Source organism: Vigna umbellata, chromosome 5, assembly GCF_029865625.1.
Source record: "Vigna umbellata cultivar VRB3 chromosome 5, Vumbellata_1.0, whole genome shotgun sequence".
Taxonomy (NCBI): domain Eukaryota; kingdom Viridiplantae; phylum Streptophyta; class Magnoliopsida; order Fabales; family Fabaceae; genus Vigna; species Vigna umbellata.
Genome location: NC_142169.1, coordinates 6,005,017 through 6,077,105, shown reverse-complemented (window position 1 = coordinate 6,077,105; position 72,089 = coordinate 6,005,017). Strand labels below are relative to the sequence as shown.

Here is a 72,089-nt window from a genome sequence, read left to right as displayed (position 1 = left end):
GGAGCATTGGTATCTTGAAGCTACTATGAAGTTTTGATGATGATAAAAGCTGAAGAATTGAAGACTCTAAATGCATCTTTGTTAAACGCATTTTGTAGAAACAAATGTATAGGATAAATTGTAATGATGTAAAAACTCTTAGAAGTTTTCGTATTTAGTGAGTCATTGCGCAAATAGTCGATTATCAAGAGGAATAATCAATTATCACGAGAGAGTTGCTTGCGCAAATAATCGATTATTACACAGAATAATTGATTATCATTGTTTCATTTAATACTGTCCAAGTCTTTGGAATAATCGATTATTGCTCAGGATAATCGATTATCACATTTTTGAAAAGCCCATAACGGACACAAATAATCGATTATCACTTACGATAATAGATTATTTTTGGCAGTTGAGAAATGTCTTTTCAGTTTCTGACCCTGGGCTTATAAATAGATTTTTCCACAACTCTTAAAAGAACTTTTCAATTGAGATTATTAGAGCTCTGTGCCTAAGGCAAGCTCTCTGTGAGTGAAAATGATCTATGCCATTTTGAGAATACAGTTTGTCTGAGGAAGTTCTCAAAGTGATAGAGTGCTCTTGCCTGGTCTTGTGAATAGGAGAAGCTCGCGCTTTGTGTGTCAATGGTCGGAGTGGTTCTCTTCAAGTTGGCTGAGCAGGTTCTTCTTGTCTTCACTGATAAAAGTTCACTAAGAAAATCAATTTTTGAAACCGACTATTTTAACTTGAGTTGTGACCGTTACACGCTTTCCGCTTACTTTATTCCACTGCGCAACTCTATAACGGTACCGATTGTTCCGACGATATCATAGCTTGCTTTGATAGTTTTCCAAATTTTTCAAAAATAGGCGGTCATAACCAAAAATTATGTTGAGGGTGCTTCTACTGACAGACCTCCTTTGTTTACGGGGGAAAATAATGTGTTTTGGAAAATAAGAATGCAAATATTTTTAGAGTCAATTGACAGTGGTATTTGGGAAGTTGTTTTGAATGGTGTAGAGCAAGAAAAACCATATTTTTCATGGACTGCTAAAGAAAATAGACGAGCTTATTTTGATATAAAAGCTCGTAATATAATATCCTCTGCTTTGGTATTAAATGAATTTTACAAGACTTCAGTGTGCAAAATGGCTCACGAGATGTGGGAAGTTCTTCAAGTAACCCATGAAGGAACCGATAATGTGAAGCGTGCTAGGAAGAACACCCTGATACAGGAGTATGAGATGTTCAGGATGCAACAAGGTGAAACCATCATTGATGTGCAAAAATGCTTCACACATATAGTCAACCATCTTTTTGGTTTAGGTAAGAAATTTGACACTGACGAATTAAATGTTAAAATTTTGATATCTTTGAATTGGCAACCAAAGATTACTGCAATAATTGAGTCTTAGGACTTGACGTCTATGCTTATGGCTATGCTTTTTCGAAAGTTGAGAGAGCACGAGCTCGAGTTGAATAGACTGAGTGTTGAGGAAGTCCAAGGAAAGAAGAAAACGTTGGCCTTCAAAATTGAAATTTCAAAAGGAAAGAGTTCACAAAAGGATGAGGAATTTGAAGATGAAGACTCATATGACGAAAATATGAGTCACATGATTAGAAAATTCTTCAAGTTTATGAAATCTAAAGGTAAGGAAAAATTTAAAAATGATTGGAAGAAGAAACAACGATCTTCTTCAAATTACAGGTGTTATGGTTGCGGAGAAAAAAGGCATGTTAATGTGGATTGTCCAAACCTCAAAAAGGGTTAAGAAAAGAAGTCTTTTAAGAAGAATAATGCTTACATTGCTTGGGAAGAAAATAACTCAAGCTCAATTAGTTCAAGTGTTTCCAATGAAGAAGCCAACTTATGTTTGCCGATTAATATTGATGACACTGCAAGCCAAGTAAGTTCTTCTAGTTCTGAAACTTCTGAAATTGACATGCAAAAAGATTTTCTTGAATTGCTAAATGAATTTGAAAAGTTGGATGCTGCTCATAAAAATTTGAAAAATGAGCTTAAGGATTTGAAAATTAAATATGAGAAGGCTTTAGACGAGGAAGTTATTTTAAGAAATAAAATCTATAATTTAGAAAAAAAAAGGTCTTCAATTGATGAACATCCTGTTGAGTGTCTTTCATGTAAGAGTCACATGCTTGATATTGATATTCTAGAAAATCTTCTTGAAGTGGCAACCATAAATAATAATGTTGAAACACCTATATTTGTTAAAAAGGTTTATAAAAACAAAAGTGTTCATAAAAAGAACAATCAAATTAGAAGAACACGTAGGGTATGGGTTGAAAAAGGAACAACTTATTATAGGAACCCACATCTTGTCACATGTTTTTACTGTATGAAAAAGTGGCACACTTCTAACAAATGTAGAATTAAACATTTTGATATTCCAAATGAAAAATATACTTGGATTCCTATTATAAAGTAATTTGCCTCTAACCTCAAAGGACCCAAATCAGATTATGGGGACTAAAACTCTATTGTTTTATTTTGCAGATTAAATTTTCAAAAGGAAAAGAAAGATTTATGGTATCCTGGTAACTTTTAAGAGTTTTGAAAATAATTCATGAATGCTAGATGTGTCTTAGGTTGAAAATTTGACCCAAATTTACATTTTTCGAAAATTAACGTAAATAATCGATTACCAAGGATAATAATCGATTATCTCAATCTCAAAATACGAATTTTGACAATTTGGCTCGCAAATAATCAATTATTTAAAGTGATAATCGATTATCCTAAGTTAAAACGTTAAAAAAAAAACTTTTTTTGAATATTTTTAAATCTGTTTTTTTTTATTTCAAGGGGAATATTACTTTTAAGGGAGTAATTTTGAATGAATTAAAAGGATATAAATTGTTTTTTATTTAACTAATTTATGGAGAACATCAAGATTAGATGATTTTTTTAATTATGATAAAAAAGAGGGAAAAAATTTTTATTGACATCTTATGTGATAACGAGTACCTATTTGAGGGGGAGATATATGAGTTTATTTGATATCTTGTTATTTATCTATGCTCTAGATTAATTACTCTTCTCCCCTTATAATATTTCAATTGCATCTTTCTTTTGTTCAGGGGGACGAACATCTAAGGGGAAGTCTTTAGTTTTTACTTTTTGTTTATGATAAAAAAAGGGAGAGAAAACTTCTAATTAGTGCAATTATTACTAACATGTTTGTATGTTTGTAAGTCTGAAATCTGTGCAGGAAATTAGAGATGCTTTTAAATAAGAAATTTTTTGTCATCATCAAAAAGGGAGAGATTGTTACCAATGAGGAGCATTGGTATCTTAAAGATATTATAGTTTTGATGATGTTACGAGATGAAGACTTGAAGACTCTTGGTGTAGTTTCTATAAAAGCATTTTGTAGAATTAATTGTATAGGAATAACTCTATTTATGTAAGAACACTTAGAAGTTTTCCTATTTAGAAGATGTTTGCGCAGATAATCGATTATTTGGTGTAATAATCGATTATCAAGAGCCAAAGTAGAAAGAGATTGCTCGTGCAAATAATCGATTATCTCACAGGATAATCGATTATCACCGTTTGATTTAATTTTGTCAAGGTCGCACAAATAATTGATTATTCCTCAGGGTAATCGATTATCACTTTTTGAAAACCCCATAACGAACACAAATAATTGATTATCACGGGCAGTTGGGAGATGTCTTTTCAGTTTCTAACCCTGCACGAACCTGGGCTTATAAATAGAGGTCTTCACAGCTCTTAGAAGGTAACTTTTCATTTCAGAGCATTAGACTTGTGTGCCTAAGAGAAGCTCTCTGTGAGTGAAAAGGGATCTATGCCATTTAAGAATATAAAGACTTTCTGAGGAAGTTCTCAAGTAATAGTGTGCTCTTGTCAAGTCTTGTGAATAGGAGAAGCTCGCGCTTAGTTTATCTAAGGTTAGAGCGGTTCTCTTCAAGTTGGTTGAGCAGTTTTCTTCCGGTTCGTTTGTCGGAGGAAGGTTCTTCCATTTGTTTATCGAAGGAAGTTGTTTTCTGTTCTTACTCTTTATTCCATATTATTGTAATATGTGAAACAATATTTTAGTGAAAAGGTTAATCACTATTTATAGTAATTAACAACTGGACATAGAATCTTTTGATTCGAACTAGGATAAAAATTTTGTGTTGATTTTCTCCTCCTACACTCTTTAAACTTTTAGCACACCAACTGTTTGATAAAACTACTTCAAAGAAAATCAGGATTTTAAAACGAAGCATTTTATATTGTTTATTAACTACTACACGTTTTCCGCTCTTAAAATCGCTTTTTATTCCACTATGCGACTCCCTGATACCTACAATGCTTTTCTACAACTTTATATTGAATCAGAAACATTGTCAACCTTTCATAATAAACTAAAAATAGAATATAAAGTTCTTGACAAAAACTTGAAAATTCTCATCAATAGAAAGACATGTTGATAAGAAAATTGTCAGTCGTGAAAAGGTGAAACAATAATTGTTGAGTGTGAAAATTTTAAAATTTTTTATTGTAAAATTGTTAATCTTGAAAAATCTCTTGCAAAATCTTCCATAAGTCAAAATAATACATTGACAAATTCAAGGCAAAAGTCTTTCAATAAAAATGGAAAAGTTCTTAGAAATTATAATAAGAAGTTTTATAAAACATACTTTAAAAAAGGAGAATCTTCTTATAGACCAAAAATTATAATATGTTTCTATTGCATGAAAAAAGGATACTCTTCAAATAAATGTAGGTTTAAACATTGTGGTGTTTCAAATGAGAAATATGCTTGGATCCATAAAGATAAGTGATGCATGCTTGGATCCCTACAGGACCTAGATAAGTTTTAGGGGACTTGAGTTCTTTTTCACTTCTTTTGCATGATGCCTCAAAATCAAAGAAGTCTTTTTCATATCTTGTGGATACTAAAGACATATGACAAAAGACAAAAGAAAATTTCAAACAGAAAGAACAAGGCTTTGTAGCATATGGAGACAATAACAAAGGGAAAATTCTTGGAAGTGGAGATATTTGTGGTGTCAAAACTTTGAAAATTCAATATGTTCTTCTTGTAGAAGGATTAACGTACAATTTGATGAGCATTAGTCAAATTTATGATAAAGGCTTAAGAGTAACATTTTAAAATAACTACTACACCATTAATCGCAAAGACTGAAATGAAGTTGATCTTATAGGTGAGAGACATAATAATATTTATCTTATTGGCATTTATCATGCATCATCCAATATTATTAAATGTTTAGTTGTAAGGGAAGAAGATCCACGATTGTGGCATAAAAGGATTGCTCATATTCATTTGGAACATTTAAATAAACTCGTATAAAAAGATTTAGTAGTTAGACTACCATACCTAAAGTTTCAAAAGGACAAAATTTGTGCAGCTTGTTAAAAAGAAAAATAAGTGAAATCTTCTTTTAAATCTAAAAATCTTATTTATACTTTAAAACCTTTGGAACTTCTTCACATGGATTTATTTGGTTCTTCAAGAAAAAAAAGTTTTGGTGGAAATTTTTATGCTCTTATGATTGTTCATGATTACTATACGTACACTTGGACTTTCTTTCTTACATTCAAAACTGAACCTTTTAAAGAATTTAAAATTTTTTCCAAAGTAATTCAAAATGAACATGATTTGAATTTGTGCAGCTTTTATAAAAGGAAACAAGTAAAATTTTCTTTTAAATCTAAAAATGTTATTTCTACCTCAAAACCTTTGGAACTCATGTATAAGCATTTATTTGGTCCTTTAATGACAAAATGTTTTGTTGAAATTTTTATGTTCTTATGATTGATGTAGATTATTATAGGTATACTTGGAATTTCTTTCTCACATTCAAAAATTAAGTTTTTAAAGAGTTTAAAAAATTTGCCAAAGTAATTCAAGATGAAAAAGATTTGAATTTGTGTAGCTTGTCAAAATGTAAAACAAGTGAATATTCTTTCAAAACCCTTGGAGTTTCCGCACATGGATTTATTTAGTCCTTCAAAGATAAAAAGTTTTGGCGAAAATTTCTATCTCTTATGATGGTTGATGATTACTCTAGGTATAATTGTTTTTTTTCTTACTTACATTTAAAAGTGAATCTTAAAGAATTTAAAAAATTTTCCAAAGTAATTCAAAATGAAAAAGATTTAAAAATAAAAGTCTTAAGAAGTGATCATGGAGGTGAATTTTAAATGAAACTTTTTGTCAAGAAAATGGGATTTCTCTTAATTTTGCAACTCCTAAAACTCCTTAACCCAATGGGGTTGTTGAAAGGAGAAATAGATAATTAGAAGAGCTATCAAGAATCATATTAAATGAGAGTTATCTACTTAAATATTTTTGGGCTGACACAATTACTACTACTAGTTATGTTTTAACTAAAATGCTGATAAGATTCATTCTAAAAGTCACTCCTTATGAAGTTTTCAATTCATTCTAAAAGTTACTCCTTGTGAAGTTTTCAACGGAAGAAAACCAAATATTATTCATTTAAGAATCTTTCGAAGGAAATTCTTTGTTTTGAACAATGGAAAAGAAAATCTTGGTAAATTTGATTATAAAGTAGATGAAGCTATTTGATTTTGATGAAAAATGGGTGTTTAGAAACAAGCTTGATGAAGATGGAAACATTTAAAAAGTAAAACAAGGCTTTTTGCTAAAGGACATAGTCAAGAAGAAGGTATAGACTATGAAGAAACTTGTGCTCCAATTGCAAGGTTATAGGCTATATGTTTATTTCTTCCTTGTGCTTCTATTATAGGTGTTAGAAAATAGATGTCTTATATCTCAAACAAAGAAGGGGCGTGAATTGGATTTTTCTTTAAAAATGCTCTTTTTAAAAGCTTTGCAAAATCTTAGGTTTTCTTGAAATCAATAAAACAAGAATGATGAATCAATAATAAAAGAGAAAATGATAGAGAAAGATAACACAAGCAATTTAAACTGGTTCGGCTAAGCCTACATACAATCTTCCTTCAACAACCTGAATTGAAAGGATTACACTATAATGATAGAGTTACAAGAATACAAAGATATCCCCTCTTTATGTACTTCTCACCCCACTCAAAATCATTATAGAGAATAAGAGGTGAACACCCTCACACTCTTACAAAACAAAGAAAAATCACAACTCTCAGTGAGAACACACTCAACTCTTTCCCTTGGCACACCTGCACAGGAACGCAATCCTCAGATTATAGATGATAAAAATTGATCTTTTAAGTACACTCGAGCAGTGTAGATCCAATCAAAACAATTCAGCCTAGTTTCTTGATAAAATCTTGATGTGTTAAACCCAAATTTGATCCTCGATTCTTCAAGACTCTTCTTAGATGATCTTGTAATCAAAACTCAATGAAACAATTAGTTAAGAAATTGATTGTTATTGAAATAGTTTGAAACAACACGCAAGACAATTATTTATAGGATTTTTTGAATCTTGACGCATTTTAATTAATTACTAAAATAATGCAATATGTTAAGCTTTTCCTTCTACTTTAACAAATTTCATTCTGTTTTGATTTAAAATATTATTAGTGAGTCAATATTTTTTTTACTTAGCTTATTGTACTACATTTAATCCTCAAGATTGATGGTCTTGAGGTCAAACCCACAAGAATGATCTTGCAAATGGCAGACAAGTCCATCAAGCATCCTTATGGTGTAGTGGAAGATGTTGTTATCCATATTGATAAACTCAAATTCCCAGTTGATTTTGTAGTGATGGAAATGGGGGAAGATGTAGAGATACCTCTCATTCTTGGAAGACCTTTTACGAAGACGACCAAGGTTGTCATTCATGTGGATGATGGAACTTTGCAATTGAAAGACCAAGATGATGAGGTAACTTTATATGTCTTCGAAGCTGGGTAGCAAAATCAAGAAAAACATACTAACCCTATAGCTAAGGATGAAGTTCTATCAGGGATTAGTCTAATAGGGCAAGCTTCCAAGTCGATCAAGAAGAGGATTAATTGTTTCTCTCCAAAAGGGAAGGAAGAAGGTGGAGATAAGGAAGAGAAACTAGTTCACCAAAACCCTGTGATGAAAAGCTAGGAACCCAAACCTGGCAAACCAGTGAGAATGAGGAACATGTTATGGGTCATCAAGGCTATCAAGTCAAACAGAGTACTTGAAATTGAGGCTCCATATTCTAGAAGAGTTAAATTGATGACTAGAAAATTATTGAGAGGTTGTTGGTGTCATGAAAGGAAAAAGCCCACCAACATCAAAATACAAACTTGAGCTCAATGGTGTCAAGCTAATGACGTTAAACAAGCGCTTACTGGGAGGCAACCGAGTTTTTCTACACCTTTCTCTTTGCGTGATTTTATTGTTTGAGTGTGATTTGATTGTTTGAATTTGCTTTAGAGTGTTTTAGTTTAATTTGGTTATTTTGGAGCATGTTAGTTTGCATTTTAACTTATGTGATGTTAATAGTTGCATTGGTGTAATGTTGAGTGTTTTGGTGAGTTGATGTGTTTTGGGAGTGCTTCAATTTGTTTTCAATTGTTCTGGTGTGATTGAGTATGCTTTGGTATGTTATGATATGTTTAAGGGTGTTTTGTTTGTAAAAATTTGGTCTTGACATTTATAGTAAGTGCATTGCCTATTGCATTCATGTTTAAGATTGTTGCATTTGACTTGTTCCATGGTGAATTCTTGGTGTTTTTAATGATTAGAAACATGAGCATTTAGTTTGAATGAGTTTGAATAAATGACAATTGTCAAAAATCCAAGTTTTAAAAGCTAAATGCTTCAAAAATGAAAACTATCAGACTACCGCTGGGCGGTACCTAGGCAGCATACCAACAGAGACCAATTTCTGCATTTTTTTGATACACCGCTCAGCGGCACAAACTGTGCCGCTCAGCGCCAGCAGCCAGGAGCATTTTGCCTCATTTACCTTTTTATGGTGTGTCCTTGTGCACTTATATGTTTCTAATCCCTGTTTTGAGTCTTTCTAGGTTTTGTACTCATGTAAATGTGGTTGTCTAAAAGCTTTCTCCAGTTTTTAATAAGAATGTGTCTTTGCTTTAGTTTATGAATCTTGCTGCTAAGTTTGATGAGTTTGTCATTTGCCCTAGAGACCAAGCCCAAACCAGTGGGGGAGGTCGCACGTCCGGAGCTAAAGCAATGGCAGAGGATGATGAAGATGAGGAAGAGGATGAAGAAGAAGATAATTTGGAGGAAGAATCAGATGATTCAGAAGAGAGTGATGGCAGCATCTCTTGATGTTTCTAGATCAGGACTTTTCTTTATTTTATGCTTGATTTATTTTTGATTATTGTTTCTAATTCTAATCTTATTTTATGTTTTCAATTTAAAACTTGGCTAAATAGATAATTTGTTTCAATGGTTTGGTACTGAGTAATTAGACTGTGTGATTGTGAGAATGAAAAATCTCTTGTGTTTGGGTTGATTTCTTGTGATTGATGTTGAGATGGGATTGGTTGAGCTTTTAAGCACAGATCTTGGTTGCTCAGTTAAGATAAGTGTTTGGTTTCAATGGTGATCAATATTCTTGGCATGATGTTTATCAAATTTTGGAACCGTGAGTTAACCTGTGAGATGTTGTGTTCCAAGCTAATTGTTAAATGTTATTACTTTGGAATCATAGTTGATTTTGCCTGAGTTTCTCTGTTGAACTATTTGTTTGCTTGTTACAAATGCTAAAGGCCATCTGTTTTTCTCCTTTTGTTTTCTATATTTTAAGCCAAATAAGTCGATGCCAACACTTTGACCCAAAAAGAAAAAGAATCGTTTTATCCTTTAAACCTTGAGCTTAATGTGAAAAACCCTTGAAATCCTTGCCTTAAGTTGAGTATAGCATGCATGTGTGGTATAGGAGAATGGTTTAAGTTTGGGGTAGTTGGGGAAATCATGCTACAAAGGAGCATTGACAAAAACAAGAAAAGAAAGAAAAGAAAAAGAAGAAAGAAGAACAAGATCAAGAAAAAGAATTCAATGAATGAAAGTTGGAAAATGAGTTGAGAATTGATTTCATTTGTTTTGAAGCAAAAGAGAGAATTATGTTATCATGTTTTGATTAGTATGCTCTCTTGACTCAAGGTGCTTTGTATCAGGAAAAACCAATTTTTCTTCTTAGCCTAGCCACAATACAAACCTTAAAAAGTCCTTGTGATGATAACTTGCTTGTGAAGGTGTTTGATGTTGTTGAAATGAAAGGCAAAGTTGATTTGTGTGAGATTGTGATGGTAGAGTGAAAGAGACACCTCATTATACACCTTTGTGCTTGAGTGAAACACTTTCTTTGGTGAGGACTGTTTCCATGCATTATAGGAAAACATTTTGCTCTGTTTGTTGGTCATTCATAAAGCCTTTGCATCTGTCTTGTAATCTCTGTTCTGTGAGCACCATAGTTGAAGCTTGATTTGCTAAAGCTTTATTATCTCTTGACTAATCTTTTCATGATGAGCAAACATGAGTGATTTACTTGTTTTAACAGAAACTGCTTTCTGGTCTTGCTAGATCATTGTAGTAGGGCTGTTTTATTTAAGCCAGGTTACATTTTGCTTGAGGACAAGCAAAGTTTCAAGTTTGGTGTTGTAGATAACGGTAAATCTCACCATTATCTATGGTGCATTTTGGATACCAAATCAACTCTCTTTGAGCTTGAAGCTTGCTTAAATTCTCGCTTTTATCTGAATTTTGTGTATAAGTCAATTGAGGTTATACTTAATGATTTTCATTACTAATTCCCTCAATTTTCTAGGTTATTGGTATGTTTTGGAAGAGGATCAAATTACCAAGGAGTTGGAACCCAGAAAGAACAACAAAAAGCACCAAACTAGAAGGCTGAAGAAGGTGCAGGCACGCCTGGGCGCCCATTCAAGGGGCGTTGAGGGGGCATGTGTCGCGCAAGGACGCTTGGGAGCCCACTCAGGGGACGTTGAGCGCCACTCACCATGCAGCTACGCCTGGGCGCCACCTCCAGGGGGGCTAAGCGTCAATCATCGCGTAGCTACGCCTGGGCGCCCCACCTAGGGCGCTAAGCGTCAATTACTTTTGCTGAAGTTATGTCTGGCGCCCTCTTGTCTGGGCGCTGAGCGTGAAACCTTTTGACATGGCACTTTTGACCTATTTAAAGGCTTTTACGTGATGGGGTGGATATATTTTGACTGCAAAAGCACATAAACCCTAATTTCGACCTCTGGAAGCAAGATTGGTTGCGTTGGAGCTATCCCTTTCTCTTCCTTGGGTTTCCATCCCTTCAACATTCTTCCATTGTAAGCCAAGGTTCTCCATGAAAATGGAGAGCTAAATTCATTTGTTGTTGGGGAAAGATGTAACCTCTGAACTTCATGTATTTGAACATGTTTTGAATATTTTAAGCTTCTTTCATTGGATGCCATTTATTTTCTCCTGTTCTTAATGCTTGTTATGTTTTTGGTCATTCATAACTCGATGTTTGAATTTATTGGTTATTGGAAAATAGCTTATGAACCGTGACTTGGAGTAATCTACCTAAAGGAAATATTATCTAGAAATAGAGATAGGACCTTTAGTTGTCAAACTTCTTTTCTTACTGCGGAATTGATTATTAGGGTTTTTCAAGAAATTATTATCTAATAAGCGAGTCTAGGCTTTCTACACCAAGGAATTGGGTTTTAAGTAATCCAGTAAGTTGGGATTAGCATTTTAATGAAGAAGATGAGTTCTAAGATGCATGATAGTGAAGTAGGTGAAATCTAACCCCAACATCATCATCTCATATCACATTAATTTCATTCATTCACTCTTGTTTTAGCTACAAAAGATCAATTTAAATTTAAAGTATCATGTTTAATTTCATTGAATTTAAATTTCATTCATTGGGATCATTTTTTAGTCTTAATTAGTTAAGTCATTATACAATTGTTTAGTGTCACACAAGTCTCTTGGGATACGATATTCGGTCTTACCGGTTTATTACTTGATAGGATTTGGTATACTTGTCAGGGTCTTAACATTGATGTAACTGCCTTGCTTTGCACCATGTTGAATCAGTTTTTCACTTGCAATTAGAACACCCTTACTGGTCTAATTGGGCTTCATTCTCGCTTAGTTAATTAATCCATAATGTGTAGAACCAATAAATCATGTGCAATTGGTTTGCTTAATTCGAATTTAAGACAACCCAATTAATCTTTGCTTAGTTGGTTGATTAGTGTTGGAATAGGGTAAGAGCAGTGTTTAATTTATTGCTAATCAATGATTAGAAGCATTGTAACTGAGATAAACACCAACTTGTCTTTGCATTGTGTTGAATTTCGTGTTTTGGTTTGTTAATTTTAGTCACAAACTGCCCATAAACCACCCTCACCACGTGTTTGATATAATTCCTGAAGCATATTTGGTTCTTGAGAGATGACCTAGGGGTCATTCTCCTAGCTTATATTGTATTTTATTGCTCATTAATTTGATTCAGGTACGACCTCGATTAAATTTGAAAAGTCAGCAATAAAATGGAGTATAAGCTAGGAGAATGAATGTGTCTCTAGGGTCTGCCCCCTTATTTTGGCACTCAAACCTAGGTAAGTGAATCAGCCCCTACAATTGGGCCTCACCAAAAATTACCAAAATTGGGTTCAATTATCACATTTTCTAAACCCCATAATGACCTACTCGATTATGACTTATGGTAATCGATTATCACTGGCAGCTGCGAGCAGGCTTTTCATTTTTTGACCCCTAGCCTATATATACAACCCTTCTAAACCTTTAAGAGGTTACCTAAACTACTTGAGAGCATAGATCAATTATGAGGAAGTTCTCTAAGTTTAAGTGTGAGTTCATTCAAGTCTTGTGAAAAGGGGAAGCTTGTGTTTAGTGCATCTAAGGTCCGAGCGGTTCTCTTCAAGTTGATTGAGTTGGTTTCTTTCAATCGTGTGGCGAAGGAAGGTGTAATCTATTCCTATTGCTTTATTATTCTCTTTATAATCTGATATTGATTTTTAGTGAGAAAGGTTAATCACTCTTTATAGTGATTAATGACTAGACGTAGAATTTGTTTATTCGAACCAAGATAAAACCTTTTGTGTGATTGTCTTTAACTCTCTAACTCTTTCTTATAAACTGTCCGATAAAAGTTGCGAAATAAAATCATAATTCTTTGAAAAGAACCAATTCACCCTTCCCCTCTTGGTTATTGATTGTTTTCACGCTTTTAAACATTCCATTACGCGATACCAATCTCAACAATTGGTATCAGAGCTTGCTTTGGTAGTTTTTCAAGTATTTCGAAAATGGCGGTCATAAACAAGTATGTTGAGGATGCTTCCATCAACAGACCACCACTTTTTATTGGTGATAATTGTGACTTCTAGAAACTAAAAATGCAAATCTTTATGGGGTCTGTTGACAGAGGCATCTGGAAAGCAGTTGAAAATGATCTATTTATTCCCATGAGAATTGTAGATGGTGTAGAGCAAGAAAAACCTTATTTAAATTGGACTGTTGAGGAAAGAAGAAGAGCTCAGTTTGATATTAAAGCTTGCAATATAATATTTTCTATTATTGTTCTTGATGATTTCTATAGAATTTCAGTTTGTAAGACAACACAAGAAATGTGGGAAGTCCTCAGGCTCACTCATGAAGGTAAAAATGACGTGAAATGAGCTAGAAAAAACACACTAATCTAGGAGTACAAAATGTTCAGAAGTACCAAAATACTTTGGTTGATGCAGTTAGTATTGCTTGTTATGTCTTAAATAGGATGTTCATTAGACCAATACTAAAGATAACTCCCTATGAATTGTTTAGAGGAAGAAAGATAAATGTATCTCATTTAAAAATATTTGGTTGTAAATGTTTTGTATTGAACAATGGTGAAGGTAACTTAAGAAAAATGTGAAGCTAAATCTAATGAAGCAAAATTCTTAGGTTACTCACTAACAAGCGAAGCATATAGAGTATTCAATAGAAGAACTTTGATCATTAAAGAGTCCATGCATGTTGGTTTTATGAAATAGTGGACCTTGGGGAGAACTCTCTTGAGTCAAATAAGCTCATTGCAGGTGAGGAAGATTATACAAAGAATGCACTTGAAGAAATGTATTTCAATGAGAATACTCTCTCTAAAGTTCCAAATGTGCAACAAGAAGTTGAACATAGAAGCTATCAACATTATTGGATATATTTCTATGGACAACATTATTGGATAAATTTCTAAAGGGGTAACCACTAGACATAATTTGAATAATTTCTACTTAACTGTTGCTTTTGTGTCACAAATAGAACCCAAAAACATAGGTGAAGCTCTTCAAGATGGCAAATGGTGTATTGTTATGCAAAAAGAGCTGAACCAATTTGAAAGGAATGAAGTTTGGGAACTCATTCCTAGAGAAGAACCTTACCAAGTGATTGGTACCAAATGGGTCTTCAGAAACACGTTGGATGAAGAAGGAAATATCACAAAGAACAAAGGAAGGTTAGTTGCTAAATGCTACTGTCAAGAAGAAGATATAGACTATGATGAAACCTATTCACCGGTAGCCAGGTTAGAAGCAATTAGATTATTACTTGCTTATGCCTCTTTGATGAAATTCAAATTATATCAAATGGATGTGAAAAGTGCTTTTCTGAATGGTTTTATTAAGGAGGAAGTGTATGTTGATTAACCTCCTGGTTTTGAAGATTTTAAGTTTCCTAATCATGTTTACAAATTAAAGAAAGCTTTGTATGGCCTTAAACAAACACCTAGGTCTTGGTATGAGAAACTTAGTACTTTTCTTATTGAAAATGACTTCTCTAGAGGAAAGGTTGATTCAACCTTGTTCATTAAGAAAGTAAGAAGTCATATTTTTCTTGTACAAGTTTATGTAGATGATATAATATTTAGGTCAACGGATAATTCCCTCTGTGAAGGATTTGCTATCATAAGGCAAGAGGAATTTGAAATGTCTATGATGGGCGAGTTGACATTTTTCTTAGGCTTATAGATAAAAGCAATGAATGGGGGAACCTTTATTTCCCAAACCAAATATTGTAGAGAAGTCCTTAAGAAATTTGGAATGGATACTTCCAAAGAGGCCAACACTCCCACGAGCACTTCGTGTTATTTAGAAAAAGATGAATCAGGGGTAGAAGTAAATCAAACTATGTTTAGAGGAATGATAGGATCATTGCTCTATCTTACAGCCAGTATACCTGATATAATGCAGAGTGTATGTGTATGTGCTAGGTATCAAGCCAATCCCAAAGAATCTCACCTCATAGTTGTTAAGAGAATTCTAAAATACCTTAAAGGCACTACTTCTTTTGGATTATGGTATCCTTCTGATGCAACACCTAGTCTAATAGGTTATTCAGATGCTGATTATGGGGGTTGTAAAATTGATAGAAAAAGCACTAGTGGAACTCTCCACTTCCTAGGTTTTTCCTTAGTTTGTTGGCACTCAAAGAAACAAGCGTGTGTAGCCTTGTCTACCACTGAAGCAGAATACATAACTGCTGAAAATTGTTGTGCCCGAATACTTTGGATGAAACAACAACTTGAAGATTTTGATATATATCTTGATCACATTCCTTTAAAATCTGACAACACAAGTGCAATAAACTTAACTAAGAACCCCATAATTCATTCTAGAACCAAACACATTGAAATTAGACACCACTTCTTAAGAGATCGCATTCAAAAAGGTGATTGTACCATAGAATACATTGACACAATCCATCAATTGGCTGATATTTTCACTAAGGCATTACCCATCCATCAATTTTATGACCTTAGAAAAGGTCATAATAGATTATCTCTATCTAAAGAAACATCTTTTGATTCGCAAATAATCGATTATTTTAATCGATTATTGCAAGGAATAATTGATTATCTCAAGAGTTTCTATGAATCTAGGTTTTCATACGGTCATAATCGATTATCGTTAGTGATAATCAATTATTAGTGCATTTCTGGGAAAATCTTTTGAAGCGATAATCGATTATCGTTAGTGATAATCGATTATCAGTCGACGTTATTTCAAAAAGTAGTTATTGTAACGGTCTAAATTGGCTACAGATGACCATAAATAGCTAGTTTTTCAATTTCCTCTATAAATACTAATTCATAATCGATTAAAACCCACATTTGCGCCTAAACTCTGCCCAAATCAAGATATACCAAGTTTTTGTCTATTTTTTCCTATATCCTCTTTGCACTTTCCTCTTCACATCTCCTCATTCTACATCTTCATGGCTAATGCAAGACAAAAAATGCCTATTGCAGGATAATTGTTGGTTCTTCTTCTTCTCGTCCTCGTGCTTCTCGACCTACAACTCTTGAAGGTTGGATTTCTAACCCCAAGAAGCAAGCCGAATTCTCTCATTTCTGGCAGGAAAGGAAAATCATGGCATGCAAATATGTTAGATTGAGATATTACAGATTCTATGGCTTCCAATTTCCCAATTTGTTTGAAGCTCAAAGTTTGACACATCTTGTAAAGCAGAAAGCATACATCTATCTAGACCTTATCAGAGTCTCCTACTACAACCTTCGTCTTCGTGATGGAGTTACAACTATAAAGGTCAAAGGTGTTCAAATAATTCTTGATGATGATATTTTGACTAATATGGCTAAGATGACCATCTGGGATGACGTTGTCAAGGTTCATCTTAGCATTGACGGGTTCAATCGTCTTCTCACCTTTTAATCATTTCTTCGGAATCCTCAACAACAAACTAGTCACCGACAATTATTGGTAGGAGGATTTAAGATTGACGAAAGATTGATCCACTACCTGATAGTTTGGATTCATTGCCCTCATGCAACAAACTGTGCTCAATGTTCTAAACAAGACCTTCTCATCATTTATGGTCTTTTAAATCATATTCACATTTATTGGCCTTCTCTTATCATAGATACCATGTTGAAGGCACAAAAGTACTCAACCTACCATCTTCCCTATACCCTCCTTATATCTCGCATTCCTGAATACAAAAGGGTAAATGTAGACGGCGAAAATACTCAAGCTATTCAAGTTGTTGATTCAAAAATTCGAGAAACCACTTTGCGCCAAATGGGAGTTTTAACTCATGGTAATATTTTTCTCCACAAAGATGAAGCTAATCAAGATGATGCAGATGAAGATATTAATGCTCACATGGCGGAACCAGTAAATGAAGTTGATCCATCTACAGTCGGTCCTTCAGCCATTCCTTCCTCCTCATCCTTATCCATGGAAGAGCATTTTTCCAATCTCTCAAGGCAAATGGAAGAGATGAGTATGCTTCATCAAATAAGGCAGAAAGAACTCCTTGAGATGCATCAATCTCATTACAGTTATGTTATTGAGTGTCTTGAAGATTTCGATGTTAGGCTAGGAAACATTAAGGAGCCTCTCAACCTTCAACCTCCTGATCAACCACCTAGTCCTACTTTTTAAATTTAGATGTCTTTGTGTTTGAATGCTTGTTTTCTTGTATTTTTTATTTTTGATGTACTTGACCTTGCTTTTATGAAATTTACAGTTTTCTCATCTTTTGGATTGCATCTTTATTTTGTTGAGGGGAGCAAAATTTGATGGGGAGTCTCTCCATCTTGTAACCTTTTTGTTTATGATAAAAAAGGAGGAGAAAGATGATAATAAGAGCTATTATTATTTAAAGCTACTAACATCTTTATGTTGTTTGTAAGTTTAAGACTATGCAGATAAATAGAAATGATTTTAACAGAGATTTTTTATCATCATCAGAAAGGAGGAGATTGTTACCAATGAGGAGCATTGATGCCTTGAAGTGATTTTCATGATGATACACTTGAAGACTTGAAGAGTCTATATTGTAACTGTTAAAAGCATTCATTGTAGAAATCATTGTATAGGAATCATTTTGCAATTGTAAAAACATATAGAATTTTCATAAACTAGTGAGTCTTTACGGCAATAATCGATTATCATAGGGGATAATCGATTATCACAAGCTAAAACAGAAAAGGGTTGCTCGCGGCAATAATCGATTATCACAGGCGATAATCGATTATCACAGGGGGATAATCGATTATCACTACTAGTTTCGATATTGCCCAAGGTTCGGCAATAATCGATTATCACTAAGGATAATAAATTATCACGTTTTCTATAAAGGATGCGAAAGAAAATCATAGTTTTTTAAAAAGAACCAATTCACCCCTCCCCTCTTGGTTATTGATTGTTTTCACGCTTTTAAACATTCCGGTACTGATAACAGTTGAAAAACTGTTATTTTTATACTTAATTTTGACATCAAAAACAACCATTATGACTTAGAAACTAGCTTGGAATCATTCTTTTGCTTATGTTTTGGAAATAAGAGAGTTGGATGGGTTTTATGCTTGGTTTTCCTTGTTTTGCAGGAATTGAGATGAATTAGAGGAAAGAAGTTGAAGTAGGGAGGAGCTGGACTCAAGAAAGGAAGTGAAAGTGCTTAAAAGAAGAGTCGCAGTCATCGTTCAGCGCCACTTTTACCGCTGAGCGGTACTCTAAAGTCTCGCAGTCAACATTGATGGGCAAAACTGCAGCTGAGCGTCAAAATAGAAGAACCGCACTTACCGTTGAGCGCTAATTACTGCTGAGTGCCATTTACTTTGGGCTTGGGCCTGTTTTCTGTAATTTTTAGGAATCTATGTAAGGTTTTAGCCGAATTAGGGTTAGTATCTTTGGACAGAAAGAGGCGAAATCACACTTTCTTCACCCCTTGGAAGAGGATTTTGGATGCTCAAGCTCTATTCTTCAACTTCTAGGGTTATATCTTTCATTCTTTCATTGTTTTTCATCTAGGTTCACCATGTCTATGGTGAACTAAACCTTCATTGCTGTTGGGGAACCGATGTAATCCTTTGAAACTCTCATGTATTGAATTGGTTCTTTAATCTACATGCTTTCTTTCATTAATGGTTAGGGTTTTTCTTCTATACTCTATGCATGCTTTGTTTAACTCATTGAATTGCATGATCATTGATGTTATTTGTATGGACACATATAAGTAAATCTAGAACTAAAGAAATTCTCCCAAGAGCAATATTGCCAGCACATAGGGATAGGAAGATTGGTTGCCTTTAAGCTTCTGTGCGAATGTAATGAAGGAATAATTGCTAGGGAGACAAGACATTGTAAACTAGTGATTAGGAGTAGGCTTTCTTCACCGAGACATCGGGTTTAAGGTAAATTAGAAAGTGGCATTAACATTAATGAAGAAAGATGAATTCTTGAATACATGAGAGTGGATAGGATGACTCGGAAACCCCAACAACATAATCATTCATATTATACATCAACCGTTTTTGCATCTTTCAAGTCCATTGATCAAAACTTTGCATTCATGTTTATTTTTCATAGTTCAACAACAATATTTTTGGTTACAAGTCTAAGATAATCAACAAATCACATAATTATTTAGGTCGTGAGTCCTTTGGGAAACGATACTTGGTCTTACCATTTTATTATTACTTGATACGATTCAGTACACTTGCCGAGGGTTAACAGCTACGCGATACCAATCTCAACAACACATATATTAAGCACATCAAGCACAAACACAATAAGGATAAAGCAATTGTCATGTCATTTGTTGTTCAAGAAACCATAAAACCATTTTCTTATTCATCATCAAAAACATAGATATATAGGGTAGGTATAGCTCCCCCTATCAACAATAGGATTTAAACTTTTTCAAATGAATGTAAAAAGTGTGTTTTTAATTAATATTTCAAGGAAGAAGTTTATTTACAACAACCTCCTAGATTCTATTATTTTAAATATCATAACCATGTTTATAAATTAAATAAAGCCATATATGGTCTCGAACAAGCCCTAAGATCATGGTATGAAAGGCTAAGTAATTTATTAATTAATAGACATTTTATAAGAGGTAAAGTTGATTATACTCTTTTCATTAAAAAGACTAATAAACATATGTTAATTGTTCAAATATATGTTGATGATATTATTTTTGGATCAACTAATAAAGCTCTTTGTCAATAATTTACTAGCCTAATATGGGGGGAGTTTGAAATGTTAATGATGGGAGAGTTAACTTTCATTCTTAGATTGCAAATTAAACAAGAAAATAATGGAATATTCATTTTTCAATCAAAATATTGTAATGAAGTTTTAAAGAAATTGATTCTCTTTTATACCTTACTCTAAGTAAACTAGATATTATGCAAAGTGAATGTATTTGTTCTAGGTTTCAATCAAATCTCAAAGAATCTCACTTTAAGATTGTAAAAATAATTCTAAAGTGCCTTAGAGGAATAAAATCTTATGGCTTATGGTATCCTTTTAGAGCATCACCTACTTTAATTGGATATTCTGATTCGACTATTGAGGGTGTAAAATTGATAGAAGCAAGTATAATCTAAGAAGCAAGCTTATGTAGCCCTTTCAACCACAAAAGTTGTTTATATTGTAGTTGGAATTTTTGTGTTCAAATTTTATAGATGACACAACAGTTAAAGGATTTCAACATTTTCTTAGATCATATACCATTGAAGGGTGATAGGACAAATGCCATGGACCTTACTAGAAATCTCATCATGCACTCTACACTAGTACAAAAATAGCGTACAACGTCGAATATTTTGGGTCTTTCACGTCGAATTCGAGAACGACGTCATATCGGGAGACGTTAAATTGACGTCGAATTTAAAAAATTCGACGTTAAATTTAACTTCGAATTCTATCAATAAATGACGTTAATCAATTTTTTTAATTAATTGTGTCCTTTTTTACATCTCTACGATACCTAAAAAGCAAAAAAACAACAAAATTCAGTTTTTAGTATTTTGTAAAGCATGAACTATGAACGTGTAATATAATATCAACAACAAACAACAATGACAAACAACAAACAAGTTCACTCAAACAACAACAAACAAGTTCACTCAAACAACAACAAACAAGTTCAACCAAACAACAACAAACAAGTTGAACAAAAAATAACAACAAACAAGTTCAACAAATAAGTTTTTCAAAACGAAAACGAAAACTAACCTTGGTTCATCGAAATAAAGTGTTGCCACAAGTGAGAGAGAAAACAGAATGCGCCTATGAAGGACAAGAACACGAAAATAATCGGTCAAAACAAACGAAAATCATACCTAAAGTAGTAAATTAACATGCATTTGTATCAAATGAAAGAAAGATTACATGTGATGGTCGTCAAACTTCGTTCGAGAAAAGTTTGAGTAGATAAAAGGGTCTCATGCGCTAAGATAAAATGAATGAATTTTCAATTTCCCGCTCAAATTTTTATTGAAATCACTAACCTTTTAACGTCTAACGCTGGGGTATTCGACGTTTTACATCATTTTACGTCGAATTACATTTCTAAACGACGTTTAATAATTGCATTTATTTACAAAAATGCCACCGGTCACTTTTAACGTTGGTTATTGAGTTGTTCGACGTTGAACGTGTGACGTTATACGTTGTTTTTGCACTAGTGCTAGGACCAAACACAGAGAAATAAGACATCATTTCATTAGAGATCATATTATCAAAAGAGATTATATTATATAGTACATAAATATTAAGCACTCATTAGCTAATATCTTCACAAAACCTTTGGTAAGAGATAGATTCTTTGGTCTTAGAAGAGATTTAGACATTATAAATGATGATTCTCTAAATGGATATAAGCTTAAATAATTAATTTTGTGTATATGTAATTTCACTCTATAATAATCGATTATTATAATTGATTATTAGCTTAGAGGTTTACTGTAATAATCGATTAATCAGTTATCTCACAAGTAATTGATTATTATGAATTTTGGAAATTTCTTTCCAAGGGTGAAGTACCCCAAGAAGATGAAGACATAAATCAAGACATACGTATTGTTGCTTTTGCACTTCTTAAGCACTATCCCCTTCTCTAAAAGATAATATTTACAAAAGGATGGATGATATTCTAAATCTACCTCTTAAGAGATTTAATCTTAAAGATAACAAGCATGTAGAGATTTGTACTCTTCTTAATAATCTTGATAAAACATTCTCCAAAGTAGAAAATATTTTTTCGTGATAATCAATTATCACTTTTAATGATCGATTAAAAAAACTTTTATGGAATGAGATAATTGATTATCTCTAAAATAATTGATTATCCCAACAGAAATTTCCTTTCAAATTATCTTCGACTAATCGATTATCATAAATATTTATGAATTATTCTAATCATTTTTTAAAATGGGATTTTTTAATTGCCTCAAAACATGATTTTTTTTTCTCTATATATTGAGTAGAGCTCTTTGGTTTCAAAAACAAAAGTTAAAGTGTGAAATAGTTTTGTAGTAAGCTTTGGTTTAACCTACTTTTAAAAAGAGTGACTTTTAAGTTTTTCCAAGAGTGCTCTTATGAAATAATGTGTCGCTGTTACTAACGTTTGAAGCTTGGTTTATCCCTTAAGGTTTATTAAGGGAAATGTTCTTCATCTCCTGTGTTTTCAAGAAAGATATTTATCTTTTGTTGTGGTTTATACAAGAAGGTTTATTTCACCTCTTGTGGGTTCTAAAAAGGAGTTTTTTTTTTCCTTTATCAGTTCAAGATAATAATTTGTAATCACTCTCTTTGAGGTGATTAACCACCGGATGTGGGACGTTATTGTCAATATAAAATTTTTGTTTGCAAAATTAAAGTTTTACATCCTTTTTAAGGGTTTAATACTCTCATATTTGCTCTTACACCTTAATATAAACTTAAGGTTTATTTAAAGTAAGTTTTGAATAACTAAAAAGCTTTAAAAATGAAATATTTAATTCCATACCTATTCAACCCCCTTCCCCCTTGTTTTTGTTCAACCTCCCTTATTATTCTAACAACTTGTTCATTAAGAATTGTTCTAAAAAAATTCAAAAGATCTTCCCTTAGATATTGATTGATGAATAACTTAGTTTTAATATTCTCCACAGATATTAAATATATAAATAGTTTTATATTTTCATGTAGAAACTTTATTAATTTAATAAAAATTACTCATATCTAATTAAATAACAATTACTTAAATAATAGTCGAAGTGTTACATTCTCTGTTCACAACCATTCATTTCAAGACTTCAATTGAGATGTAGTAAGAAGAATATGTTGGCTACTCAATGTTGAAGGTGTTTCGGTGTCCTAGTTATCACTTTATAGATAAGATTGAACCTGATATCAAAAAGGTGATAAAACTGGCTCAAGAAGGAGAGTGGGTGCCGAATGGAGCTTTAAACTTTTTCGTATAGTTCTAACTAGACTATTTAGTTCACAAAAGATCAAGATGGAAGATTTTATATTGATTCATCAAATTCATAAGTTACGTCCAATTTTTCCTTAATAACATAGTCTAAGAGATTTTATTAATCAATCAAATTATTACAACGAGCACACACTACACCCTCTTAATCTCAAGAATAACAAGAAACATTCTCACATAAAACAAAATTAAAGATATGTTGTTGATATATTCTTCAACTTCAACATTTTCAAAACTTGAATGTTGTTTCTCTACAAGGTAGAATTGGATCTTGCAATGTCTTCTGTAATGAATTTAAGTGATAGATAAGAGTGCATCTTAGAAGATTGGATAAAGATCAATAAAGAGTGTTAGAGATAATACATCCAACAGGTTCTAGGATATTTTGGGATAAAACATGCTAAAGTCATGATCATGCTTTTAAGAGTGTCTGTCTTTTTGAGCTCAACTTTACTCATTGACGAGGAGAATTGATACATATTTCAACCTTGAGGAGTCTGATGTATATGATGATATACATTCAACCAAACCTTGCCTAAACAATTAGTCTAGTTAGTAAATATTTGAACAACCTTGAGAAGGAGCATTAACAAATTATAAAACAGATAATAAGATACATAAGAAAAACTACGGATATTAGAGTTATCTTCAAGATTGGTTTGCAATATACTCTTAGAGGGTTCTCAAGCAATGTAATCAAATAGATGTCTTTCATGAAACCAATTCTAATAAACAAGTTCATGGATTATTGCTTGCTGAATGTGAACTTTTAGTAGCAACTTCAAAAATAAAGAGATTGAAATCTAATTTGAAGTTTTGTAGATTTTACTATACTGAGATATATCTAGAATAAATAGTTTGATTATAGACATCTAGTGAGTTGATAACGAGATATAGTAAGTAAACAGTCTAATGACCAAAGTCAGATGTGTTAATAATCAATTGTATACATTGATAGTTAGGATTTTATTTTTCACTTCTAACTAGTTATTATTGTGTCCCTTTGTAAGAGTGACTTATACAACTAAAAAGAAAAGACATTAAATGCAACATAATGCCTATTTTGTATAATATGCAAGTAGGTTTCATTATTTGTCTAATTTTCATTGGGCGTGATTCACAATTCACTTTTCTGAATTTGTTTTCAATGATCATTGGCTCAATTTGACACTTGATATACAACACAAACTTCTAAAAACATAAACATAATTTGGCAAGGATTGGTCACCGTCAAACTCAATACCAGTACACTGAATAAAATAATCAGTAGAAATAATATTAATTTAAATAAGACATAAATATCAAAGTTTACGATCTTTTACAACAAGGAATTAAGTAATCATCTACGAATTGAATCAAATTCTAAAAGTTGCTTGTTGTACATCAAACAAATAATACATATATGCAAAAATAACATATAATCAAGTTCTTCCTCAAACAGTTTTTTGCCCAATTTCAGAAACTAAAAAATTGGTTACAAACTTGTAATATCAAAATATTTGCATACACCAATAGCAGATATTCACAAAACTTTGAATTGGCTTTTACTCATAAAAATGATTCCTATCCCAATTATCTAACAGGCTAATAATACATTCACTAATCTAGAACAAAAATAACGAGTTCCTCTGCACAAGGGCGGAGAAAACAAGACAAAAAAAAAACGAAAAGTAGGGAGGGGGTTACAAGGAAGAGACGACGCTGTACACATACCTCTATATTCGTCTCTTTCCTAAGAAAATAGTAAAAATACCCTCTAAAAACAGCGGTAATATACAAGACCTGTGAAATGAATAAGTAAGCAATGATGCCTACCAATACAATTTTTCCTAATTTGTAACAGGACCTACTGAAAACAATGGATATCTATCTCCATATTCCAAAGCCCTCATGTATGACCAGCATCATCTGCAGACAAACCAAACAAAATTGAAGTCTTCTTTGCATACTGCCATGAGAAATATAGATAAATATGCACCAGAAAAATAAAATAGAAGGTCAGATCCACACAAGGGAAAAAAGAATGCATAATTAATAGGAATCCGATATTAAGCAATACATATAACAAAAGAGTACATATTCATTAGTGAAGAATTCTAAAGGAGACACAATCACCACGTTAAGCATAAATGTAAGTCAAACGAAATACTATTTACATGTAAAAGTCATTCGAGGGGCCAAGTATGTATGGGTATGGTAGTGGCAGGGAAGTGAAAGGCAGATGTGAGGAGTGGAATACGTGAATGTGATTGAAGGAGGGGGAATTCGTATCAATATTGGCTACCCTGAGCGAACAAGCTGGCTCTTCCTCAGGAAATGGGTGGTCTCCCTTTTCATTTTCTTGGGTCGCAGCCCTAAGAGATTAATACCTCGGATAAAGCTCTACTTCAGTACCGACATTGATTTAGTTTTACCATTCCAACATCAAAAAGAATTATTATTTGCATTTAAAAAATTCCATTGTCATTAAATACATAGCTGGATATAGTTAACAATGTCACACATAAAAGGGACCATCCCCTAAAATGACAACATCATAATCGCACCAAGAATAGAGCTGACTTTAGATTCTAAATGGTTGTGATATCCTTGACCAAGAAACCACAACTCCACATAGGCAAACCAAGGCCAATAATTTTTCTAATTGAATCTTGCACTTGTAATGGTAGCAGTAGCAGAAATAATAGGAGCAGAGCCTATTGAAGCCATCTCAAAGATGAAGAACAACAACCAAACTTGAGAAGAGAGAAGAGGAACCCTAAGACCTTGAAAGGGAGAATGTGCCCCAACACCAAAGTACATCAAAACAACGAAATGAGGTCAGAAAGGAAGACAGAAGAGGCCAAAGAGTTAGACAATTGAGCATAGAAAGTCAATTTTGTAACCCTCCTAGTCAAGATCCTTGTGAAATAGCAGTACAAATCCTAAAGTATATTAAGAATGCTCCTAGAAAAGGCCTTATTAAAAAAGAAAAGAAAAACCTTTGTTGGGTATTCCATCGCTAATTGGGAAGGTCACCAGAGTGATAGGTTCTCCACGATAGGTTGTTGTTTCGTTGTTGGATGTAATTTAATATTGCAGAACAGTACCAAGACCAAATGCAAAAGCAAAATACAAGTTAATGACCGTAGTCACTTGTGAGCTCAATTGGCTATAGCAACTCCTCTAAGGGATTAAATTTGAAGAAAATTCCCAACTGCACCTTACATGTGACAACCAAGCAGCATTACACATTGCCTTCGATAATGTCTTTCATGAGAAGACCAAACAAAATGAGATAGATTATCATTTCATGAGAGAAAAGTTGAAATCTGGAGACATTACCAGATTTTGTCAACTCTACTGAACAATTGGCCAAAATGTTCAAGTCTATGAGGTGCAGATCTTTTATAATAAAATATATATAAATTATATATGTATTATTGAGAATAATGTGTTGACAACTCCATCAATTAGTAACAATTACTAAGTTGGATTGCAGTCTCTGAAGTAGGGAGGTGCAAACCCTATAAATGCATTCAAGTTTGTAGCTATATTCAGGGGATATATCTCCTATTTTTAAAATTCCAGGTTTCTGTCACAATGTCACTGTTGTCCAAGTGGATAATCATATACCAAGATTACCATGAGGGAAAACTCTTCACAAACTTTCAATAAATAAATTTTCAAGCTACAATTTTACATATTCCTACCATGAAAAGTTATCAATTTTAGGCCATCCTCCACAAACAGGATTCAGTAAAATATGTATTTCAGTAGTCACTAAATTTTCATAACACAAGGGCATAGAACATAAAAATACCTGTACCTGTACAACGGTAGTAAAAGGGTATAAGACTCCAATCCAGACAGAACCAAGCACACTCAGCTGCTCCATCAGTTAGACATCATCATTCCACCTTAGAATTGGGTGGCCGGATAAGCAAACTGCTCTGTCCCTGTTGCATATGTTTCACTTGTTGCTGAGGTTGATGTTGCAAAGCTACATCTTTTGGAGAATGCTGCTCCTGCTCCTGTTGCTGCTGATGTTCTGGAGACTGATATGACTGTTGAGTTGGGATAGGCTGTGGTAAAGTTTGTTGTTGGAGAGTCATTGCCTGCTGCTGCCACTGCCCTCCAGAATTATGTGTATGAGAAGGTACGCTAGTTGGTAATTGTTGTGGTCCCATCCCTTGATTAATAGTCGGTTTCTCATTTCCAACATGTGTTGTACTGCCTAGAGAGCTCACTTGAGTAACTGGATTGGCCACACTGGAATCAAATGGTGATTCTGACGTTTTCCACTGAGAAGATGCAGCAGGAACAGTTACATTAGCTGCATCCATACAACCTGGAGACATTGCAGTGTTTGTACCAACTTGGGAAGCACTGTTTGCAGGATGTTGATCAACTTTAGGTGAATCAGATTGAGACAAGTTTGACAACTCAGAATGCACCTGACAGTTTTGTTGTAAGATTCTTTGAACATTTGATTGAGTTTGGTTACTTTGCTTACACTGTGGCTGGGATTGCAGTGGCAGTTGATGATGGTTAGAAGCAACAGCTGTCTGTGGAGATGATGCCATATGGCCAGCAGTAACTGATAAAACATTTCCTGGAATGCTATTATCAGATGGAGATACCACTGGCTGAAGTTGTTTCAAAGAAGTGTTTGTTGGTCCAGAATGTAGCTTTTGCTGCAACTGGGAATGATTTGAAGAATGAGAAGGAACTACTGGCTTGGGTGGTTGATTTGGATTACCAGATCCAGGATATAAGTTTTGACCTTGCATCATGGACATGATTTGGTCCCCTTTCTCAACAGTTTGGCTTCCTGGAGGTACAGATAACCCATTTAGATGAGAAGAATCAACAGAGTTGTTCTGATGGACCACCATGTTTCCCCTTCCTAGTCCTTTCAGAAGTTTTGCCTGCTGTTGAGCCTGAGCATGCTGTGGCTGATTAGGATGCTGCCGACCTGGCTGTGGATACTGCCGTTGCTGTGGTTGCCGCTGCCGTTGTTTTGCTGCTTGGTTAGTCAATGCACTAGCACCAGGATTCCTGCTGAAACCATGTGGTAGGTGATGTTTCTGCTGTTGTTGCTGAGAAGAAATGGGAGTCAAAGGGGATGTTGGTGTTACAGGCGAAAGAGATACTTGCTGCGATGAATTTTGAGGTTGTGCCTGGGAATTATTTTGCACAGGGGATGGTATAGGAAGTTGGGACTGCGTCTGACCATGTTGAATCAAGGCACTCGACGCAGCAAGCTGCTGCTGTTGGTGCTGCAGATATCGCTGATGTTGCTGCAAGTGTCTTTCCTTTGCCAATCGGATGGCGTAGGCCTGTTGTGGATTAGTAGCATGATTTGAACCTTGAAGGGGACGGGGATTGCTGAGATGGGACTGTTGCTGAGATAATTGATGTGACTGCTGGGCATGCCCTGCATAAGACTGAACTGATGGTAGAGTTGTCTGATTATTAAAGGCAGAACTCATCCCACTAAAAGCAGGAATGCCTTGACTGTTTCCTTGTGTAACCTGCATCGTAGGAAGTTCTGGAACCATGGCTTGTCTTTGGTGTTCTTGATTATGGCCAGGCTAAAGAAAATCGGAAGAAATATTATTAGTCAGAATAAAATAGGATCACAAAAACAATGTTGACTGATGCACAAGGCGAAATCATTCAAAATAGAACCAACTTGCTGAAAATTACCAAGTCAATAGAAGCTATTAGAAACAACGTTAAAAAGCTAGTATACTAGTTGGATGGATAATGCCACAAGAAATTCCAACTTCTAAATGTTAACTGTTATCCATAGAACCCAAATTAAATTCTAAGACAGAATATGAACACTTCTCACCCTCATCATGTGTACAGTCTCCCGTGGTCTCAGCATTGAGTTGCTTTGTCCAGCACCAACTCCAGAGTGAATATTTACAGGGCTTGGCATCCCCACCATACTAGAAGAAAGCATGCCCCCAGAACTAAGCATAGATGATGATGGAATTCCTGGAAACCCTGGCCTAGTCATTGTCATGCTTCTGTTGATCCCACTCACCATGCCCATACCATTACTGCCAGGCAATATTCTCCCACCACCTCGATCACTTCCTGAAAGAGACCCAGGCACGGAAATGGTAGATTGCTGCATGCTTCTACTAGACAACATCTGATTATATTGTTGCATTCTCTGCTGTTCATCAACTGATAAAGGTGGAGTTCGTGAAACTCCGAATCTACTATCCCTAAAAACACGTGATTCCCAAACATTGAATAACTAATAACGAATATTCCAACATTTAATAATTGGACAGCAAGAAACTCTAGTTATAAAATATTCTAACCTGGCAGAGGCCCCCAATGGACCAGAAGATGATAAGTTACTGCCAAGATTCACACCAGAAGATGATGGAATAGATGAATTCAACCCAGCTGAAGGATGCACAGGAGGAACAGAACTATGATTTGACATTGGTAAACCACCAGTATGAGATCCTTGATAACCAAGGGACAGACCATCTGGGCTTGTTTGATTTGAATCACAAAGATCAAGTGGCCTTTACCAGAAATCAAATATGATTAAAATACTAGAGCAGTTGTGCTAGAAAAAACAATGTACAGCCCGAATGTGAAAATTAGTAGACAAGACATGCTGTGCTAAATGAGAATAAACAGTAATTTAATAATATTCAAAATTTCAAACTTCAAAGTACACCCCCACCCCCACAAAACAAACACAACTTACGTCAAAATACTCCCATTCAAGTTGTTCGGACAGATTTGGGAAAGAGCAAACACATGCGAATTATGGACGGGTACTAATGGTTGGTTATCATTCTACATACAAACAAAAGGCATTTCAAATTAGTAGTCAGAAATTGAAAGAAGGGAAGGGGACAGGAAATAAAATGGTTAACAAAAAGTTTATGATTAAAAAAATGACAGTTACAATTAAATGTCCAACATCCTCAGAAATAACTGCAATTTTGGAATCATCCAGGAAATAAATCATTAGATATGGCAAAGGCCAATTCTCAAAAGGTTAACCTTACAACAGCAGGAAGGGGAAGTTAATTAGGATAGCTGGATATTAGTTTGTTTGAGAAAGTAATAAATAAGTAGGAAGACTTGGTCTTGAGTCTCAAATCAGAAACCCCCAAAAGCCTGAATTGGATTTATTTGTAACTCGAGCAGTGGACCTCAAACAACACTCAGAATCAAGTGTAACAACTTTACCCGGCACAATTTTATTTGAAGCTGCATTGAGCCCAATCATGAGCAAATTTGGCCCGACACTGAACTCAGATGAGGGAAAAATAACAGGGTAACAGCAGTGGTTTTCAGTTGACTTTTAGTGACAATCTTTCGACAGAAGATGTGTCTTGGGATGAAAATGCAATCATGCAATACTGCACACGTAAGGTTTGGGGAAAAAGTATCATGCAATTTATCTGTTATCATTTGGCTCCATTCAACCTTGAGAAGAAAAGTTGACTGTTGGGATGCACAGAGTATTCTTAGCATTGTGAGGAAGACCAACAAGGGATAGTTAGAATATTAGTTTGTTGTAGTAACTAATGAACAAATTGGAGCATATGAGAGGGAATGCATTCAAATCTGTTATCATTTGTAAGTTGACAAATAGTTCTTTGTAAAAGGAGAAATCCAGTAAAGTATAGGCCGAGAGATTTCTCTCTTTTTTTCTGTTCTTGGCTACCAACAATAACAAAGCATGAAATTATAAAAAATTTGAATGGTCAAATGTAAAGGTAGATTATGCAAGCACAGATTTCTAAAATCACAGAACAAGTTCTTGACAAGAATGTTAATAATGGTTTTACAACTGAACAGGTAATAGAACCAATCAAGACAATTGTTCAATAATCAATGTCCAACTGTCATTGAATCATTGTTGAACCTATGTTAAAAAAAATTGAAAATAGATACAAATATTATCAAAGAAACAGAACATCTTGTTAGAATAATTACATCTATTTATTATCATTAAGTCTAAGCATAGGGTGTAAAATGTTGGAAACATCTATTAGTTGTACCTACAATCGTACCTAGTTTTGAATTAAGATGTAATTCTAGTTTTTCTATTATTGATTATGATATATGAGGATCTAGTCGAGTCTCTTCTTTTTGTTTTAAGTATTTTGTTACATTTAGTGATAAATATTATTGAGGAGGAAACATCTATTATCTTATGAAAGACTCTACTAAATTGTTGTCCATCTTCACATCTTGAGTAAAATCAAGAATCAATTCGGTCAAGTAATCAAAATTAGAAGTGATAATGTCAAAGAGTATTTCTCATCCAACTTCTCTACTATCTTGAGTTCACATAGCATATTACATCCAACTTCTCTACTATCTCGTACCGCATAAAGAAAAAATAGACACTTAGTTGAGACTACTCATACCCTATCGCTTGGTGCAAATATCCTGTCCCTCATTGGGGAGATGTCATCCAAACTGCATGTTTTCTTATTAAGAGGATGTCATCCTCCTCTCTAAATAATAAGGTTCCTTTTACAATTATTTTCCAAATGATCATCTCTTTCACATTTTTCCTCGTGTGTTTGGTTGTATTTGCTTTGTTCATGACATGTCTCCAGGGTTGGACAACCAGTCCGCTCGTGCAATCAAGTGCATCTTCTTGGGTTATTCTCGACTTCAAAAATGGTATTGATGATACTCTCCTAAACCAAGAAGTACTATATGTCTGCCAATGTTACATTCTTTGAACAAACTCCTTATTTCTCTCCGTTTGTTCAAGATGTCCTTGTCATATAGCAAGTTATTCCTATACCAATGGTTAAAGTCTTGAATTTCTAGGTGTTTCAACCAATTCTAGTCTTTATTAGAGTCCTCCTGGACAATCCTCACCACCTATTGATTTCCTTCAACACAGGACCTCAATGGATGGTCTAGTTATTCAAGAACAAGGTCAATCCTCTACTTCAAATTCTTCTCCCTCGTTACTCAATACCACGACTCTTGGTGAAGATGATTTAGGTTGATCCATTGCTCTTAGAAAGGTAATTATTCCACTCGAAACCCATAACCTACTTTTAGTATTCTTAGTTATCACCGATTGTCACTTTCCTATTGTTATTTTCTATCCTCAGTGTCTTCTATTACTACCCTAAAGAGTGACAAGCCATGATTGCAGAAGTGTAGGCTCTTGACCAGAGTAATACTTCAGAGTTAGTTTCCCTTCTACCTAGGAAATATGTTGCTGGATGTCATCATCTTTATACCATTAAAGTTGGTCCTAATGGTGAAGTCGATCGTCTCAAGGCTCGATTAGTTGCAAAAGGGTACACTCAAGTTTATGGTCGAGATTATAGTGATACTTTCTCTCTAGTGGCCAAGATGACTACTATTCGCCTCTTCTTTGCCATGGCAGCAATTCGTCATTGGCCACTCCATCAATTGAATATTGAAAATGCCTTTCTACATAGCGATCTTGCAAAGGAATTTGGTAAGGTTCGTAAGTTGTGTTGCTCTCTCTATGGCCTCAAGCAATCTCCACGTGCTTGGTTTGGTAAAATCATCTTAGTTGTTCAAACTTTTGGGCTAAAATTCAAGGAAGCAAATCATTTAGTTTATTATAATACACCTATTGGGAAATGTATTTACCTATAGTCTATATTGATGATATAGTCATTACAAGAAATGATGTTGCTAGAATTTCTCGATTGAAGGAGTACTTTTGCAAACATTTTCAAACCAAGGATCTTGGAAGTCTCAAATATTGTTTGGGTATTGAGGTAGCTCAATCAAAAAATGGGGTTGTAATCTCTCAAAGGAAGTACACTCTTGACATCTAACAAGAGAGAGGTATGCTTGATTATAAGCTAATAGATAGTCCTATGGACCGGGATCAAAAACTAATGACGGAAGAAGGTGAATCATTCCCTAGTCCATGAAGATGTAGGCGGCAAGTTGGAAAGTTAATTTATCTTACTATTACGAGGCTTGATCTATCTTTTACAGTTGGAGTGGTTAGTCAGTTTATGCAAGCTCCATGTATTGGCCATTGGAAAGCCATCATTCGTATTTTAAGGTACCTCAAGAAGGCTCCAAGACAAGGTTTGATATATGAAGATAAAGGAAATGTTCAAGTCTCGGGGGTACTATGATGCTAATGGGGAGGCTCCCCTATTGACATACATTCTAATGCGGGATATTGTGTCTTCCTTGGAGAATATATTATCTCATGGAAAAGTAAGAAGCAAAAATGTAGTGGCCCGATCAACTACTAAAGTTGAATATTGGGCAATGGCGTCTCTTACTTGTAAACTCAAGGGTAAAACAATTTCTTCAAGAGCTTAATTACTATGAAATTCAGACCATGAAGATGTATTGTGACAACCAAACTACACTCTCCACATTAAATTAAATACAGTGTTTCATGAGAGGACTAAACACATAGAAATTTACTACCATTTTGTTCGGGAAAAACTGTTGTCCAAGGAAATTTGTATTGAGTTTGTTGGATCAAATGACCAACTTCCAAAATATGCTTACCAAGTCCTTAGGGAGAATTAAGATTGAGCTTTTGCTCCAAGCATGGTACATATAATTTGTATGCTTCACGAGAGTGTTACATCTATGTATTATCATTAAGTCTAAGCATAAAGGGTGGAGTGTTGGATACATCTATCAATTGTACCTACAATCGTACCTAGTTTTGCACCTAGGTGTCTAGGGTAGTTCCCTTAATCTTCCATGTATTCTTGTATCAATTTTTACATTATAAAGTAAAAGATTGTGAGAGCGGTCATTTAAGCCCTCTAAAAATATATTCTCTCTCAGTTTGAATCTTAAGTCATCTTAGTTTGAATCTAAATTTTAAAAAGAAAACACCACGATATAAACTCATAATTGAAAAATAGTGAGAAGACTATATAAATTTATTGTGGTTTAAACCAGTTGATTCACAGGAAGGTTTGCTGGTCTAATTGGACTGGATGCATGACCAGATTTCCAGCTGAACCAACCAGTCCAGTCTAGTTTTCAAATCATAAGCTGTAATAAAACTAGATCTGAATGTCACTTTCATTAAACTGCAACCAGTGTTCAATTGAAGTTGACTCACAAAAATTCTACTGTAATCAATTAAGTTCATCAATGTTGATTGAATTAACCACTAATCCTCTGATTTAATTGGTCATAAATGTTATTGATGTATAATAAATACCATCTTCAAATGTCTTGCACATTAGAAACCACCTAACATAAAAGCTTTTGCTTAAAACCTGATTCCTATTGAAACGTTGCTTCTGCCCAATCTTGATAATTTTATCAAAATGAGACTTCAGAGTATCCTCCTCCATTGGTCCTTGCAAACGCTGAAACAACTGCCTGGCACTGCCCTGCTAAAGATAGAAAATAACCAACCAAAGTTGAAAACTTTTCCAACAATGAGGAACCACTAATATGTTAAGGCATAGCATGAAATAAATAATAGAAGTATCCATGCCTGTGGAATCCCAGGCAGTGTAGATGGATAAGACTGAGAAGATCCTGAGTCTTCAGCACTATCTGCACCGTCCCCAGCACTTCTATCCATCAAAATTTTGTGACGCTCCTTGCACTCTTTTGGCTTCCGAAAGATACACTGGAAATATTGCAAAATTGAATTACAGACCCATGAAAAAGAAACCTGAAAAATAAAGGAGAGAAAAGAAAGAACACTTCTGAATTCTCTATTTTTTCCTTCCGATATTTTGGACAATACCACAATTTGGGAATGACAACAATGATTTTGGCGTAGACCACTCCACTCCACTATCTGGTGGAAGATACCACCACCATCAATCCCTAAATGTTTATTGGACCAAGGATTTGGATCAATCCAATAACCTAATCATAGTTTCCATTCCCAGCTAGCAGAGTATGGATAGCAGGATAACCACTATGCTAATATTTTTTAAATATATTAAATAATTAATAATATATATATATATATATATGCACACATACATATAAAATTTCAAAAACAGAAAAACAATTAAAAATCCATTCACAATCATACTATCCTATTGCCGATTTTTATTTTTCTTTTTTTCTTTCCTTTCTTTATTAAAGTATATAAAGTCTACAAAATTGAAAACTAACATGATCCATGCACAAATGATGATAGATATCCTCCTTCAGTTTCATTGTTCTTTTCTATTTTATTTCCTTTCTTTTCTTTTTCAGATTTTCATTTTTTTTTTCCTTCTGAACATTAAGTCTAAACAGTTTCTAAAAGGAAAACAAGTAAAGGGGGTCCACAGAGCAAAGACTGGGGAATATAAACTGTAATGGTTCAGACTTTATATTCATAAGAAAAAAAAAACATCGAGGAAAAAAAAACTGAAGGATCACCATAGTGTAATGGTACACCGGAGAACAAAGCTGAGCGGATTAGGGACAGAAGGAGGCTGGGTCGTTGGAGAGGTCGCATAGAAGTCAGTTATCAAATCTATGGATTCTGCACAGGGGTGCTTTAGGGGTGCTTTAGGCGTATAGTAAAACTCAAAAGGAATGCAAATACCCAAAACTACCCTCACTAGAATTTAAAAGTGAGGTCTTTTTCAGATTTTCACCCAAATTTCAGATCCAAAAACCTAAACAGCTCCTTATCTCATCCCACACTCTGCTTCAAGACACGATGCCATGAAGTCTTCACAGTGCAGCATCACTCCATCGCAATAGTGGCCACTACATGCACTATTGACTACCAGAACCCAATGAAAACAAACCAAAAAATTCAGATGGGTTTGGAACATTGGTTAGAATAGGAATGAAGTGATGAACTTCCGTCAATTGGGTTTGGACCTACTATTGACTGCCTGAACCTAATGAAACAAGCACGGATGGGTTTGGAACATTGGTTAGAATAGGATTGAAATAATGTAATTCTGTCAATTTGATTTGGATCTCGGAATTTGATTTGGAAAACCCAAACAAATGCAATCCACCAAATTAAAAATATATCTTTATATTTTTATTATTAACCTTTAAATTAAGTCTTTTAGACTTTAGAGCATAGTCTGCCCCTATTTATTTAAATTTTTCAATTTTCAGTTCACACATCACACTTAGTCAATTTCTTAATTAACATATATTTTCATTTTTTTTTATTTTAGAAATAAATTTGAGAAGACAATCCAACCATAGACAGATTGGCCCGGTTTGAATTGGAGACACAAATAAGGGGGGAAAATTAATCTGAGCAGAACCAACTAAATTGACAGGCTCAAATAAATAAATAAAAAAATGCCCTGAACTAGATCCAAACCAACTAATGTTCATCCGTAAGAAAAGCAAAGAAAAGAACAGATTAAATAAAGGGGAAAAAATGAGTAGAAGTAGAGAACAACCAAAAGAAAATAGAAGGCTTCATTAGTAATTTGGTCCTTATATTTTAGCGTTTAATTCATTTTGGCCCTATAATTTTTTGTCACTCAATTGAATCCTCATTATTTTTAGAATGACTCAATGTAGTATCTTCCGTTAAATCCATTAAATTGACATTAACGCCATTTGAAAGCGTCATATGTCAAAATCTAAATCATCTCCCTTATAACCCCTAGGGCTTTTTTTCTCATCACCTCCCACGACCTTCCTCCATCCCAGCATCTAGCGACTTTTTGTTGAATTCAATCTGTTTGAGGCCTTTCTGATTTAGGTTTAGGCTGGCCAACCTTGCGTTTGGAAGGTAGTAGAGGTGGAGGGAGATGGAAGGAGCTGGAAGGAGCTGGAAGGAGCTGGAGAAAGGTGGAGGGAGATTGAGAAAGGTGGAGGAAGGTGGTGGGAAGTGAAGAGAGGTGGAAGGAGGTGAAGGAAGATGGAGGGAGAAAAAAAAACAAAGGAGATCCAAGGTAAAAGGTCACCCAGATTTTGTTACAACACCTTGCAAACGAGTTAACACCATTTTAACATAACGAACCTGATAGGTTTACATCAGAAATAAATAAACATGGCAGTTAGTAAGAGGTGGTTGGGGGAGTTAGGAGGAGTTTCATAACAGTTAGGGGTAGTTTTTCTTTGGTAGTTGATGGTTTCCTTTGTTTGTCATGGTTTCATTTATGTCTTTTAAGGAGGGGCTGTATATTTTGGTGGTTGTTGAGTGTTTTATTACAGAAACAGGATCCATCCTATGTAAGGGAATGTTTTCCCTTGACTGCTGTTGATTGTGTATTTCCATTCAATAAAATTGTTTCCTCACTATGAGGATTCATAAATCTGTTGTGATTATTTATTCTGAGATAGTATCTAGGTTTCTTGACACAAAGAAACCTAACCGAACCACATTGAGTCTTTTTAAAAAAATAGGGGACCGCATCTTTTAAAAAAAATAGACTCAATTGAGTCAAAAAATATATATGGACTAAAACGAATCAAAGAAGGACCAAACTTGAAAAAGAGAAATCAATTTTAATGGAGATGATTGTTAATTTGCTGACGTTATCTCTGAAGAATTCCTCACTGTTGTTGAGGCACAAGTGTTAGGTTAGACCACATCTTTTAAAAAAATAGACTCAATTGAGTCAAAATATATATATGGAGTAAAATGAATCAAAGGCTTAAATATAGGGACCAAATTACTAATTAAGCAAAATAAAATTTGAAAAAGAAAAATCAATTTTAATGGAGATGATTGTTGCTTTGCTGAGGTTATCTCTAAAGAATTCCTCACAGTTGTTGAGGCACAAGTGTTAGGTTAGTGGGTCATAGTTTTGTATCTCAAGAATACAAGACTCTATTAGGGTTTTGTTAAACATGGCACAAACTTCTTTTCTTAGATCTTACGGTTAATATTGGGCCTTTGGTACCCAAACAATTTATTTTTCCTTGATAAATCTTATAGCTTATGTAATAGCTGCCGCACACATGCAATTGACACCACACGAATATCATGCTGACATTAATTGCAGATGATGCTATTAAAAGTGACATGGAAAATGGAAGAGACACTCCAAGATGGCATACCCTACCACCATGGTGGCCATAACCATTCTTTAACAGCACGATTCTAACTCAGCATTAAATGAGAGACACTGAATCTCTGAGCTTTCGCATCTTGGTGAATAACAATAAAAACAGGCATTATATTTTAAAATAAAAACTTGTGTGATAGAATGTCACAACAATAGAAGACAATTGCAGATTTATTTATGTCCTGCAATCATAGAACCTTTCCTATCTGATTAACTATATCAGCAAATAAAATACCTTGAATTGTATAGTACTGTTGATAGCATCACTAACAAGCTCCCAGTTTTGACCCATATCATGCACCAAGACAACAAGAGCCTGCAACAGATAAGAACAGATACCCACTTAATGTATGTCATGATGTTGAAATATGTATTACGAAAAAGGACATTAGAGTTAAGTGAGATAACTATGAACAACAAACAACCTGGTCTTCAAATAGTGACCATGGAGTTCCAGAACCAGACTGTCCCGCTGAAACCTATAATCAGTAAAACAAACAAGAAAAATAAATATATTAGTACAGTGACAGGAGACACTTTGCCACCACACAACCATCTTTGTTCCGAACAAACTTACCTTGAGTGCTTTGGCTTTCCTGCCCCTATCTCGTCCACCACTAATGATTCTAATAAATTTACTTGGATTAGACATGTTACTCATTTGTGAAGCTGCAGGGGAGGGAATAGAATTAGTTATTGGAGCAACATTGTCAAAATTATCAAGGGATTGCTTTGATGTCTTCATCTTCTTCACGCTATGCTGCCCATACAAACCTGCAAAACAGGACAGTTGATTTCGTCAAACATGGTAAGAATATAATATTGACCAAGGAAAACAAATAAAAGTGCTACAGATAATAAGGCAACTTACCACTAACTCCATTAGATTCAATGTTATGACTATCCAATCTCTTTTTAGAATGATCCCTCTGCATTACGAATACATTAAAACACCACAGGATAAGTACTGTAGAAAACATTGAGAACAAATGTAAAGTTTTCCAATATATCTACCAAAGCAAAATTGAGCATTACACGGTAAAAACACCATACCTATCTAGACATTATTGATGCAACCACTTTTCCTAGTAGAAATTATCCATTTTATTTTAATTGGTAAGAGGGAAATGAAATGAAAGAAATCGGGTAAAATTGGAATGAGTGAAACAGAACCTAATGGAAAATAACATTGATTTCATTGTGAAAACATTTTACAATGGAATGGAAATAAAGCTTTCGATCAAATTTTTTAAAACTAGACCGAACCAACTGTCATAAAAACTGGTGAACCAGTCCAGTGACGAGTTCAAACAAACCATAAAAATAGACTCCGAGAAAAACCATACAAAGAAACGGAAAGCCCTAAAACATCAGTAAATCTGGTAAAAAAAACCACAATTCCCAAGATAATGGGAAAAAACTTAATACAACATTTTGATTTTCTGTTAAGAAGAAAAAGGAAAATCAATCCAATAATTTTATTCTAAACCTATACTTAACATTGTTAATTAATGTTAACAATTAAGTCTCATAAGATATTTTATTTCAGCTTTTGTATGTACTTTAAATGCTAAAAACTATACAGTTATGTTTTAGTTGTTAGAATTATAAAGGTATGGTATTATCTTCTTTTAATATTATTTTACACATTATTTAATTATTAGTTTTATTTTTTCCATACCAGTTTGACCATGGCTGAACCTTGAACCAATGTTTTACTTGTTCAATGACTAGTCTTGGTTGGAAAACATTGTTCTTGATCGTTTTTGATGAAATTAGTGATAACCTTTTTATTTCCGTATCATCTTTACTTTAAAAATATCAATTACTTAGATAAAAAAATGAAAATAATTTTAATAAGTAATCCAAGATATAAATTAGGGTCCTAGGTAAATTTTAATTTTTAATATAATTTGAATTTTTCCCACATTGAAAATTGAAAAATATAATAATATTGGTAACAGGCACATATGTGTCATTGAAATACACTAAAATAGTTGAGAGCAAGCAAGGTGAGAAGTGTCAAAAATAGAGGAAAAAAAGCAAAGAAGAAATGTTGGGCTGAAACAATTCATTGATAATTAGGGTAAAGATAGAACTGTAACTTCATAATTGTACAAAGAGAGACTTCTAGCTAGCTTCATCTCACTCCTCCCAAATTGGGATAGGTTTCACCAGATTCAATTATATTCCATCCTCATCTTACCAATCCAAAAGATGAAACATAATACCATTAAATTCCAATCCGTCTTCCATCACCAATCATTCACAGACCAAATGTGAAACTTCAGAAGTATCATCCCCCAAATTTCAGTTCACCTCAATGAAATCACAGTTCCAAACTTTTGACAATTACTGTGCTATCCCATAATATATTATGGAGAAAAAGGAAGCTCTAAATTTTCAGCAAAAGATTTACCTGTGTGTGGAGAGACTAAACATCGAAATTGATGACTATGAATTTCTGTTTTAAACTACAAACAGGAAGACGATAATGAAATAGAATGCTTATCTATTCTTTCCATATTTAATACATTATTTTCAGTTTCATGTTAACTTTTCTTTTAATCCTTTGTTCTTCATATCAGAGGATAAGAAGGGTTAAAAAATTAATCATAATGGACAGAAAGTACAAGGAATTCGAAGGATAATAGATCCCCATCATCAAAAGAAAACACAAAGTAAAGCAGCAGAAAAACATCAATGGAGCTAAGCTACCAAGTCTCTCCACATACCTAGGCTATATTTGGGAGTTGGAATGGAAAAGAATTATAAGACAACAGAGAGTAAAAAAGTGTATTTGAAGAGGAATTTTTGGCAGAAGCGAAATGCATGTGATTGAAGGTTTACAAGACAATCCCCATTTTCCTCCCGTAATTTCAACTCCCACCCCAAACAAAGAAAGGGTTTACTTAGGAGCTATTTGACTTGAAAAAAATGCCTTCAGATTTCACTATTTTGTTTTCCTTTTAATTACAAAAATGCCATTTTATTTTGTATTCTATTATCAAAAAAAAAGATTATTTATATAGAAAACAGTGAAAAAAAAGATTATTTATATAAAAAAAATTATTGACTCGAAACAAATGCCTTCAGATTTCACTATTTTATTTTCCCTTTAATTACAAAAATGCTGTATTCTATCATCAAATATTCATATAGAAAACAGTGAAAAAAAAGATTATGGCCTTCCGGTTTCACTGTTTCCTTTTCAAACTTCTAAAAACAAGGAAACAAAGTTTAAAAAAAAAAAAAAAAAACAGAGCGAGGCTTTTCAATTAGAAATGAAAATAGAAATTTTTTTGAACCAAACAGCCACTTAAAACTATCCAAAATTTTCCATTTCGAAATCCTCAACTCAAACATAACCTCAAGAAATCTTAGGGCAGTTCCTGAACTGTTGACACATTCTCAACAATCTAGGCATAATGTTCCAACCAAATTACATACAAAGAGTTTTCACTTAAGTAGAAGTATAAAACAGTATATTCATTGCAATTTAGGAAGGGATGAGGAAATTTGACTAGGAAGTAAAAACTAAAGAAAATGTCATACCACAAATCCCTGTTTAAATAATTGGGATCAATACTACAAAGAGGAGGAAATTAGCAAACAGGCTACACAAAAGACAAGGACAAATGGTAAATGTCAGAAGTGGACTTTAAGCCTAACTCAACCCCACAAAACCGGCTTGTAGGGTGAGGTTTGCACCCACTTATAAACTATGAATTGGTCTTATCTCTAATCGATGTGGGACTTCCAACACACCCCCTCACGTCAAGGTATATACATCTCGAGCGTGGGATTAGACATTTTTAATGGGTGGTCCGATAGCGGCCCGATAACGAGTGGAACAATATGCCCAACAAACAACAAATATCGCTAGGATAGGCTCTAACCATGGCTCTGATACCATGTTAGAAGTGGACTTTAAGGCTAACTCAACCCCACAAAACCGGCTTGTAGGGTGAGATTTGCACCCACTAATAAACTATGAATTGGCCTTATCTCTAGTCGATGTGGGACTTCCAACAGATGAGGAAAGGCATTATCATTATTTGTGATCACAAAGTACGCATCAAGTCCATGGGAAAGTTTTACCATACTAGTATACATTTCATTAAACTATTGGTTGTGAATTGATAAAACCAACAGGTAATTTGGAGAAATTTAGATATTGAGAACAAAGAATGACAATTTTTCTATGATGACTCCTCCAGATCAGTGGGATCCGAGAGAAAGAGAATGTGAAAAACTAGGAGCAATTCCAAAGTGCCTAGAAACCCTCCCAATGCAGCCTATAAAAACACCCTCCCACTCTAAAAATCTATTCAACAGATTACAACTGAATTAGTAATAACCATTTGGTGAGTGAGTTACAACAGTACCCACATCCCATCTATATTCTTCTGTCATCACATGTATACCCTGCTAATGATAGGTCTCGTTTGATGAATGTTGGGCTTTAAAAAAAGAGAAGAAGTGGAAATAGAAATGAGAATGTGACAAACAGACGATGCCAACACAAGAGAGGACATGGTACGCATGATTGTAAAAAAGAAGATATTGGGGGAGCACTGAATAGAAAAAAAAAACAAATAAAATCAATCAATAGTTTAGTTTAGTCTCTATGGTCAAGGCTATAGGCATCTGCTGATTTATCTAACCAATCCCACCTAATCGAATAAGAGCTTCGCTATTGTTAAACATTCCAACCAAACACACCAAATTATAAAAACATATTTGCTTACACAAAGGAAGAACAATATATGCCATCAGAGAATTAGATAACCATGACAGAGTAGACCCGACAACCCCAAACCACTATAGTGGAACATCATAATATAATGATGACATAATAGAGAAACATAAACATCAAATAAATTGGAAGCACTCGCAAGACTTCACATTAATATAATGACATGTTTGTAAATACAATTTACTTCTGCCGTATAATGCACGAATGTGATAAGTGTATAGGATACAACAAGGATCTAATTTGCCGATACACTTATTTTAAAAATAATAGGATATGATACATGATATATACAAATTGGAAAATGTACAAAAATTCTTAAAAACATGAAAAATATCTGATTGTCATTGTGTGAATCAAAATTAAAATCATATATATTAAACATAGTCAAAATAAAAAATTATAAATTATTATCATCATAAAAGTATTACTACTTCATACGTTCGATACTTTATTGATAAGTATCAATAAAGTATTCTAAGCTATCATACGAATACAAATCTAACACAATACATGACACAAATTGAAGTACCATGCATCATATCAATCTAATTACAGAATTAGAAAAGTGTAGTTTCATCATGGCTAAGTGGAAAGATGAATACTGTTAGAGATCACACATCATCTAAAGATGTGACCAAATTAAAATATATAGGCGCAAATCTCTCCTAACAAATTGATTTTGTTAGGTCTAGCTTAAAGTCTCCTTTCTAACTAGTATCAAGAACCTTTTTCAAAATTGTATCAGCCGGTAAACCTCAAGGTTTTTCTTTATCCAACCTTTCTCCAAACTGAACTTTTATTCTTCCAGTACCGTCTCCAATGAGTTTTCCGACAGTTTTCAGCTACCATCATTTTCTTTGGCACACATAAGGTTGAGATCGTGTTGCACCAACCTATCCAACCGTCCAAACACCAACACTAGCACCCATCAATGTGCCCTCACATGCAACTTTTTCCCCCTCTCATCTTAGGTTATTTTAATATTATTATTATTTTCCAAATTTCAAGAAAAAAAGTGTCTTCCAGCACCACTCAACAGATTCTCCCATTTTTCTCTAACAAAATTGTAAATACTGAGAAGATGGACAGGTTTAACAATTCCACCTGGGCTTCCAAAATGCGGATATAGTTCATTGGGTTGGGCACAAATAATAACAGTAGTTGAATCTGTTCCTATAAAACAGGATCGATTATATGTAAGTTTATCCCAATAAGGACTATTAGGCTTATTGCACCACCCAAAACTATTTATTCCCACACTAAATGTTCAATCATCAACATGAAAAGGTATATTGGAGATCTAACATCAACTAGGGATATAACTAAATTGTAATATATAAAGTGGGTATCAACCTCATCTTATAAGGAAGTTTGGTAAAATTGAATTAAGCTTAAAGTACACTTTTTAAGAAATGTCATAAGTGGAAAATTATTTAAAAAAATACCTGTTCACTTAGGACAACAGAATCCAATTGCCATCCCTGATCATATGCAGAACCCTGTACATATAACTGTTAAGAAACTACAACAGAAATACAGATTAAAATATATATATATATATATATATATATATATATATATATATATATATATATATATATATCCAGAAGTTCCAAAAGTGTGCAAACATATAGATGAATACAGATTTTGATTACCAGATTCTTGGGCTTCTTCTTCTTTGTTTTAACTGACGTTTCTCCACAATCATAAGGTAATTGCTTTTCAAATTCTCGAACCGACTCCACCTCCACACTTTTCTGAATCTGTGGTCCAACATGTAAAGTACTCTGGTCATCTGGAAAGGAATTGGTATCTCCACTTGAAGCATCCGTCTTAGCTTGAGCCTGTATTGTCCCAGAGACCACAGCAAAAGGACTCACAACTCTCTGCCTAGAAGCTGTACGCATGCGTTTTGTTGGTATTGTTCCAACATTTAAACTTGATGACCTTTTTCCAAGAAGCATGGATGGTTGAGCTCCAGTTGAATAATGCCCGTAAGGCAAATCAGTCCCAATTTCACCGGGCTTAGGAGTGTAAAACTTCATTCTATTTTTGTGTTTCTTGTGCAATGATTTTGATGATCTACTACCCTCATAAACACCAGGCAAATAATAAGTGCTAGTTTCTCCTTCGTCCTCATCATATGCACCCTCTTCATGCCCAAACTCTAGATATAAATTTGAGGAAAAGAAATTGTGATTGATTCCAGAATGATCGACAAAGCACATATAAATCAAATAATCTAAATATTCCCAAAAGTACCTGCTGCAGTATCATACATAGATGTATCAACTTCCTCTTGAATGCTACTACCAGTTTTCTGAGGATAATTTGTATCATCAAAAGTATAAATAAGAATTAAAATAACAACAGTGACACCAAGTATCTTCAAACTAATAAAACATCAGCAGCAGTCATGAAACATTAAACCTTTGGGTAACATAAGGTAGCAAAAGTAGAGCATTTAAGAGCATAAATCTACCTCATATTGTAGAAAGTGAGATTCAATAGACTTCCTGTACATTTCCATTGCAGTAGGAGGAACTGTATAGAATAAGCTTTCCTGGAAATTAAGATACATGTAAAAGAGGTGACCAGGTAAAAAGCAATTGCTAGCTATAACAAACAAAATGGAAAAAGTAAACCATAAAATCATCTATTCCATATATAAATTATTCAGTCCAAAGTAATCAATAAATATAAGAATTAATGGTGTCATAATTGTTCATATTTAATATTCGTAAAGTTTACCTTAACAATTTACATCAATTTATAGATAAATATTTTCTCATTACAAGTACTTTTTATCTCATTTAATTGGACATGTTTATAACAATATCTCCTCTACTAAATTTAAAAATCCATAATTTAACACATTTTATATTATTAGTAATATTTAATTTTACAGTGAAACACATGGGTGATACATACAGCATGTAAAAGAAGCGTCTGGATAAAGGAAAATAGCTTACTATAACAAACAAATAATGAAAGTAAACCACAAAATCATCTATTAAATCATATTAAAATGGCAACATTCAATAGACTTCAAAAACAAGATTTTGATTTGGAGAAAAGTGAAAATAAACAAGAGAAAGGTCACTAACGTACAAACTAATAAGCTAATCAAATAAGGATAAGGTAACTTGGCCCATACTTCAGTAAGATGATCATCCCATGACATATCAACAATGCCCAAGTCCAATACTTTGTCAGGTGTTGTCGGTGCTTCTGCTTGACTGGAAATTCCACGAGACCTACTGTCCTTTAAAAATCTCACAGCATAACTATGCACCTTATGTACTGCCTGTTTAGTGGTCGTTTGTTCATCCTGTGACCAAAACCACCAATAATTAAGCATCAGTAACCAATACCTAAAATAATTACTATTGAAACCTAAAGCTGGGAAAATTTAGAAGTATTTAGAAACATCCAGATCATAAGCACTACAAAAACATTCAAATCTTGCAATAGAAACGAGACTCACATGCTTCTAAATCTAAATAATGTAATAATTTTAAAAAATAATGTCAATTAAACATACATCAACAAGGATGACTACAATGAGCAAACCAAACTGAAAAGGCAAAGAATACTATAATAAAAACTACTATACAAATGTTTTAATACTGAACGTTCTTAAACTACATCTTCAAATAGCACTAAAATATATTGTGAAATTTAGTCTTTCAAATATTAGGAGAAATAATAGGAGTACCTAGTCAAATAAAGTATAATAAAGTTCATCCAGAAAACAATAGCTGATACATAAAACAAATCAACAATAAACCAGAACACTAGTAACTACTCATCTAAACCATTTTTATATCTGAAGCACTACATTAAAGATTCCACAAAGCATAAGATCTAGGTTGCTCTTTCAAGTTTACATGATCATAGTACATTTCTTAAAGCAAAATAACCGTTAACAATTGAATAGTTTGTTGTAGCATCACTTTACTCTAAAAGGGTATTCACTCGACAGCAACTAACTAAATGAGTTTGCAATTGTATATAAGTTTAGTCCTATCACAACACCAGCCAATCTTGCGGCCAGCCAAAATAAACACTAATTTAAAAGTACGACAGTAAAAGAACAAAGTAAATAACCAGCACCATCTCGCAATTGCTCCTCTTGTCCCTAGAAGCTTCATTGGAATCAATGTTCAAAGAACTAACTGAACCATCAACACAGTTACGGTCATCATTGACTAAATGGTGCTCAATTGAATTCCAGAACTGCATGACAGCCTTTGCCATGTTGTGAGACAAAATTTTCACCCCAAGATGTTTACTTTGTTTTTCAAATCTTAACCGAGAAGCAAAAGATGCCTGTTGAGACAATTGTGCAGCGGCAGTTATCTTCCAAAGACGCTCCTACAAACACAATTTAGAGGGAATAAAAGGATGTATCAAGAATCAGTTATTAATTTGATATAACAAAGGTTCATATTCTTCCAAGTCCTTATAATTATGATAGAGCAGAGAATCTCAAGTAGGCCTAGAGAATATAACCTGCGCAAAATCATTCGCCAACCACGTCATTTCCTCAAGGACAAAACCCCAGTGAGATTTTCTATGGATCTGTGATGGCAATGTGCGAACAGATAACTCTGCAATCCTCTTCCGCTTGACCTGCATTAACATATGATGTCAGAAGTTTATAGTTTACTGACAAACCCATAAAATTTACAAGAACAATTATCAGTAGAAATAAAAACAAAAATTTAAGACCTCTATAATTTTAGCCTCTTCCAATATAGAATCCTCATGAGCCTTGTCTGGTAACTTCAAGTTGTGTGTGGAACATGGTTGACATTCAGATGCAGTAGTATTAACCTTTTCAACAAGAGCAATTTGCGGAGTTGAAATTGAAACATCAGTAGGAACTTTAAGTCTTTCACAGTTGTCTTCCCTGATACAATTAGGATGATCCAACAAGACACCCCTTTCCTCTTTATCAGCATTTGATATGCTGCTTTCATTGTGAGGCAGTCCTTTAATATTGGAGGAATCTTTCACCTTATTTTGCATGCAAGAACCATTAGTAAGGATGTTTTCCTCACTTTTGACCATGTTACCACTACTAGAATGGTTTACATAAGAAGTAGCATGTTCATTGTTGGAAGTAGCACCACTTTCACCAGTATTGGTATTAATTCCTTCTTTAACAACTTCATAGCCCGTTAAATTCAGCTTCTTCTCAAACTCTGATGTTTGTTCCATAGTATTTCCATTTGCATCAATATTTTTAGAATTACTACACATGTTATTATTATTTACATCTCTAGCTAAACTAGTTTGTGCACAGGAAGACTCCGAATCAAAATTCTTCATGCCTAACGCAGCACTGCAATTTTTATCTCCATTTGCTACACCTTTCCTGTCTACTTTTATGTTGCCAAACCCATTTGGTTGACCAGAACAAGATTCATTTCCAGGTTGTTTAGTAGATGCACAAGGCTCATGCTCAAGATCAACTGATGCTCCCAGGTCCCTTTCTCCAACCGCTTTAGCTTCCCCAGAAGCCAAGACAACTGGATTTTGTATAATATCATCTTGAGAAGGCATAATTCGTTGATCTTCTTTAAATTTTTTATTCACGGCACTGTCCAATTTGTCCTCAGGAACACTAGCACTGCCACTACCTGTTTGACATGCTTGGACACCATCCAATTCATTATCCACTGATTTATTAGATGTTGGATCTTTAGAAAGCACCTCCCCATTTAAACTTGTAGGCTTTGGCTTAGAAACAGAAAGCACATTGTTGTCCTTCTGTTTGTTTGTATCAGATAACAATCCCTTAGCATCTCTTGAAGCCCCACGAGGACCATGATTTGGTTTGGACCTGTTCCTTCGAGCATATGGCCGGAAAATAGCAGAATCTTCAGTCTCCTTTGCATTCTGACTCCCCCCAATTCGAGAAGACTGTTCTGAAGGAGCAATATTAGTTCTTTTAGTTGAATGTAGAGACCTCTTTTCTCCTTCAGGCAACTCGTTCTCACCGTCAAAAAGTAAGAGGTTATCAGCAGTATTTGGTTCACTAAGAGAAGGGACCCCTGGTCTAGCACTACTGTCGACAGAGTCACCATGAGGGGAGGCAGTCAATACAAAACTACCTTTTGCTTCACTGAATCATATTAGGAGGCGGACAAGAAAAAGGAGGTGATAGAACACCATTAAGTGAATTAATAAGCAGTAGATATTCATAAACAACTTACTCGGACTGGTGATAAAAAGAAAAAACAATAAAATAATTGCCAACCTGGTCACAAACTGCTCTTGGTGCTGATCAGTGAGTGAAGTAGACTGAACACTAACTGAAGCAGCATTCCCTAATTTAAAGTCCAAAGGATTGCCTCCCTGAAATTACAACAGTTAAGCAGCTCATCATTTACAGAGAAAATCTACTGATACAAGATTGCAAAAGAACAAATCTTCTTACTTTTTCAAGAAATTCTAGTTCCCTTCTTCTTTCTTCACGAACATCATATTCCAGTCTGTATCAACATGCATGAGTTATTCTTCATGCATATGATTAAATTGGCACTCAAAAACCACAATCAGAAAAATAATGCAAGAGCAGAAACAGTTTTCCCTTCACCTGAGCTCTGCCTGAGCCTTCTCAATAGCTACTCGACGCGGAGAGGTTTTCAAACCTATACCAACTCCGCCATCAACAACACCTCCCATGGAATCAACCTCAGCATTTACAAGGAAGACAGATCCTGAGTTACATCCATGCATCCCACTCTTAATGTCTAAGAATGTCACTTTCCATTTATCAAAGAATCTGCTAATTTTAGAAAAAACAGCAAATTAAAGATGTAGATCCAAGTACTAAGTGTACATTAAGGCCTATAAATTTCCTCACTGATCAAACATTAGAAACGCTAACAATTAATCAACACTCGAAGCATAGACAGTAATTTCATCTTGTGATGTACAAACGTACTTAAAAACAAGTTGAAATAAGTGAACTTTTTAGCAAGAATTAATCACTATCAAAAAGATTCCCCCATATTGAAAATGTGACATACTCAATGCAAGCCTGTTACAATTCGATGTTCAGAACTTGGATCTCCTGAATTTCAAACATTGCAATTGGGTTTATGATCAATTTTTTATTATAAAATAAATCGGTTAGGATGGTTGAGATCATAGACAGTTTTCTGAAAACAGTTAACCATCTTAATTCAAGATGAATATACTAATCACTCGCAGCATATATTATCAATCGAATATAATTTTTCATTTCCATTGCAATTGAGATTCTGAAATTTTTTTAACACAAAGGTTACATCTGCTTCCACTGAGTGAATAAATGACAATTGATAAGTGATGATCATTCCACATGAGCCACATATAAGTATAACTTTAAAAAGGAGATGTGACCAAAGAAGAAAAACAATTATCTAAACCATTTCCTGATCGAAAAATTCACCTTATAATCAAATCCCCCAAAAACATTCTGAGATGCATGCTAGAAAGTATCTACAACATAGTTACATAATGAAATAAAATACCATAGTTATCCTCACATAAGTCACCAGATTGTATGAACAGTTTAAAGGACAAGAATAACATACATACAACCAAACAAATTGTAGGAAAAGTCAGAATATGTCCAGGTTTTGAAAGAATAAGGCAACCTCACAAGCTTAAAATGTTTGCACGGGACATGAAATTTGAGACCAGACATAAGAACCACACTAACAGCACAACCACGTCCATTAGAAACATACCAACTAATATTATAATAGGAACATGTAAAAAATAAAGTAATGAAACGTAAAGTCATTAACACCTATATTCGGTAACCATTACATACATGAAAAGGTTGCCACCAATTATTCCCTCCAAATTTTTAAAGTGAGATCACTATCCCCACATGTATAGTTCAAATTACTAGCTCCCCACTTAAACACCGGCATTCTAATTTGCTACCCGGTAAGTGTTAAAAACCAAAACTACCAAGTTTTTTAACAGAACAATGCAGCACCACATTAGCAGACACAAACTCGAGGCACCAAGCCATTCCATTCTAACACAATGCATAGCACACACAGCGCTCCATAATTCGCCCAAACATTCGAAACCCTAACCTCGACCATTTCCAGCAATTTCCCCAATTTCACAATTCTAGGGTTTCGAGTAATGGCAATAAAACAACAATTAGGGCGAGAAATAGCACCTGAACGCGGAAATGGGAACCTAGGGCACAATTCAGGCGCGTCCTGAGTTGCAATTCCTCTCTCCTAGGGTTTTGGAAATTAGGGTCCCTTCGCTCAGAGGGGCAACGATGGCGAATTTGCCCTAAAACCTAACGCGTAAGGCAACGAATGTGAGAGCCATGGAAGAAGGTTTTGTTTTGTTTTGTTCCCTCGGCAAGGAAGTGTGTGTTTGCGTGGTCGAGCAATTGGGGTTGCGTTGAGTTTCTCTCTCTAGAATTTGTAGAAAGAGGAAGGTCGTTTTGGTGTTACGGGTTGTCGTTGATGATGTTGCGGGGTGAGAGAAAGAAAGAGGGACTATGCAACCTCTGGTAGAGTGTTGTGGGCTTTGGGGCATGAACACGATGATTCACAGAGGAGAGGGCTCGTAAGAAAATGGACGTTCATTTTGGGCTTTTTATTGTGCACTTTTTCTTTTCATCAGAAGTTTGTGTGATTCAGAATCAAAATAGGTTTAATTAATTTCGTTTAGTTCTTCTAATCTTGCTTCTGATCTTGTCAATTAGGACAAAGGTTTTCATTTATTAGGTTTCGTTTTATTGCATCGAAGACGACGATGTCATACGCCAAAACTACATAATCTTTCTCATATCTTTATTACATATTATTATTAGACTCCAAAATTCATTATTATCAACTAAAAAAATTATTGGATTTCCTAATTTTTAGTAATCTAGATCACTAACATTCTTTTATGTTCATCCTTGAGTGAAACTTATCTGTTAAAATTTTGAATCATAAACTTAAAATTATTAGAATTTTGGAGTGTTGGAGTATCCAATTTTAAATAATAATAATAGTAATTCAGTAGTTTTAGTAATCAATGATGAGAGCGAACTCCATGAAAATCCTTGATAATTTTTTTAAAATAATTTTTTTAAAATAATTTTCTTCTATTTATTTATACTTTTATAAATATTGTTGATTATACAAGTAAATATATGATGAATAAGACATTAGTAAGTTAGTAAAACAGCATCTTAAATCAAAAGTTTTATTACATTAAAAGGATCTTATGTTTTCCATCCTGGAACATATTGCTTTAATAATTGAAGTTTTAAAAAAAAATTATAATTCGAAATTTTTTATTTTATTTTTACTTCTTTTTTTATTTCTTAAATTATCCTTCATTCCTCCACTACCAATCACCTTACTCCCCTCTCATTTTTTACTTACACCTTGCATTAGTCTACTTTTAGTGATAAGGGTAATTAAAGTAGTTTGTGATAAAAAGTTTGAAGTGTTGGATTATCCAATTTTAAATGATAATAATAGTAATTAAGCAGTTTTAGTAATGAATGAAGTGAAGCATATAAAATCTATCAAAATAATTGATAATTCTTAAATGATTTTTTATGTACATTTTCGTAACTATGTTTTCTACTGACTTTAAGAGACATGTTATCATAAAAAATTAGATAATGAATGTGACATTAGGAATGTTAGTAAAGCAGTATCTTAACTTGAGTTAGGAGTTTAACTACATTAGAGTATCTTAAAGTGTTTGTTATCATGGAAAGTTTAATTTTTTTTTTTTTTATAATTTGAAATTATTCATTCTTTTTTATTTTTTCTATTTTCTTTCCTAAAATAAACTTCACTCCTCTCTTCCCGCCACCTCTCTTCCCTCTCCTCTTTCATTTTTAACCAATCTTTATTACTTAATTACCTTTTCTACTTACAATTGCATAGGTTTACTTTTAGTGATAAGGATAATTGAAGTGATGGCGGGATGGTTTGTAAAAAAGTTCTTTATAAGGGATGCTAATTAACATTTTTTTATTTGGTATTATAAGATAAATTTATCTCGCAAAATTTTAATTTAACACTTGTAATAATTATTTTGAAGTGTTTAGTTACCTTATATAAAAGTCAAAAGTATAGCTAATTTAGGTAGTTTTTATTGTTATTGATGTTGGTAAATTAATATGAAAACCTATAACTATCACTTATTGTTATTTTTTTAAATGATTTTCTTCATTCATTCCCATGAAAAAAGAGAAAGATAGTTGTTATTAAGTGCAATAAAGTAAACATATCGTTTTATAGTGTAAATAAAGCAAGTGGGTGAAAACTATTAAATAATAGTAAATGCATGGTAATGTCCTTTCTCTCCTTCAACATAGTCTACAAACAAAGCCATGAACATTTCTTATAAGGAGTTTTACAACGTCTTGCCAATAACTACCTTTCCACAAGTATGTGTGTGGCAAAATTGAAAACTTCATATATAAAAATGTTGTTTGCACAATAATAAATTCATGTAAAATTACATAACATCCTTGTCACAATGCTTTGTCAAAGTATATTGTCTTTTGGGTAACATATTTTGTTGTAGTAGTCAATATATTATGTGTAGGATATCTTTATTACAACTCTTCATAGTACCAGCATTATCAAAATGAACATACAAACTAAAAAATTTAGTTCATTTAGTTAGAATCATTTTGAGATGTGAGTCAACAATGATAACAAATATAAAACTAAACAATCCAAATTTGTTCTTATGATTCCATATGTACACTACATCTACTTATCATATTGATGTCTTCTAGACTTTGTGTAGCATTTAGTCTTCATTTTAGCTTGCAATTCATCTAGTCACTTACATTCTAGAACAACTTATGCATAGGGTCATTTGAACTTTGCATCACTTAGTGCTTTATGTAACATTAGATAAGCTTTGCATAGAATCCTCCAAGCTTCAATTTTTTTTTTAGATTTTGATCTTTTATGTGATCACCTTGCTTTTCCTAATACACTCTACCTAGTTTTGATTAAATTGACCAAAACTTATCATTATTTCCTTTTACTTATAAAAGTACATATGAAAATTAGTATGTTATTTGTTAACCTTAAATATCAATCCCAACAAACTCAACAAACAATACAAAAGATAGAGTCCTAGGATTACCTACAATCATCTTACTCGATCTCATTTTATTACACATATGGATACATATTTCACTTTTAATGATCTACTATGAACATCAAAAGTTATGTTGGGAAGTTAGGTAGTTAAGTATTTCTCAATAAACATATTAATAAACATATTGATACAATTATAACTATTTATTTCTTGAGAATATCAACCATTTATCAGCCCACATAAAAGATATACCCTCACTACCTCACATTGATGACGCTACGAAGGTATCAGATAATCCCAAGTTTGGCCTATGAATATCCTAGTCTAGCGTGTCATTGTGAATTACTCATATATTTACCTATTTAGTACAAACTTTCTTAGCTTAGAGGTGTCAAATTGACCCATGGCCTATGTGTCAACCCTAACCCATTTTTGAAAAAAATATCCTCTTTTAGGAGGCCCCTCTTAAGTGGGGGTAAAAAAAAACTGAATCCCGAAAGCCCTCTCAAGTGGGTTATGTCAAAATTAAAGTGAGTTTGACCCTACTACAAGATTTTAATTAACTTTTAGAAACAATATCATTTATGTACATATATAAAATTTTATATTTTATTAGATTGTCTAATAAATTATAATTTTTAATATTTTTCTATCATATTTATTATTATGTTATTAAATAAAATATATAATACATAATTTAATACTAACTATAATTTATTTATTAATATAAATTAAGTTATAAACTATTATACATCAAAGTCAATTTTTTGAAGATAGAGTTCAAAACTTATTAAGCACTTATATATATATATATATATACATATATATGTATATATATATATATATACATATATATGTATATATATATATACATATATATGTATATATATATATATACATATATATATATATATATATTTCTATTCTTCTTCAATTTTTTAAGATAAACATTTTAAAAGGGAAAACGGATATGATAATGTTAATTTGATACTATTGTAAAAAGGTGAAACGAAAAAGAAAACAAACTAACGTTATCTTTTGGTTGAATATATGTTTTATTAACAGGTATATTAAGAATAATTGTCTTATTTTAATAAATGTTGTTATAAAATATAATTTTTTTATCTTATATTGTGATCAAACATATTTGATGAACAATTAATTATAAAATAGTCATTTTATATGTTATTTTTATAAGAGAAAAAAACAGTAAAAAAGGATATCAGTCTTTATATTTGAGATTTATAATCTTATCTTAATATAGACTTTGTAATCTCTACTTACTAACTCTATTTATTTTCCATATTTATTTTAATTAATGTTTAAACTAACACTAACTATTTATTTTTAATATTTATTCAAGTTAATTAAATTATTTATTTTGATTTAACGTTTTATATTGATGAATATATATTTTAATTAAATTTTTATGTTGATGTTAATATATTTGATTTTCAATTTTATTTTAGGTAATTAAATTGCCACCAACACAAAATTAATTCTATATATTATAATTAGCGTCAGTTTATAAAGTGCATTTTTATACTAAATGTAAGAGAAATGTAAAAAAAAATTGTGAACTTTTGTTCTCGTTGATTTTTTAACTAACGTTTATTTTTTTCTTACCTTTGGAGAAGTAAAGTTATATATATTTATATTTATTTGAGATATATTATAAAGGTGAAATAATCATAAAAGAGAAAATTATTATATTTTTAGAAAGAAAAAATAATAAAGAATGGTAATATTAAATAATGTAAAATATTATGTGTATTGATTTTTAGATTTGGAATTGTATGAGGTGATTCTTTGTACACAGTTCTTTGATAAAATAAAAATGATTTGATAAATTAAAAATAATTAAATTTATAATAAATTAGGAGTTAATTGTATTTTTTTTTGTATTCAAAATGAAGATTTTTTTTTTTTTTCATAAAAGAATACCCATGAGCTGACATTGCCAATAGGGCTTTTGGGGATATTTTGTCCTTGTTGGCTTTTCTAATAAGGGGCTTATTGGCTTTATACGTTTCACTCGTACTTCCAAAGGTTTCACCCTGCACCCCTAATTTCCACAAATGCCCTCCTAACTAATGAGGTCGTTGTGCATTAAATATTTTGACCGAAATGGTTGAGATACATTGATTGAAGCAATGTTGAATATATATTTCAATCTTCACGAAGACTTGAGATACATTTGTTAAGGTTGTTTGTGTTTGAGGCATCTAGTGATGGTTCGAGACAGTTGGAGGTAGTGGTTGGCATTCGAGTTGAGAGTGTTTTTTTCATATTCTCACGTAAAAAAGTGCATAAATTTATAATAAAAGTTGTAAATCTACTCGGATATGTCAATCCGATGAATAAAGAATCGAACATTAAAATCTAATCATAAAAAAAATGAATCGAATATTAAAATCCGATCACAATATTAAATATCGAAATCCGATAAAGGAAGAATCGGATTTCGACATCTTATGTTCTCTTTTCATATCCGATACATTATATGAAATCCGAGCCTCACTACTTTGCTTCAGTTTTAAATTGCTTTGCTTCAATTTTAATTTTTAGCTTTTTTTTTTTGCAAAGGATTAATATAGTATCATCCATATTAGAGCTGTCAAAATGGGTTACAATCCACGGGCCAACCCGGACCACCACGGGTTCGAGTCGGGTTGAGTTTAAAAAAATTGTATTTTTTTATGCGAATCAGATTTCAACCCGGCTCATTTAAACCCGGCTCATGCGGGTTGAACCCGTGGTGGACTGGGTTGGCCCACCAACCTTCCTACCTAATTTTATTTTATTAAAATTTAGTTTTAATTTTATAAAAAATATTTATTTATTTTTGTTTTAAAAAATTATTTAAATTCCTTATTTTCAAAATTAATTAAACACCCATTGGGAGTGAAATTTGTTTAGATTTGAATTATAGAAACTTTGTAATTTTTTTATTTAAAAAAATTATTTAAGTGAGCTAGTGAGTCAACCCGTTTCCAAATTAAAATCATTAAAGAAAGAGAATAAAGTTGTATTTAGAGAAAAATCAACTAGAATTCATGTGTTCATCCAGATTTAACCAAGATTGAGTTGTTTGAACGACTTCTTGCTTGACATAGGTTTGATATGTAAAATTTACATATCAAGTGATCTTTTTCATATTTTTCTTGTATTTTCATTCTTTTTGTGTTGTAAATCCTCTCTTAAGGTGTAGTGTGTGGTGATTAAGTGCAACATCACCCATATTTAGATATGTGGTTCTTAAAGTGTTTCTTTAAGAATTTAGCTACATCTTAGTTTTAGGATTATTTAGGTGAATTTATAATTCTAAAAACGGTTGATCCTAGTAACAATTTCTACCTAAGGTTGCTAGAAATAAACCGGATGTAGATTCTTCTAAATCAAACCAGTATAAAATTTGTTTCTTGCTTTTTTTTTTTTTACTTAAAAATTTATTTCTTTATCACTTTGTAATATATTTGGAACTTCTTATGGCTTCTGATACAAATTTTTTTAATTGATTAAGAAGAATATTACTGTAAATTGTTTTGAAAGTTGAAAATTGTCAAAGTTTTGACGCAACTAATTTAAGCTCTTTCTTGGTTGAAAGGTAATAGCTATTACAATTTTAACATTATAGTCCTTGAAATGGTATTTGTTGGAAATTGTTGAATCTGATTGATTTGATTTAGCATTAACATTTTCCAACATTTTCTCATCATTTTGCTTTTGAAGGAATTGGTTAATAATTTCTTCAATTTGATCTTCAAATTCAACATATTTTCATTGAAGCTTTAATTTTTTTTCTTCCTTCTATGAATTAGAGAGAGCTTGATTTAGAATACTTTAATTTTATTTTCTCTCCAACGTTTAGAAAATTTTATCTTAGAGAAAAATTTATGAATCATATATGTAATAGTTATTTAGCAACAATATCTAATATTTATGTCAATAACATTAGTCAATGCACGAACACACTTTAGATTAAACGGAATATTAAAAAATAAATCATTATATTATTTGTTCAATACATGAGATATATATTTTCTGATCGACTACTTCAACTTCTTGAGAGTAAACATTATTATTCACATTTGTATGGTCTGGGCCGTAAACATAATTTGGTTAATACAATATTATTATAATAGTGTCAATTTGCATCAAAAGTTTTAAATATAATTCATTTAACGAGTTTTGTCTCATTTGATTCTAACAAGAGGGTCATGAATATATTGATGAAATTCAGACACATGAAAGTCATTATGAAGTTTCAAAAGGCTTTGATGTAAAACAATTTGACATGTAACAAAACCAATCCATTTAAGGATTTGACAAGGCCCTATAAATTCGGGTGAAAGTATTATAAATTTGAGAGCTCTACCAACTCCAATTATAGGTGTAACTTTCAAGAAAACATAATTCCTTTCTTGAACTTCAAGGAGTTTCCTTCGTTTATCATAATAAATATTTTTTCTATCTTGAGAAGTTTTAATTTTTTCCCCCAATCATGTTAATCTTATTAGTTGCTTGTTGAATTATATCTAAACTCAAAATTAAGGAATGTCCATTCTCATACCAACACAATACGATTCTACATCTTCTCCCATATATAGCCCCATATGGAGTCATTCTTATGCTTAAGCGGAAACTATTGTTATAAGTAAACTCTATTATTGGTTTAAATTGATCCCACCTTCAAACTTTTCTAAAATATAGACTCTCAACAAGGCCTCTAAATATTGGATAGTCTACAAGATTATCCATCAATCTAAGCGTGATAAGTTCAATTAAGCCTGACTTTTATTCCCAAGGCTCTTTATAAGCTATTCTAAAATCTATATAGAAAGTTAGTAGACTTTGTTAATCTATCCACAATGATCCAAATTGCATCATGATCAAACATATTCTTTGGTAAACATGTCATACAAATTTATGGATATGATTTCCCATTTCTAACATCTAAGGATTCATGCAACAAACTCCATCACTATGTTCTTCATCCCAAACCACCAAAACATTTTCTTTATCTTGCACATTTTTGGGGGCGCTTGGATGAATACTTAAGATACTATTATAAACTTCCCCCCTTGTATTAGTTTTCTAAGCTTTTCTTCTATTGGTATAGAAATTCTATCTCTAAACATGATAATTCTACTAAAATCCTTTTCAAATTCATATTCCTTTCCTTCTATTTTTGTTGTCAACTTTTCTTATAAAATTTAATCCCTTTCTCGAGCTTCATTTATTTCTTCCAAGAATCCACTTGAGATTTTTAACATTCCTAAGCATAGACTATTGGATCTCAATTATATAACTAAGATCAATTCACTTAATGATTCTATTAAATCTAATTCCCAGGACAACACATAAATAAAACTACTCACTCATAACCACAGTCAAATACACATCCGAAGAACAACATAAAATTGGCTCAACCACAATTTTATCAAAGTTAAGAATAAACTTTAATGTACACATTATAACAAAGTATGAAAAATAATTTTTCTAAATTGTCTGATCGGACAATCAAAGATGTAATACAAACGATTAATCTTTAATCATGAAAACTAAATCTCAACTGGGAACTAAAGTTTGCTTAGTGTTTAGCTAAACCTATAATAAAACTATAACAAATCTCAATATAAATTAGGTAATTGTGTAATTCTCATTAAAAATATTGGTACAATCATATTTATTTTTAATATATTAGTTATGTATTGGCCCACAAAAGAGATATATACTCACCATCTAATCTTAGTGATGTTGAACAAGTATCAAATAGTCTTAAATTTTCCTAATGAATATCCTAGTCCAAGATACTATTCTAAAGTATCTAGATATTCACCTACTTAGTAAAAGCTTCCTTAGACCTTACAATGGTTTTGTCTTTCATCCTGTAGTGTACCAAACTATGACACCCCAAACATAGACACTTATTCATTGGTTTGATCTCAACTCTATCGCAACCAAACCTAAGACTCTTTCTCAACTAATATACTCTTGGGCATTTTCCAAGATCACAAAATGTGATCACTGTTAGCAAATCATTTTTCCTTGACCAATAATTTTTACCTTCAAAATAAATTCAAAAGGCATAAAAATAATAATGCAACATGCAGATAGCTTTCTTTTAACCAAGTTCACCAAATATAAAAAATATTTACTTTTACTTTATTTTAAACAAAACTACATGAATTTATAATGATTACGAGAAATTGAAAGAAACCACAAAGTGAACGAAAATACTAATCTAAAATGTTCAATTAAATTGAAATTGTAACATCCCAAAAATATAGTCCAAACTATATGTTTAAGAATTCATTACACCATAATATTGTAGAACAGTTTCTAGAAATAAAGTTAACTTACAATTATCCACAAAATAACTATAAATTTAAACTTTACAAAAATCTACCCTAACTACAAAACTATATACATGATCTAACGGTCTATACATACTATATTTTTATGACCGAACGGTCATAGACTGCACCACTAGGTCTTCGTTGTCCAGTGCTTCCTCCAACGAACACTCGCCTTCCTCTGCTCACACCCATGAGGTGATCATTGCTATTAAAGAGTACCGAACGGAAACATGAACAAGATAGAAAAGAAGGGTAAGCTAGAGTAATTTAATTGATTAAGTTATCAGGCAAGTTCAAAAAATACATAATTATGTAACATCCAACTAAGCAACTTCATGCAATGACCTACCACTCAAACAGACCAAAACCGAACACATTAATTCATGCAAGGACCGACTACTTGACTTGACCATCCGGATTGTATGAATATGTAGCTTGGGCAGTTCGTGCACCCGGGGGTGTAGTAACTGGAAAATCATCAGCTGCCACCTAGGGTTAATTCGTTATAACTCACCTAAGACCCTATAGGCTAGGACCTCCTGCTATTCTCATGACATGACTTACCCATCTCTACTTGAGACTTGGTAATCATTAGAATGTCAGGATGAATGCTGTGGATTTCGTTGTCCATATTCATACTTTACAACCATCTTGATACCAAATTATTGAGACATTCCTCCTTGGAATTCTCTTTCACATTCATATTACAATTATCATACCATACTTTTCCTTTTTACACCATTATGATAATACATACATAAGCCATCAAAGCAATTGAATCGTTTAATTAAAACAACACACTGGAATAACTATGAATATAAACCAAATAGAAATCACCAACATAGAATAACAAGACCGAACACCCTGTGAATGTTGGAGACCGAACGATCAATAATAAATACAACTGAATATAAAACCGAGCGCTATTAATGACTGACAACTAGAGGATTCTGAGTACCACATCATGACCGATTACTACTACTAGTCCAAATACTAAGTTTAGACCGAACGCTTATGACTTAGGCCGAACACCTATAACTTAGGCCGAACGCATTTTAGACCGGATGCAGGTACGAGGTTGAGCACTAGTGCAAGAACGAGCGCTACTAAGAGACCACACAATCCACTAAGACCGATCGCTACTTAAGAGATCCCACAACCCACTAAGACCGATCGCTACTTAAGAGACCACACACCTCACTAACAATAATCGTTATAACTAAAACAGAATACTAGTACAAGACCGATCGGTCATTAACTGAAAAGCTCTACAGAAGTAGAACTCATTTAAGACCGAACACAAGAAGAAAGCCGAACGGTCAACGAAGGACCCTCAACGAACTGCATAATTATGCAGAATGACTGTAGAATTATGATCAACACCAAATCTTTACCAATTTCTTTCATTTTTCCCAACTTCTAATCCTCCCAATTTATATTATACAGACCAAACTCACACTTAACACAAATTCTCCATCTTCACTATCACACTTCCTCCCAATATCACTCGGCCACTGAATCAGAATTATGCAGAATCACAATCAACATGAATACAACACTTAAGAGTCTTCAATAACAATACCAAACACAAAATCATTCAGTTTCACACACATGCAAAGCCATCAAACATAATTTTCATCCATCATCAATCAAATAATTAAATTAACTAGCTTCCCTTACCTCTTGACCGAACAAAAAGCTTTTACACCTTTAGAAAATTGTTTGAACTTCAAGAATTGAGAAGAAGAAGCTAATGAACACATGCAACGAAATTTCCTTTGCATGCACCAGAAAACCGAAACACTAAGAAGAGAATATGAAACTTACTGACTCAAATTACTGAATTAAATGGTTGACAAGAAATCCTTCTGCTCAAGGATCACTTAAACTCCTCCTGAACGAAGAACAGTTGATTAACTGATGAAGATTTTTAGAGAGAAGGAGGAGAAAAGAGAAGATCAGAAAGTTGGAGAGAAAGAGTGTATGTAGAGAATGAGATGAAATTTGAAATTTTTATTTATATACTACTTCAAAACCGGACGGTCTAATCCAGTGCATACACATGTCCCGCTCCAATTTCCTTTAAATCTCTCAGCTCTCACAGAAACCAAAAATTATGTCTAGAAATAATTGAATGACCACCTAAAAAAATTGATAAAATAATTATAAACTTAAATTAAGTTGAAAATTTATTGAAATCCAATTATGTGAAAAATTGAATGCACACAAAACTAACGTTGAAATTGTTAACAGAAAAGTGAGCGTAATATTAAAAAAATAAAAAAATAAATAAATTAGATATCAATTCGATAATGATTGCAATGTATTAAAGTTGATGGTGAATGAGGTAGGTATAAAAGTGATGTATTATTAAATATGGAAACTGTGTTTAAATATAATAAAATAAATTATGGATATAATAAATATAAAATAAAGTACTTACATAATATAAAACTAGACCAAGAGCATGAATGAATAAAACAACTTACATAATATAAAACTAGAAGATTAAATAGAAAATGCAAAATATATTAATAAGAAAACTAATTATGAAGTTGAGGTTCCTTGTAATTTGTCTTAAACAATACAACTCAAAATTATAAGGAAATAAAGGATAAAGAAGAGAGGCAGTTTGCCCTAACCCAGTGTAGTGTACATTTTGTTTTGTTTCTAAGTCTCTGTTTATAGAGGACTGACCAAAAGCATTATTACATAAACTAATCTTGAAATTAATTAGAATGAAATAAAATTGATTGGAGGAATTCAACTTTTTACTAATTTGATGATTACAAAATATATGGAATTTAATTCTTGAAATTTGTTAGCCTTTAATTTAACTAGATTGGCTTCTAGAAATTAATTTGATTAGTTTATGATTTTCATAAGACGACTTCTTGTTGACCTTTCACATCTCCAATGGGTTACAAAAGATTGAGTCTTTGATTTTCATCAATTTGTCATGTGTTAAATAATCCCTTTTTATCTTTCTCTTAAAAAAATCAATGTAAATGGATGAATTTATGACTCAATGTTTAAATTACAAAATGAAAAGTAAAATTGAATTATGATATATTTATAAAGCTAATAATTAACTTAAAGAATGCTCTTAGATGAAGAAATAAGGAGTATAATAACGTACATAAAAGAAATTTAAATAAATAATTATATGTGGATTAGAATGTTATAAATAAATATAAGGACAAAAACAAAAATTAATACAAAAGATGTAATGCCATAATTTTTTTCGTCCTAAAATTTATAATTAACATGAATTACATAATTAAAATAAACTTTTATTGTTGGTTATTGGGAATCTCAATAAAAATCATTGTTTTACAAACATAAATTTTATTAAAAAAAAAGAAGATTAAAAGATTGTCCCTGAACATCTCCCAGTATTAACCATCCTCTTTAGTGTTTTTTCATTTTCCTCAACACTTCTACGATCAGTTGTTTATTGTAGGTTGAAACCAGAATTACAATAAATATATATATATATATATATATATATATATATATATATATATATAACTATTGATAACAAACCATAAAAACATACCACACCAACGTCTTAGTTTGTAGAGCTACATGTCCAGAGATATTCAACCATCCTTTGAACTATTCACTTTAGAGCCTAAGCTTCCACACATCACCATAAGTTCAAAATGCTACATTTCTAGAGGGATTTAGCCATCCTCTGCACTAACCACTCTAAGAAACTAATATCCACAATCAAGCACACCTAAAAGTAGTTCAACGAGTTCTATGCCTAGAAGGATTCAATCATTCTTTGACTTCAACAAATTAAGAACTCACCACTTAACTAAGCAACCAATTAAAAGGGATCCTTTCAATCCTAACCATGTTAAGACAAAATCGTTTAGAGAATAGATTTGTTAAGAAGTGAACTTTAAGCCTAACTCAACCCCACAAAACCGGCTTGTAAGGTGAGGTCTGCACCCACTTATATACTTTAATTTGGCCTTATCTCTAGTCGATGTGGGACTTCCAACACACCCCCCTTACGCCGAGGTATATACATCTCGAGCGTGAGATTAGACATTAATGGGTGGTCCAATAGCGGCTCGATAATGGGTGGAACAATATGCCCAACAAACAACCAATAATGCTAGGATAAACTCTAACCATAGCTCTGATTCCATGTTAAGAAGTGGACTTTAAGCTTAACTCAACCCCACAAAACTGGCTTGTAAGGTGAGGTTTGCACCCACTTATATACTTTAAATTGGCCTTATCTCTAGTCGATATGAGACTTCCAACATGTTAAAATATGCCAAATATTCTATTAACGAATATAAGACAATCAAATATATTGTTAGTTATAATTTAGATTTTATTATAATTTGTGTAGATTTGTGCACCTATCACTCCTTTAATAGAGGAAGAATTATAGGATCCTTGTATGTATATATAGGCTACTCTACTATTTGAAATAATACATTAAAATTATTCTTTAAACCTTTTAATATGGTATTAAGAGCCAAACACTTCTATCCTCTATAATATAGGAATCAATGCTTCTTTTTTTCATTAAATATTTCTGATGACTTCTTCCAATAAAAATCAATCGAAGAAACATGATTCTGGAACTTCTGCGACTTCCAAGAGTTATATTTTTATTGCGTCTGGATTTGTGACCAAGTCAAGCATATGTAACTCTGCCCTTAATCTTTCTGTTGTTACTAAGGGTAGTGATTGGATAATGATTCAGGTGCTACTGATCATATGACTTGTGATCCTCATATATTTACTAATTTTTCTCTACTTGTTCTAAAACTGTTATTATTAATTCCAATGGGATCTCATCTCCTATTAAAGGTATAGGTCCTGTATCTCTCTCACTCTCCTTATCGATTCCTGATGTTTTATTTGTTCTTACATTAAACTGTAATCTTATCTCCGTCAGCAAGTTAACCAAATCACATTCTTGTGTTGCCTTGTTTCACCCAACCCATTGTCTTTTTCAGAACATTCATTCCAAGGAGAAGATTGCCAATGGTAGAGAGAGTGAAGGACTATATTATCTTTAAAATGTCTCACAACAAACCCATAAAAGAGGGTTGGCTTGTCTTGCGAATGATCACATACAAGTTAAAAACAAAAGAGATATTTGGTTATGGCATAGAAAGTTGGGACATCCCTTTTTTGGTTATTTAAAAAAATTATTTCCATCATTATTTTATAAATGCAATATTTCTAATTTTTTTGTGAAACTTGTGTTTCAGTTAAGCAATAACAAAACTGATTTTCCCTTTTCATTAATTCACACAAATGTTTAGGGCACTGCCCCACAATCTACACATAATGAAAAAAAATGGTTTCTCGGTTTGTTAATGATTGTACTCGGGTAGCCTGGATATATTTGCTTAAACATAAAAGTGATGTATGTGATGTGGGTCGTTCCTTATATCATGTGATCGTTACACAATTTAACACATCTATTAAGGTTATTGGATCAGACAATGGAGGGGAATATTTTAAGACTGAATTAATAAAGTTCATGAACTTTAATTATTCACCACAATAGAATAGAGTGACTGAGAGGAAAAATAGACATATATTAGAGGTGACAAGATCACTTTTGATAGATGGTAATGTCCCATCTAATTTATGGGGTGAGGCTGTGAGCTCTGCCATTTATTTAATTAATCGAACCCTTTCTAGTGTGCTTAACTTTCGAAGACCTTTCGATGTGTTGTCTGATCATTGTATCCTTCCGGCTATAGTTTATTTACCACCTCATATTTTTGAATGTTCACTTATAGCCACATCAACGTACAAAGTTAGAAGAACGAGCAATCAAATATGTTTTTGTTGGGTATGGATCAACTAAAAAAGGTTATCGTACTTACCATCCACCATCAAAGAAATTTTATTTTTTTATGGATGTGACATTTAATGAGCTTGAATTTTTTTATGTTGATTCTCTACTTCAGGGAGGCAATGAAAGTGAAGTGCATAATCATGATGTTAGTATGTTTGATATCTCAAATATAAAATTATATTGTGAAGATAAATTATTGTGTCAGGATCATTCTACAGGAAGTGAGCCAATCCTAAATATGACCACTTCTTTTCTGGATAATACAATGTCTTCTGATCATAACCAATTGGCCCAATCTTCTTCACAGGTTCAACTTGACTCTTTAGAGGTACCTTCTAATCCTATCTCTAATAATACCAATTTAGATGAAATTGATCATGGAATTGATTCTTGTCTGCGTGAGACCACCAACACACCAAACACTGAGTCTACTACTGTTCAACTAACTCTTCAACTAACTCACTGAGCTAGCTGCCTTCTTCCTCTTAACTCTTGGATCAGCTATGTCATCCTTCTGATCTGCTGCTCTATTCGATTTTCTTTATGGGCTAGATTCATTTTGGGCCGTGGAGCTTCTGGTTCTTCTTCTAGACAGTAATCACAAGTTCCTCTCATCGCACTCTCTTTCTCTATGCATGAACCCTAGCTGTTGGAATTCTCTTCTCTTTCAAATGAAACGTGAAATCTGGACCCCTTCAAAGGCAACATCAGTGCACCGTATTACTAATCCACAAGCCCAAACCAATGCAGCCTTATCCAGCCACTACCAGCCCATCTTCAAATGAAACACAATTTTCCTCTTTGTGTAGCAACTTCCACCAAAACCCACTGTGTCTTTAATCAAAGGCCTAAATCCAGTGGCCTAATTATGTGCTATGTGCTTCTTCAATTCATTTAGCACCACCCCTTCCTTTATTAATACCTGCAACATTAACATAACAATTAAAAAAAATAAACTAGCAAAATAAAATGAAAAATAAAGCCTAAAAGAAATGAAATTCTATTTTAAATTTTCTGAATATTTTTCTAAAAGAGAGAATACATAATTATTAAAAAAAATCTATTTTTATCCTCTTTATACTAATCTACCTTAATTCTAGAAAATTAAAAGCTAAAATAACCTAAAAGAAGAGTATTAACATAGAAAAATGAGGAAAAATAGAGAGTTAACACTTACGAACAAGAAAGTCTATCTCTTTTATAACACTGAAGTAGCACTTAATCACAAGACACACTTAGTGAAAGTTCTCACGCTACCTACACTGGATTTTTTAAAGCCCCCGTTTCACAAACAAAATGAGTTTCTCTAGCACACAACCTTTAAACCTCTGAGTGAAAAGTTATTTTTAAAAGAGGTTTAAGTTAAATATTTATAAACTCATATTTTGAAAATAAGGTTAGAAACTAAAGATTCCATTTCAAAACTACTACTGATAATCATTTATCATAAGTGGTAATTGATTATTTCAAAAATTATTTCAAAACTTATTTTCTCTCTAAGATAACCAATTACCGAGTGTGATAATCGATTATTCTAGAGCTTTTTTTGTAAATATGAAATTAATTAGAATAATCAGTTATGACTTATGATAATCGATTATGACTTATGACAATGGATTATTCTATAGCGTTTTTGAAAAATCAGAAACTTCCTCGAGTGCTCTGCCACTTGGGTGTTGTTTATTGACTCTTGAACTACTAAATTAAATATAATACAAAAAATACAAGATTTTAGGAACTAAATTATTTAGTCTTCAACGTCTCTCTTGAATCCAAGTATTCTTTAAATCTTCAACACTTCTTCATGAATCCTCATCATCAAAACTCTTTATTGAAGCAGAATGTCCATCTTCTGCCTTTTGCTAAGAGATTGTTCATGCATCGTGACATAATATAAACATCTAAATGTTAGATGGCCATTGGACAATTATATCACGTCACATGCATTGTGAAAGTTTCTTATGCGAAAGAAGATAAAAGGTGCCAAATCTTAATTTTTATGTTTAGACCTCGGGCCTCAATGTCTAATTTTTAAACCAAAGCATAAGTTTCCCTTCCTAGTCCACCACAACAAGGAGAAAAACCAATCCAAACAAATCCTACACCACTAATGATAAGTGTCAAACATACCATATCAATCTTTGTTTTGACATATATCTTTCTTTTAGGCTATCTTTTATTAATTTTTAGTTTAATTTTATTTAACTCTTTTTTCACTATAATATTGCTTTATTTGTTTTATTTTATTTTAACTTTTAGAAGAGGAATTCTTACACAAGGGGAAATTAGAAAGCGTGAGCAAGATAATCCAGGAACCCTTTGATCATACGAGAAACTTGCTCAAGTGAAGCTTAAGAAAATGTTTGTCTCTCAAACAAACTTAAGCAAAGAAAGCTCGCTTGATCAAGGCTTGAAAGTGCTTGAGCAAGAGAAATATGACTTGAATAAATTAATTAGGATCATTTACACCCACAATGTTGACAACTTGTTCCTACTACCACTTGACCTAAAAACATTCTCTAAACGGGTGGCAAAGAAAAAACCCAACTCAAATGTTGCCCATTTAGGTCTAGAACACCTAACACCCTATACCTACACATTACCAGCAACACACTAAGCACTTAGTATTTTCTTTGAGTTTTGTGTAAGTGTAGAAAAATCTTGTTGTTAGAGGTAGATGTATTTGTGTAGCCAATGTGATTCTTTTTCTCCTTTCAACAAGATTAAGCGATTAAATTATTGTTTTTACTTTACCTTTAATACTTATTTGGACTAATACTCTAAATTATGATTTTATAACTTTAATTTAGGTTAAGAAACCATATTTTAATTAGGATCAATAAAAGTACTAATACCATGTACCCCTATGAATGGAGGTAAGGCCTATTGTCATTTATAAGTCTTTGACCTTAATGTTTAATTTAACTAAGTACTTGAAATGATTGGATAAGGATAGAAAGGAATTGAATGGAATGAGTTAGTGAAGTCAAACTCTAATATTTCTTTACATTTGAACTATTTAGATCTTTATCATATTTTTATTCAAGTCTTTTTTTATTATCATATTTTCTTTTATTTTTAAATCTTGAATATTACTATTTAAATTTTATCTATAATTAAATAATTATATTAAGTCTATATGAATTTGATACTTGGACTTTTTTGTCGATTTATTACTTGCAACAATTTCGTACTTTTTCAAATCATTTATAAGTTATTAACGTTGTTGCCTTAGACTTGCATTTCATAACTACATAATTATTTATAAAAAATTTTTATAAGGTTTCATAATCTAATTTCAATTTTTGCACATATACGAACTTATTTATTTACATATTTTAAATAACTGATGTTTGAATTTGTGTTATCGTATCTCACTTGTTTTTCTCTTAGTAGTTTTTCTTATTTATGCAGGGTAGATGTGCAAGTATTGAATTCCTTCTTGATTCTAAGATTTAGAATACCTTTAGAGGGATCTATGCACTCTAAAGAAGACAATATAAGACCTTGCAAACTACACTCACCACACTTGAACAATGATAGAAGACCAACCTCCACAAATGAGACATACCATGGTTGATCATATGAACAATGTGGGCCTTGAAAATTTAACATTATTATTAGAATTATAAGTGTAAGTTGTAGTCTCAAATTGTGTAGGAATGAGCACGATAAGTAACATATAATAAATAAGACCTATAAACTAATTGTCTTAAGGTTTTATATTGAAAATGATATTTTGATCTCTTATATGTTTGTGTTATGACTTATTGATGTCAAGTGTTTCCCTAAGAAGAACCTAACAAATTGATGCAATGAACATTGATCAAATACGTGAATGGGTGAAAAATTGTAAATTTAAAGGTTCTTAATATCAAAAGTTTTCTTAATAAGGTTTTAAGTCAACATATTTTGTGTTGGTAAATAATATTATAAGTAGGTCATCACTATGCCTCCTGAGGGAAAGAGTACCAATATTGGAGGAACTTGCATTAGGATGGCTAGATTTATAAAATTCTAAGTGTGATTTTGAGTTTCATATTAACTCAAAGGAAATAAAAAACAAGACAAGAAATTAAATAAGGAAGAGAAAAAAAGACAACTTATCTTTTGAAGACTTCCACCCTAGCTCCCTATGCCAAAATGATGGAACCTTGGTCATTGTGGATCCTATGATCAAATTAAGTAGAGTAGACCATCCACTATATTTAAAATGAGACAAATAGGTTTAGTTAACTCAAGTCATCTCCCAACAATTCCATAGGAATTTTAATATAACCGGTGCTTAAAAGAATTTTCAATAAGGTTAAGAACATGAAATAACAATAAAGAGGGAGTTTATAATAAGTCTAAAAAAAGAAAACAATTATATAAAGGCAGATTGATCCTCTAGTTCATTCATAGTTAAATTTTTCATCAATTATTAATGATTATTCTTCATTGAAGTTATAAACAAGTCTCAAACTAACCAATTGAGCATCAAATAATTTTTTAAGTCTATCACCCATTCCAAGCATATATGAATGGAATTCTTATTTATATTTTATTCGTTTGAAATGTATATGAGCGAAGTTTTATTCTTTTACCTCTTAAATTAAACAAACAAATACATAGGTTTAAATCAACCACACAAATGTCACTTGATTAACTTAGTCAGTCTTTCAATGTTCCAAGCATACCAATATTGAAGGTGCTCACTCGTTCCAAGCTTACATAAATATTATTAAATTCTCCTATAAATATTCAACATGGAAGTGAAATCTAAACAAACTTTGTTGTAAGAGATTCGGTGATTTGGATGATTCAAATTGACACAATCTGGTCCAAAAAAATCCAACTCAAAAGATTTCCCAAGTAACAAATTCTATTTTCTTAAGGTTCAAAGCAATACAAAATCCAATAAGTATCTAAAGCATAGAAAATTCTAACAGTATACTTACTAGATGAGTATAATATCTCACATATAGTGGACGAGTCTAACCATAAATTGATTACGATTTCAATAATACACAACATCAAATGGCTGCAATGATACACTAATTAAATGAATTTAGCAACACATAACCTAAATGATTTGCCATGTACTATCTTCCCTTCTCAATCTTCAAGAAAACTTTGTTTATTCATTAAGCTTATAATCCCAACATCTTTAAACCATGAAAATATCTAATTCATCTTGCTAGTATTGTCTATAGGATCACTAAACAACCTATAAGTGTATTATCTATAGACGACTAACGACCTTGTTCACCAACATAAAACACATGTTAGAACGTTCATGAAACTTCTATGTAATTTATAATATCATCAAAACAATGTTCATGGATGATTAACCAAGTCGTCTAATTATTTTTAACAACCTAAACTCTCTAATTAGAGTCATCTAACAAGAGCATATATTGCAACCCATCTATCTAGAATGTTTATCATCTAACATGGATTACAAAGTTAATTTTAGTGAATGATTTTATTTAAAGTTCAATTAATATTATTTGGAAAAATGTCAATTAAAACACAATATTTAAAATTAATTATTCTTCAAGAAATCTAAGATTAAGTGTTTCAAATGTTTATATATATATATATATATATATATATATTTAAACCTTTTTTCTCCTCTGAAAATACTCTAAGAGAGATTGAAAATTATTAAATTACCAAGTTCCTTAAAAGAAACACATATTTGTTTTTTTTTTCAAGGAAAGATCCTTGATGAGTCATTATTTTCTACTATTCACTTAGCTTTCCGCACGATATTTTATTAGTGAATTGTGCTTAATTCTTAATTATTGTTGCATTTTCACTGTTTAGGCTTAATTTCAAGACTAATTCTTATTCTAA

The 72,089-nt window shown here is 32.7% G+C and overlaps 1 protein-coding gene across 2 annotated transcripts; it reads right to left on the bottom strand.

Annotated features, from left to right (window-relative positions):
* Positions 1–24,651: 24,651 nt before the first annotated feature.
* On the bottom strand, positions 24,652–51,554 carry LOC124845540 (chromatin modification-related protein EAF1 B-like). 2 transcript variants are annotated; one of them, XM_047322647.2, is made up of 23 exons: positions 51,136–51,554; positions 49,546–49,734; positions 49,387–49,441; positions 49,207–49,304; positions 47,673–49,071; positions 47,454–47,573; positions 47,055–47,315; positions 46,096–46,269; positions 45,421–45,501; positions 45,201–45,258; positions 44,594–45,105; positions 44,384–44,437; positions 39,051–39,108; positions 38,757–38,953; positions 38,605–38,658; positions 38,415–38,495; positions 34,672–34,809; positions 34,448–34,567; positions 29,923–30,014; positions 29,522–29,734; positions 29,038–29,422; positions 27,007–28,774; positions 24,652–25,106 (listed from the first exon to the last, which is right to left on the bottom strand). In XM_047322647.2, exons 2-22 carry the CDS (start codon positions 49,686–49,688, stop codon positions 27,089–27,091), a joined length of 5,979 nt encoding a protein of 1,992 aa, XP_047178603.2. In that variant the 5' UTR covers positions 49,689–49,734; positions 51,136–51,554; the 3' UTR covers positions 24,652–25,106; positions 27,007–27,088. The 2 variants fall into 2 exon arrangements, with proteins under 2 accessions (XP_047178603.2, XP_047178604.2); XM_047322648.2 differs by having other exon boundaries at positions 34,448–34,564.
* Positions 51,555–72,089: the final 20,535 nt, after the last annotated feature.

Coding starts and splice junctions, on each gene's coding strand:
- LOC124845540 (XM_047322647.2), bottom strand. CDS start 49,688: ATGCATGGATGTAACTCAGGATCTGTCTTCCTTGTAAATGCTGAGGTT. Junction 46,270..47,054: donor AGAGGAGCAATTGCGAGATG/GTGCTGGTTATT, acceptor TTTTGGTCACAG/GATGAACAAACGACCACTAA. Junction 38,496..38,604: donor GGTCACTATTTGAAGACCAG/GTTGTTTGTTGT, acceptor TATCTGTTGCAG/GCTCTTGTTGTCTTGGTGCA.